This window comes from Oncorhynchus mykiss, chromosome 1 (genome assembly GCF_057628025.1).
Source record: "Oncorhynchus mykiss isolate SJ-2025 chromosome 1, ASM5762802v1, whole genome shotgun sequence".
NCBI classification, from domain to species: domain Eukaryota; kingdom Metazoa; phylum Chordata; class Actinopteri; order Salmoniformes; family Salmonidae; genus Oncorhynchus; species Oncorhynchus mykiss.
Window position 1 is genome coordinate 9,283,373 of NC_143022.1, and position 72,089 is coordinate 9,355,461.

The window sequence follows — 72,089 nt, forward strand, 5'->3', positions numbered from 1 at the left end:
TTTTAGAAAAGGCTGTTGCGCAACAACTCACTGCCTTCCTGAAGACAAACAATGTATACGAAATGCTTCAGTCTGGTTTTAGACCCCATCATAGCACTGAGACGGCACTTGTGAAGGTGGTAAATTACATTTTAATGGCATCGGACCGAGGCTCTGCATCTGTCCTCGTGCTCCTAGACCTTAGTGCTGCTTTTGATACCATCGATCACCACATTCTTTTGGAGAGATTGGAAACCCAAATTGGTCTACACGGACAAGTTCTGGCCTGGTTTAGATCTTATCTGTCGGAAAGATATCAGTTTGTCTCTGTGAATGGTTTGTCCTCTGACAAATCAACTGTAAATTTCGGTGTTCCTCAAGGTTCCGTTTTAGGACCACTATTGTTTTCACTATATATTTTACCTCTTGGGGATGTTATTCGAAAACATAATGTTAACTTTCACTGCTATGCGGATGACACACAGCTGTACATTTCAATTAAACATGGTGAAGCCCCAAAATTGCCCTTGCTAGAAGAATGTGTTTCAGACATAAGGAAGTGGATGGCTGCAAACTTTCTACTTTTAAACTCGGACAAAACAGAGATGCTTGTTCTAGGTCCCAAGAAACAAAGAGATCTTCTGTTGAATCTGACAATTAATCTTAATGGTTGTACAGTCGTCTCAAATAAAACTGTGAAGGACCTCGGCGTTACTCTGGACCCTGATCTCTCTTTTGAAGAACATATCAAGACCATTTCAAGGACAGCTTTTTTCCATCTACGTAACATTGCAAAAATCAGAAACTTTCTGTCCAAAAATTATGCAGAAAAATTAATCCATGCTTTTGTCACTTCTAGGTTAGACTACTGCAATGCTCTACTTTCCGGCTACCCGGATAAAGCACTAAATAAACTTCAGTTAGTGCTAAATACGGCTGCTAGAATCCTGACTAGAACCAAAAAGAAATAAAAATTTGATCATATTACTCCAGTGCTAGCCTCTCTCTCTACACTGGCTTCCTGTCAAAGCAAGGGCTGATTTCAAGGTTTTACTGCTAACCTACAAAGCATTACATGGGCTTGATCCTACCTATCTCTCTGATTTGGTCCTGCCGTACATACCTACACGTACGCTACGGTCACAAGACGCAGGCCTCCTAATTGTCCCTAGAATTTTTAAGCAAACAGCTGGAGGCAGGGCTTTCTCCTATAGAGCTCAATTTTTATGGAACGGTCTGCCTACCCATGTCAGAGACGCAAACTCGGTCTCAACCTTTAAGTCTCTACTGAAGACTCATCTCTTCAGTGGGTCATCTGATTGAGTGTAGTCTGGCCCAGGTGTGGGAGGGTGAACGGAAAGGCTCTGGAGCAACGAACCGCCCTTGCTGTCTCTGCCTGGCCGGTTCCCCTCTTTCCACTGGGATTCTCTGCCTCTAACCCTATTACAGGGGCTGAGTCACTGGCTTTACTGGGGCTCTCTGGGTTGAGTCATTGATGTGGTCATCCTGTCTGGGTTGGCGCCCCCCTTGGGTTGTGCCGTGACGGAGGTCTTTGTGGGCTATACTCAGCCTTGTCTCAGGATGGTAAGTTGGTGGTTGAAGATATCCCTCTAGTGGTGTGGGGGCTGTGCTTTGGCAAAGTGGGTGGGGTTATATCCTTCCTGTTTGGCCCTGTCCGGGGGTGTCCTCGGAATGGGCCACAGTGTCTCCTGACCCCTCCTGTCTCAGCCTCCAGTATTTATGCTGCAGTAGTTTATGTGTCGGGGGGCTAGGGTCAGTTTGTTATATCTGGAGTACTTCTCCTGTCCTATTCGGTGTCCTGTGTGAATTTAAGTGTGCGTTCTCTAATTCTCTCCTTCTCTCTTTCTCTCTCTCGGAGGACCTGAGCCCTAGGACCATGCCCCAGGACTACCTGACATGATGACTCCTTGCTGTCCCCAGTCCACCTGGCTGTGCTGCTGCTCCAGTTTCAACTGTTCTGCCTTATTATTATTCGACCATGCTGGTCATTTATGAACATTTGAACATCTTGGCCATGTTCTGTTATAATCTCCACCCGGCACAGCCAGAAGAGGACTGGCCATCCCACATATGCTCTCTCTAATTCTCTCTTTCTTTCTCTCTCTCGGAGGACCTGAGCCCTAGGACCATGCCCCAGGAATACCTGACATGATGACTCCTTGCTGTCCCCAGTCCACCTGACTGTGCTGCTGCTCCAGTTTCAACTATTCTGCCTTATTATTATTCGACCATGCTGGTCATTTATGAACATTTGAACATCTTGACCATGTTTTGTTATAATCTCCACCCGGCACAGCCGGGTGGAGATTATAACAAAACATGGTCAAGATGTTCAAATGTTCATAAAGAGGAAGAGGACTGGCCACCCCACATAGCCTGGTTCCTCTCTAGGTTTCTTCCTAGGTTTTGGCCTTTCTAGGGAGTTTTTCCTAGCCACCGTGCTTCTACACCTGCATTGCTTGCTGTTTGGGGTTTTAGGCTGGGTTTCTGTACAGCACTTTGAGATATCAGCTGATGTACGAAGGGCTATATAAATACATTTGATTTCATTTGATTTGATATTCATAATATTTCAGTTAACAATTTAATCAGCACCCAGATTAGTCTTCAATTTAATTTTCACCCAGATTAGTGTTCAATGTGATAGAACAAAACTCAGTACAGCACATGAATTAGAAAATGTTGTTACAAATTTGAGCCACGAGATGGTGGTAGATTATAAATTTAAATAGCATGGACCTTTGATTTGTCTCTGGATAGAAATGACCCTTGGGCACAGATCTAGGATCAGTTTACTCTCACCAAATCCTAACCTTTACCATTAGCAGTAAAAACACAAACCAGACCTAAGATCAGTGCAAAGGAGCCACTTCATCTTACCCCTGTAATTATATGACTCCTAACTTATATATACTGAGTGTACGGCCACAGGGAGTGTGTGAGTCACCTGGCCACCAAGCTGTGCTCTGTGGTGGTCCTCACAGGTATGGCCCTGCCCATGCGGACATACCTCCAGATAAAGGGCTGGGTGAGGCTGGGGCAGAGGAGGGCAGCATCCAGGCACTGCATGGGCCTCAACAGGGCTCCGTTCAGGACCAGGGTGGGCGACATGGTCCTGGTGGACGGCTTCACCCTCCCCAAGATGTCCTCCAAGCCCAGGAGGAGTGAGGCCAAGGCGGGTATCAGGGTGATGTCCACAGCCTCTTGACGTTTGACCCCCATCAACTGCCCATCTCATGTAACCTGCCCGCTCCGCGCCCTGGCATCCCAGGATAAACCTCTTCAACTACCGAAGCAACACCCTGTGGCCACGAGGGATGAAAGAGAGAAGAAGAGGGGATGTGGAGCGAAGGGATGTGAGGAGGATGAGAGTGGGGATCAGAACAGCAACCAATGGAGGAGCAGAGTCCCGCTCCTGCCCATTTCCAGAGACACCAATCTCAGACCTGTGTTTGCCTCACCAAACTCCGCCCAGATCCTCACCACCTCACTGGAGGCCTTTTCTCTCCACTGCGACCGCACACCCAGAGAAAACGCCATATACTGTTTGGCCTTGGCCAGGTTAGTCCAAGTTTAAATGACAGCTACGGTGAATATGAATATTTCTCTGGAGGTTTCTCATGAAAGGTGTGAATACTGTCAGAAGAAGCCTCCTATAATCAGTGGTGGTGGGGGGGAACACATGTAAAAGCTGTTTACACACTTTTTATTTTATTTTGTTCAAGCATTTACCCACCTTTTGTGGAAGATGCATTGAAAGTAGAGGGAGCGTTACTTCTTTAATCCTGAACGGCAATCAGCATTTACCAGTCAATGGTTTTACCACTACATCACTGCCTATGATATACCCTTATCCTCCCTGAATAGATTTCAGTACAAACAAATCATGAGCCAACCATCATGCTTAGAAGGTACATAATCAAATTAAATCAACTCAAACTTTAATTTGTCACATGCGCTGAATACAACAAGTGTAGATCTTTCTGTGAAATACTTTACTTACAAGCCCTTAACAAACAGTGCAGTTCAAGAAGAGTTGAAGAGAATATTTACCTAATAAACTAAAGTAACAAATAATAAAACAGTTGAACTTGTCCAGTGGCCATTTGATTAATTGTTCAGCAGTCTTATGACTTGGGGTTAGAAGCTGTTATAGGTTTACCCTAACAAGTCCTGAAACAAATCATGAGCCAACTATCATGCTTAGAAGGTATATAGTGTCAGTCTTATTGGTTCACCCTAACAAGTTGTTTCAGTATGGGGAGAGGATAGGATGTAAGGGCCCTTCATTAATGTATTGAGGCCATTACATATACAGTATTTCACAATGCTAGGACACAGATTTGGTCTCCTAACCTTGTTCTGGTTGATTGACTCTCTAACAGTGCCTTCACACAGAGACCATGGTTGCAGCAGCTGAATGTAGCGCGGACTCTGTCCAGGAGGAGTGCTCAGCACATTGGGTAGACACCAGGATCCTGGTCATTAGGCAGATTAAACATACTGAAACAAGGAGGGACAACCTGGAATTGTCCAAAAAGGAACTCTTATTTATTTTTTTTTTATTTTTTTTATTTTTTTTTATTTTTTTACAGTGAACAAGATGAGACTTTGGAACGGATGATGCCTGAAACAATGCGGACGACTTAGAATTTCGTTCCTTTGGATGAGGCTTATAGATATAGTCTTTGCCTGTTTGATGGTTAGTCTGAGGGCATAGCAGGATTTCATATAAGTGTCAGGATTAGTGTCCCGCTCCTTGAAAGAAGCAGCTCTAGCCTTTAGCGCGGTGTGGATGTTGCCTGTAATCCATGGCTTCTGTCGGGGATATGTACATATGGTCACTGTGGGCACGACGTTGTCGATCCACTTATTGATGTAGCCTGTGACTGAGGTGGTATACTCCTCAATGCATGTGGGTGAATCGCAGAACATATTACAGTCTGTGCTAGCAAAACAGTCAACATATGACAACAAATGAATGTAATCTCATTTAATGAGGACAATTATCTTGGGTTGGAGAAGCTTCTAGTGATGGCTCTATACATTCTGGTAAAAAGGGAGGGTTTGCGACTCTTCTCTTCAGGTGGGAAGGAATATGCGATGTCATTTCCCTCTGGAGCAAAGGAGCCATGAGAATTTGTCCTCGACTCTGCAAAGAAAGACCATCCAGTATGTCATGGGTAACAATTCAGAGCAGAGTGCAATGTCTTTCCAAATGAATTAGTTGAACGCTAAAGTAATAATATCTTAGTCTTGAATGAGCAGCAGCAGGGCGTACCTGTAAAGTACACAGTAGGGAAAGTGTTCTGAGGCTGGTACTCCATAGACTTTTGAGGACAGTGGTCCTTTCTAACTTTCTTGGAACCCTGTTTGGTGGGAAAAGGCACATTAAAACAAACTGTTATATATCTTAAAGTACAGTACATCAACTGGAAAAAGGCAATACAATGCTAAAATACTGAATTATATAAACAAATAATATCTCATACATTCAAAAGCAGTGTTATTCATGAAAAATCTGTACTTGTACTATACCTTTATGTTAAAGCATATCTTGCTGAACATGGTTTTCTTGCTTTTCTTGGACTTGAAGATGGGGATCTGCTCTCCAGTACTGCTGATGCTATCCCTTACCAAATCCAACATCCCTTCTACAATGTCTCTGGTGGCCATGCTGGTACCGGACTCAAAAGAACATTTGGCATTGGCTTTGGTGATCATTTGATGACTTGAGCCAACTGATAAGGCATCCATCATTTTGTTGACCATGACCTTCGTGAGCTGATTCATTGTGTCACTATCCTCTGGCTTGCTCTGATTGAGCTGGATAGGAAAGACCATGCAAGTAGAGGTGCTTGGTTCATTCTGGACTGAAACATCAATGTTGATATTTTTATACTCATCTAACCACTGTTTTAGGAAGCCCTTCACTGTCTCTTCAGCAAATATCTGGAGAAGCTGAGAGGAGAGCTTCCTGGATATGGCACATTGTTCCTTTCCCCATTTCAGCTTTGAAAGAATGGAGTCTGAAGCACTTCTGGCTGCTGCCAATGTTAAGACCTGTGGAGTGCTGTGGCTGTCCTGAAGGGCTATCACTTTATCCACAAATTCATGACTGAACATGTGGATGGTCCCAGTGGAAATTATTTTTCTCAATTTCCTAACAGCAGATCGGAGGTTGTCAGGATGAGAAGCACCCTGTCCATCTTCCTGTGTGTTCTCAACACTTTCCACCATTTCGTCCACTACCACCCCAGCAGCTTGCCTGACTTTGTCCACAAAGGATGGGGGAAGTAAGTTATCTGTGTGAAACAAGTCCTGAATGATCATGTTTCTTACAATGGGAAAGTCACTCTGAGCACATAATTCAGTGGGGATGGGAGTACCGGGCAAGGTGAAGTCCCATTCTGACTGCTTTGATTTTGAAGTAGGTGTTAGAGAGATGGAGGAGCGTGAAGAAGAGGTATTTCTTGTATTTTGGCTGTCAGCACTCCTACAACGGATCGTGTCAATATCCTCCAGCATGGATCCTGAGAGCTTAGTGGTTTTAGGTAGTAATTTGTGCGGAATGTCCACACAGGCATTGTTTCCACCAGGTGTAACACTGCTCTGGTTGACCTCAAGATGGCAGAGACTTGCTCTTTGTGAAGCAGGACTGCTTTGATATGTAAATATTTGGATTGAACCAAGTGTTGTGTCTGACATTTGAAGATCTTTTCTGAGAAACTCCGTAATCTTACTTTGCAGACTGTAGTAGATGTTACGAGCAACAGACCAGATTCTTTTCTCAGAAACCTGTCCAGTGGTGAGCAGGGAGGTTCCAGATACCATGTCAGATGATTGGGTGGTCTGGGTGAGCTCCTGCTGGTCTTTCACCATGGTTTGTATAATATCAGTAGATGTGGTGGATGTAGATACAGACTGGAGGTACTTATCTGTTGTACCTTCCTCCACAATGTTAAATGATCTAGAGAGGACCTCACTCACTCCTTTCTCAGCTTTGGTTTGGAACTCATGACTAGAAAGTTTTTGGAGGCTCTTTGTTGAAAGACTGTGGGAAGATGCAATGCCTTTGGAGGCAGCCGTGCTGCAATCTAGACTTACTGGAGAGGTTCGCTCAGGAGAACCTTGGAGACGTTCAAACATGTCTTCACATGGTGTTGAGGACCTTGACAAGGAGATGTCCTTCAGCTGAGACAGAACACCACCTACCAATATGTTGACCTCAAGGGACATATCAGATATTTTCTTTCCTACTGTGGAGAAGCAAGGTGCATTTGATGTCTGATCCTCGCATGAGGTCAAGATTGTTGAAATGACCTGTTTGGTACTATTGTTCATTAGACCCTCGTCTGTTTCAGTCCAGAGAAGTTTTGAACTCTCGCTGACACCCATGTGTAGAGTCACTTCCTGGTTCAAACTGAGCAAGTGAGGCACACTCTTACTAGCTTGCGTCAAGTTCTGGCTTGCCAAACCAAGGTACTCCTTAGTCCCAAGATGTCCAGAGTCTTCTGTGGGTGTATGGCTAGACATTCTTCTCTGCACGTCTGACCTCCGCCGGTGAATGGTGAAGCCCTTTAATGTCTTCTTAATATTTTTATATAAACTAGTAGTAGCAGACCAGATCCTGCTCTTTCGCTTTTGTGCATTTTCCTGGAGGTCAGGTTCTCTCTCCTCTACTTCTGCAGGTTGCGCCAAGCTCTGCAGGTCTTCCACAAATGTGTCAATGATGCCAAAGGCAGCAGAATCCGCACAAATATCCTTTGACAAGGTTCTCTGGTTTTGAACGGAACAAGACCTGGATGCTACAGAATAAGCAGGCTTTGCACTAGTTAAGCTACTGTTGGACTTTTTAACTAGGAACTCACTCACTGCTTGAGTGGTGTCTCTCTTGAATTCCTCACTTGATAGTTGTTTCATGCAATCTAACAGACTGGTCAAAGAAGCTGTGGCCTTACTTCTGCTGTCCTCAATTTGACAGGGGAACTCATATACTATTGGTGATGAGGCCCTGGAATGGGAGATATCCCCAAGCTGAGCCAGAACGCCCTCTACAAATTGTTGTCTCTCAATAGAGAAGTCTGATCCTTTTTCTCCAACAGTGTACAGGGGGTCCTCCTTTGACATCTCAGTCTTGTTCAAGACCAGAAGCTCTGAGATGACTTCTTTGGTGCAAGTTGTGATGTTGTCATCAGATGTGACAATGCTCTTTAGGGCAAATCTCTGAAGCTTGCCGAAATAATCTTTCAAGTTGTTTTGGATGCTGTGGTAAATGTGAACAGCAGCAGACCAGGCACTCTTCTGTTGGGGACTCTCTTCAGATTCAGCCAAGGACTTCATATCTGACACGAAAGTCTTAACAACTACTGACGCTGCTGAGCCCACTGGGTAAATTGACTCTGTCTTTACAATGCCAGACAATGTTTGACCTGATACAGCACCTGTTAACTCAGACTGAACGACTGAACTAGGAAAGCTCAAACTACTGACTTTTTTGGCAAGAACTCCACTCACTGCTTGTATTGCTGATGTTTGAAACTCCCGGCTGGAGAGTTTTTGGATGCTCTTAGATGTGAGCGTGCAGGAGGAACCAGATTCACTAATATTGTAGCTGCTCTCGTATTTCCTTATCAGGGCATCAAGATCCTCAATGAAGCCAACATGCGATGCCAAAAACGTGATCTTGTCCTTCAGATCTTTCAGCAAATTCTGTTCGTTCTCGTCAACAAAAGCCACCATTGTGTCAGAGATCATGGTCATGACTTGCCCTGTTAGACTCTTGCTCTCTTGGTCAACTTTTTCAAGTTTAGCAGCCAGCTCTCTCACCATGCTCTCAGTCACCTTGGTCTGTGAGTCTCCCCTTACCGGTGTCACTTGAGAGGTTTGGCTAGCGGAGGCACTCTTAACGACTACTGATACGGCCGACTTGACATCTTTAATCACTTCTGCCATTACAGCAGGGGTCATCTTCGGAGAGCCTGCACTTCCAGATGGAGAATTGGACATGCATGCAAGTTTGGAGAGAGAACCTTGCAGGCTGTCCTGCACACAGGTGACGAGGGTGTCCTCTGAGACACCTAAGAGGACTTGTAGCGAGTCAGAGTTGGTTGTCTTCTTCTGCACATCAGACAGAGAGGTTCTTGAAAAAAAAACCAGAAATCATCACAGTCAAACAGATAATATGTAATGCTGTGAGGAACGTTGCTCTGGTGGAGGAGGAGTGTCAAACACATCTGCACCATTGAAAATAGTGGGGGAATCGTTGCTTTTTCTCTGGGAAAACACCTTAGTGTGGTGGAGGTGTGTCAACCACATCTAATGATAAAAAATAATAATTTATTCAACTTCTATAGTTCTTTTCATTACAGAAAGATAAGAGAAAAGCTTCTGCCGGTTTGGAGAAGAAAAAAAAAGACTAAATTATTCTGTTTTAAAGTCAAATAATATGATAAATTAGAGTACTTTTTTTGTATAAGTAATTTGTATTGAAACTGGCTTGTACAGTTGAAGTCGGAAGTTTACATACACTTAGGTTGGAGTCATTAAAAGTCGTTTTTCAACCACTCCACAAATTCCTTGTTAACAAACTCTAGTTTTGGCAAGTCGGTTAGGACATCTACTTTGTGCATGACACAAGTAATTTTTCCAACAATTGTTTACAGACAGATTAGTTAACTTATAATTCACTGTATCTCAATTCCAGTGGGTCAGAAGTTTACATGCACTAAGTTGACTGTGCCTTTAAACAGCTTGGAAAATTCCAGAAAAGGATGTCATGGCTTTAGAAGCTTATGTTAGACTAATTGACATCATTTGGGTCTGTGGATGTATTTCAAGGCCAACCTTCAAACTCAGTGCCTCTTCGCTTGACATCATGAGAAAATCAAAAGAAATCAGCCAAGACCTCAGAAAAATAATTGATTCATCCTTGGGAGCAATTTCCAAATGGCTGAAGGTACCACGTTCATCTGTACAAACAATAGTACGCAAGTATAAACACCATGGGACCACGCAGCCGGCATACCACTCAGGAAGGAGACGCGTTCTGTCTCCTAGAGATGAACGTACTTGGGTGCGAAAAGTGCAAATCAATCCCAGAACAACAGCAATGGACCGTGTGAAGATGCTGGAGGAAACAGGTACAAAAGTATCTATATCCACAGTAAAACGAGTCCTATATCGACATTACCTGAAAGGCCGCTCAGCAGGGAAGAAGCCACTGCTCCGGAAGCCGCCATAAAAAACCCAGACTATGGTTTGCAACTGCACATGGGGACAAATATCGTAATTTTTGGAGAAATGTCCTCTGGTCTGATGAAACAAAAATAGAACTATTTGGGCATAATGACCATCATTATGTTTGGAGGAAAAAGGGTGAGGCTTGCAAGCCAAAGAACACCATCCAAACCGTGAAGCACGGGGTTAGCAGAATCATGTTGTGGGGGGTGCTTTGCTGCAGGAGGGTCTAGTGCGCTTCACAAAATAGATAGCATCATGAGGATGGACAATTATGTGGATATATTGAAGCAACATCTCAAGACTTCAGTTAAAGCTAAAGTTAAAGCTTGGTCGCAAATGGGTCTTCCAAATGGACATGACCCCAAGCATACTTCCAAAGTTGTGGCAAAATGACTTAAGAACAACAAAGTCAAGGTATTGGAGTGGCCATCACAAAGCCCTGACCTCAATCCTATAGAACATTTGTGGGCAGAACTGAAAAAGCTTGTGCGAGCAAGGAGGCCTACAAACCTGACTCAGTCATACCAGCTCTGTCAGGAGCTTGTGGGAAGCTTGTGGAAGGCTACCCAAAACATTTCACCCAAGTTAAACAATTTAAAGGCAATGCTACCAAATACTATTTGAGTGTATGTAAACTTCTGACCCACTGGGAATGTGAAGAAAGAAATAAAAGCTGAAATAAATGATTCTTTCTTCTTCTATTATTCTGACATTTCACATTCTTAAAATAAAGTGGTGATCCTAACTGACCTAAAACAGGGAATTTTTACTAGGATTAAATGTCAGGAATTGTGAAAAACTGAGTTTAAATGTACTTGGCTAAGGTGTATGTAAACTCAGAATTCAACTTTATATGGCCATATCTATCCTCTAAAAAAAAAATGTGAAATTGCTATAAACATCAAATACTGTTGAAGGACAATCATAAATAAAAGGCAGTATTGAAGAATGGTTACAGACATACCTCATGGCTGGCTTGGGCAATGGTTTTGGGCAGTAGCTTCCACTGCCCAGACTGCCCATCTCCTTAGTCAGGTACATCTCCTTGAACTTAGGTTGTTGTGATTCCTGCTCTTCTTCCTCTTCCTGATCCATACAGTTGGAGGAAGGGTAGGGAGTCGGGATGCGAAAGCTATTGTAAGACTTTCGACTGCCTGGCCTCTTAGGTACACCAGCCTCAGTAAATCTCACGCGGGACTTGGTGTTAACCTTATCGTCTAACAGACTGGTGAGTGGCACTGTGAGAGATCTCTGTGACAATGGAGAGGAGGCAGCATCTTGGATGCCCAGTAGTTCGTAAAGACCTGGGATGATGATCTGCATCAGCTTGTCCGATAAAAACTGGACAATCCTCAGACACAAGCCGGCAAGCTGTTGTTTTGTCAGCTGTATTCCAGAAACAGAAGAAGTGTTTTAAAATGTTGCATAGTGCGTCTTTCAAAAGCTTATGAACAAGGCTAAACATTCAGTGATCATTGTATTCTAAATAAGCTTTCAGATCTTACCGGGTCAGAAATGCCATAACGAATCCTACTCCATTGCCTGAAAATTATTCATATTAATAGTATTAATATTGTCAGAAATGTCAGTCAGTAGAGTCATCAGATTAAACAGTATTTTACACATGCTTTGTAGCAATTGTTTTGACAACATTGTGGTGTGATGTAACTTTTTCCGCAATGGAAATGTAGTTGATGAATCTGCTTTCATACAATCCTTTACAGGTTTGATAGTAGTACTGTACCAAAGAAAATAGAACATACTCCTCAGTTAGGTTCTGCAGGAAGTTGATAATCAGTGAAAAAGACTCAAGATTTTTCGCACTGTTGAGGCTCTCTTCTTCTGTGGTTTCCACAGTGCTGCTTTGCTTCTGGTAGAAATAAACATTATGAGTCTCAAATAATGGCACCAACAGAGTCAAACTTAACATATACAACAAATATCATACTGAAAGAACTTATGAACCGTTAGAGTGGAGGAGCATTGGCAACGTTGGACAAATTTAAACAACTGAAACACAACAGAGATGGTTGTGGTACGTCAACATTGCCAATGATAGCATCACTATAACATTTTATTGGATTAATGTTGTAATATGAAATGACAAGGTCAATTTACCATCTCATTGACAGCTTCAGAGGTCAGGTGGTCATCCATCACACAGACAGGCAGGTCTAGAGACTGGGACAAGGCTCTATGGTCATAACCAGGAGAGAATGGAAACATCAGAGCAGTCCCAATGGCAGAATCTAACCACTGTCTTCATGTCAAAGACTCACTTAGTAGTTAATACATGGCCACAAATAATGAGGGGTTCAAATAGATCGGCTGGGGACTTGACCCTACAAATGACTCCATGAATGACGCCTGACCTGCCCCATAACAAGTTCTTTCTTAGTAGTCTCTCTCTCTTAATCTCCACACAAATATCTAACTGGACAGAGTGTAAGTGGCCTTACCTGACTCTCTCAGTGTCAGAAACATCATAGTCTTGTTGCTCTATGTCATCCAGGGACATCTCAGCTACAGCAGACGGGGCAAAGCCCGGGATGATCTCTCAAACTGAAAATAATGACTGTTTATGTGAACTGAACCATTTACAGTGGCTTGCGAAAGTATTCACCCCCCTTGGCATTTTCCCTATTTTGTTGCCTTATAATGATTTTTGCACTGTCAACTGTGGGACCTTAGGTATGTGCCTTTCCAAATCATGTCCAATCAATTGAATTTACCACAGGTGGACTCCAATCATGTTGTAGAAATACCTCAAGGATGATCAAGGGAAACAGGATGCACCGGAGCTCAATTTCGAGTCTCATAGCAAAGGGTTTGAATACTTATGTAAATAAGGTATTTCTGTTTTTTTCCGTTTTAAATTGCAAAAATGTCTAAAAAACTGTTTTTGCTTTGTCATTATAGGATATTGTGTGTAGATTGATGAGGAAAATGTTGTATGTAATCCATTTTAGAATAAGGCTGTAATGTAAAAAATGAAATGTGTAAAAAGTCAAGGGGTCTGAATACTTTCCAAATGCACTGAAGCAGTCTATAAGATATATCTTATTACAGTTTAGGCCTACCTTGTTATTTTATTCCATCTGGCAATATCATATTAATGGATTAAATCTATTTAGTTTGTTTTGTTGCTAGTATTTTTATTAATTGTTTGAAAATACAAGTATTATCTACTTTCTGAAGGACAGCCAAGTTGATAGGCAACATAGAACCTACAGACAATTATGACATCATTGGAACACATGCACGTGTCACAAACACCTTTAGCCCAAAAAAGCAGTGTAGCAGTGCTGCCCAAGCTGGGGGCGATACACTTTTATTAGGCTTTTATTCAGATTCACAAACAATGCTCTACTTGAAGTCAATGAGTAAACATGTAGCAACATGGCTGAGCTTTAACGTGTAAGTAGAAGTTGACACTAACCATATGTATAATCCTAAAATGCTTGCCCTAAATACCAGTCTAGAACCCAGGTATGTCTCCTGCTATTTATAGTATCTTTCAAGTACATCTTATTACAGTTTAGGCCTATCTTATTATTTTCTTCCATCTAGCAATATCATTTTAAGGGCAAATACACACACGTGTTGTAGGCCAATGAACTCCATAGTTTTAATCAGAGTTTATAATAAGGAAGGGGAATTCTGTAACAGTAAAGGTATGGCAGCTATGGAGAATCATTTTCAAAACAATGTCCAAAGCGGGAAATCATTGGATGTGATTCATTCGATTCTATGCAATTTCATCTTTGAGGACTGACATGGAAGCAACCATTACACAACCCTGAACTCAATAACCCCACCCCAGTTTCAGAAGAGATATCAAACCATATCTTGTCATTCTGTATTACATCCACTGTGCCTGGACAGTGATGGATGGCTATATGGAGCATCCTTGTCCATCATGTTCAGTGTGTTAGTGCTCTCACCACAGCGAGGCAGCAGAGTACCAGTTGAGGTAGGTGCAGGCAGAGCGTAGTAATTAAAGGCAGTGGTAGCCTATCCATCCCCATATCAACACCTGCAGCATCTCATGACACGTGCTCACACTCCCCCATTTACCACAACTTCCAAACTAACTGGACTTAAAACAATGTGTAACTTCGTGGCCATTCCAAGTCAGGATCACACCTAATACCAAATAGCTAAAGAGGATAAACCACAAATAAATTCATGTTTCCTAAAACAATGTGTAACTTCGTGGCCATTCCAAGTCAGGATCACACCTAATACCAAATAGCTAAAGAGGATAAACCACAAATAAATTCATGTTTTGTAGGGGGGAGTTGACGATTATGTGGTGGTTGTTTCACTATCGATGATGAAATTGCATTAAATCAAAAGAGTCAGACCCAATGATTTACTGTTCGTAAGGACAGAGTGACTAGTAATATTGAACATTAAGTCGAAATGTAGCTAGGGGAGTTCAAGATCCAAGATCACATTTTCTTTCTATGGATTAGCCCATCTGTCAAGTGTTGGTTGTCCAGTAAAAAACTCAAACTTCGAATTAAGATTATCAGTCCGATTCTGTGATCAATGTGAATCTGTGAACAGTCTTGTGAATCTTTACTAGAGTCCCCATTAGCTAACGCTATAACGTTTGCTAATCTTCCTGTGGTCCAACACCAATTGATAAGACATTACAAACAATTACAAATGAAGACTTTACAAACATTTAACAAGTAGACAATACAGACAATTAAAATACCTGACATTCAACATTCAGTTGATGCTTTGTAGGTGATGCAATAGCTGTAAACTATAGAGGCCAAGGTGAGTTAAGTGGCTAGAGTGGTTTCCTGTATGCCCATGCTGCACATAGCCCACCCCAATGCACTAGTTAGCCTAGTAAACAAGCCTATACACCGCGGGTAAATTGCCACTATTCACTGTTACAGTGGTCAGAGATCACAGTCAGAAGCCCACCACCACCAACGGGCTACAACTGTTCAGTATTGTTGTCTAATTTATGGACATCGTCTATGTGACTTTTTTTTAAATTATCAAGTAGGCCCAACACAGCTTCAGAAGATGTAGGTACATTTGACCAATATTCATGTATCCATTTTTCAGTTAGCATGGTCATGTTTCCTTTCACGTGAGAAATATTAACCAAAGCATCATTTTCCCTTGCTTATCTCCTTCAAAATACTGCAAGCTACAGAGCTATATAAATAATGACTGTATTGGCATGAGTCCATACCTTATTATTGACTTCAATTGGAGGTGCAATTCACTCCTTTTGACGAGTAGGTTTGGTCCTCATTTCCAGAGAAAATGTGCAACAGTTCTACACACACATATTTAACTGTCTGTTTTCATTACATCATCAGCTACCTTTGTTACATCACAAAGCCAGCTGGCTAAATCTGGCACATTTACAGAAATACAGTAGATTGTCCCTGTCAAATACATTTGATAAAAAATAAATGTCCAAAACAAACAGTGGTGGAAAAAGTCCTCAATCAGTCAGTTGTAAACAGTATGACTCAAGTAAATGTGAAAGTTGTGTGAAAATTAAGCAAAGCAGACAACACAATTGTATTGCTTTTTTTTGAATGTAAGAATAGCCAGGGGCACACTCCAACACTTAGACATAATTTATAAACTAAGCATTTGTGTTTATTGAGTCTGCCAGATCAGAGGTAGGGGATGTTCTCTTGATAAGTGTGTGAATTGGACCATTTTCCTGTCATACAAAGCATTCAAAATGTACTTTTGGGTATCAGGGAAAGTGGATGGAGTCAAAAGTACATTTTTGTCCTTTATGAATGTACTGAAGTTGTCAAAAATATAAATAGTTAAAGTACAGATACCCCCAAAACGGTTTAAATCATTTTTACTTAAGTACTTTGCACCACTGAAAACAAACCTTTTCTAATGTCTCTATATCACTGGCTTATCATCACCTAGATTGCCCACCCTAGTCACACCCTGACCTAACCAAATAGAGAATTAAAAAGATCTCTACGGTCAGGGCGTGACACTTTGCCTGTTTGATGGTTAGTCTGAGGGCATAGCAGGATTTCATATAAGTGTCTGGATTAGTGTCCCGCTCCTTGAAAGAAGCAGCTCTAGCCTTTAGCGCGGTGTGGATGTTGCCTGTAATCCATGGCTTCTGTCGGGGATATGTACATACGGTCACTGTGGACACGACGTTGTCGATCCACTTATTGATGTAGCCTGTGACTGAGGTGGTATACTCCTCAATGCATGTGGATGAATCGCAGAACATATTACAGTCTGTGCTAGCAAAACAGTCAACATATGACAACAAATGAATGCAATCTCATTTAATGAGGAAAATTATCTTGGGTTGGAGAGGCTTCTAGTGATGGCTCTATACATTCTGGTGAAAAGGGAGGGTTTGCGACTCTTCTCTTCAGGTGGGAAGAAATATGCGATGTCATTTCCCTCTGGAGCAAAGGAGCCATGAGAATTTGTCCTCGACTCTGCAAAGAAAGATCATCCAGTATGTCATGGGTAACAATTCAGAGCAGAGTGCAATGTCTTTCCAAATGAATTAGTTGAACGCTAAAGTAATAATATCTTAGGCTTGAATGAGCAGCAGCAGGGCTTACCTGTAAAGTACACAGTAGGGGAAGTGTTCTGAGGCTGGTACTCCAGAGACTTTTGAGGACAGTGGTCCTTTCTAACTTTCTTGGAACCCTGTTTGGTGGGAAAAGGCACATTAAAACAAACTGTTATATATCTTAAAGTACAGTATATCAACTGGAAAAAGGCAATACAATGCCAAAATACTGAATTATATAAACAAATAATATCTCATACATTCAAAAGCAGTGTTATTCATGAAAAATCTGTACTTGTACTATACCTTTATGTTAAAGCATATCTTGCTGAACATGGTTTTCTTGCTTTTCTTGGACTTGAAGATGGGGATCTGCTCTCCAGTACTGCTGGTGCTATCCCTTACCAAATCCAACATCCCTTCTACAATGTCACTGGTGGCCATGCTGGTACCGGACTCAAAATAACATTTGGCATTGGCTTTGGTGATCATTTGATGACTTGAGCCAACTGATAAGGCATCCATAATTTTGTTGACCATGACCTTCGTGAGCTGATTCATTGTGTCACTATCATCTGGCTTGCTCTGATTGAGCTGAATAGGAAAGACCATGCAAGTAGAGGTGCTTGGTTCATTCTGGACTGAAACATCAATGTTGATATTTTCAGACTCATCTAACCACTGTTTTAGGAAGCCCTTCACTGTCTCTTCAGCAAATATCTGGAGAAACTGAGAGGAGAGCTTCCTGGATATGGCACATTGTTCCTTTCCCCATTTCAGCCTTGAAAGAATGGAGTCTGAAGCACTTCTGGCTGCTGCCAATGTTAAGACCTGTGGAGTGCTGTGGCTGTCCTGAAGGGCTATCACTTTATCCACAAATTCATGACTGAAAAGGTGGATGGTCCCAGTGGAAATTATTTTTCTCAATTTCCTAACAGCAGATCGGAGGTTGTCAGGATGAGAAGCACCCTGTCCATCTTCCTGTGTGTTCTCAACACTTTCCACCATTTCGTCCACTACCACCCCAGCAGCTTGCCTGACTTTGTCCACAAAGGATGGGGGAAGTAAGTTCTCTGTGTGAAACAAGTCCTGAATGATCATGTTTCTTACAATGGGAAAGTCACTCTGAGCAGATAATTCAGTGGGGGTGGGAGTACCGGGCAAGGTGAAGTCCCATTCTGACTGCTTTGATTTTGAAGTAGGTGTTAGAGAGATGGAGGAGCGTGAAGAAGAGGTATTTCTTGTATTTTGGCTGTCAGCACTCCTACAACGGATCGTGTCAATATCCTCCAGCATGGATCCTGAGAGCTTAGTGGTTTTAGGTAGTAATTTGTGCGGAATGTCCACACAGGCATTGTTTCCACCAGGTGTAACACTGCTCTGGTTGACCTCAAGATGGCAGAGACTTGCTCTTTGTGAAGCAGGACTGCTTTGATATGTAAATATTTGGATTGAACCAAGTGTTGTGTCTGACATTTGAAGATCTTTTCTGAGAAACTCCGTAATCTTACTTTGCAGACTGTAGTAGATGTTACGAGCAACAGACCAGATTCTTTTCTCAGAAACCTGTCCAGTGGTGAGCAGGGAGGTTCCAGATACCATGTCAGATGATTGGGTGGTCTGGGTGAGCTCCTGCAGATCTTTCACTATGGTTTGTATAATATCAGTAGATGTGGTGGATGTAGATACAGACTGGAGGTACTTATCTGTTGTACCTTCCTCCACAATGTTAAATGATCTAGAGAGGACCTCACTCACTCCTTTCTCAGCTTTGGTTTGGAACTCATGACTAGAGAGTTTTTGGAGGCTCTTTGTTGAAAGACTGTGGGAAGATGCAATGCCTTTGGAGGCAGCCGTGCTGCAATCTAGACTTACTGGAGAGGTTCGCTCAGGAGAACCTTGGAGACGTTCAAACATGTCTTCACATGGTGTTGGGGACCTTGACAAGGAGATGTCCTTCAGCTGAGACAGAACACCACCTACCAACATGTTGACCTCAAGGGACATATCAGATATTTTCTTTCCTACTGTGGAGAAGCAAGGTGCATTTGATGTCTGATCCTCGCATGAGGTCAAGATTGTTGAAATGACCTGTTTGGTACTATTGTTCATTAGACCCTCGTCTGTTTCAGTCCAGAGAAGTTTTGAACTCTCGCTGACACCCATGTGTAGAGTCACTTCCTGGTTCAAACTGGGCAAGTGAGGCACACTCTTACTAGCTTGCGTCAAGTTCTGGCTTGCCAAACCAAGGTACTCCTTAGTCCCAAGATGTCCAGAGTCCTCTGTGGGTGTACGGCTAGACATTCTTCTCTGCACGTCTGACCTCCGCCGGTGAATGGTGAAGCCCTTTAATGTCTTCTTAATATTTTTATATAAACTAGTGGTAGCAGACCAGATCCTGTTCTTTCGCTTTTGTCCATTTTCCTGGAGGTCAGGTTCTCTCTCCTCTACTTCTGCAGGTTGCGCCAAGCTCTGCAGGTCTTCCACAAATGTGTCAATGATGCCAAAGGCAGCAGAATCCGCACAAATATCCTTTGACAAGGTTCTCTGGTTTTGAACGGAACAAGACTTGGATGCTACAGAATAAGCAGGCTGTGCACTAGTTAAGCTACTGTTGGACTTTTTAACTAGGAACTCACTCACTGCTTGAGTGGTGTCTCTCTTGAATTCCTCACTTGAGAGTTTTTTCATGCAATCTAATAGACTGGTCAAAGCTGTGGCCTTACTTCTGCTCTCCTCAATTTGACAGGGGAACTCATATACTATTGGTGATGAGGCCCTGGAATGGGAGATATCCCCAAGCTGAGCCAGAACGCCCTCTACAAATTGTTGTCTCTCAATAGAGAAGTCTGATCCTTTTTCTCCAACAGTGTACAGGGGGTCCTCCTTTGACATCTCAGTGTTGTACAAGACCAGAAGCTCTGAGACGACTTCTTTGGTGCAAGTTGTCAGAAGGAGCTTGCTTTCTTCTGACTCAGTTTGTGCCCAAAGAAGTTTTGAGCACTCACTTAGGCCTCTTTGTAAAGTAACTTCACCAGTGGACTCTGGCAACTGAGGCTCACTCTTACTGGGCCTATATTTCATGTCTAAGCAAGGAAGTGGAACTGTCTCCTTAAACTCAGAATTTGTGATGTTGTCATCAGATGTGACAATGCTCTTTAGGGCAAATCTCTGAAGCTTGCCGAAATAATCTTTCAAGTTGTTTTGGATGCTGTGGTAAATGTGAACAGCAGCAGACCAGGCACTCTTCTGTTGGGGACTCTCTTCAGATTCAGCCAAGGACTTCATATCTGACACGAAAGTCTTAACAACTACTGACGCTGCTGAGCCCACTGGGTGAATTGCCTCTGTCTTTACAATGCCAGACAATGTTTGACCTGATACAGCAGCTGTTAACTCAGACTGAACGACTGAACTAGGAAAGCTCAAACTACTGACTTTTTTGGCAAGAACTCCACTCACTGCTTGTATTGCTGATGTTTGAAACTCCCGGCTGGAGAGTTTTTGGATGCTCTTAGATGTGAGCGTGCAGGAGGAACCAGATTCACCAATATTGTAGCTGCTCTCGTATTTCCTTATCAGGGCATCAAGATCGTCAATGAAGCCAACATGCGATGCCAAAAACGTGATCTTGTCCTTCAGATCTTTCAGCAAATTATGTTGGTTCTCGTCAACAAAAGCCACCATTGTGTCAGAGATCATGGTCATGACTTGCCCTGTTAGACTCTTGCTCTCTTGGTCAACTTTTTCAAGTTTAGCAGCCAGCTCTCTCACCATGCTCTCAGTCACCTTGGTCTGTGAGTCTCCCCTTACCGGTGTCACTTGAGAGGTTTGGCTAGCGGAGGCACTCTTAACGACCACTGATAAGGCCGACTTGACATCTTTAATCACTTCTGCCATTACAGCAGGGGTCATCTTCGGAGAGCCTGCACTTCCAGATGGAGAATTGGACATGCATGCAAGTTTGGAGAGAGAACCTTGCAGGCTGTCCTGCACACAGGTGACGAGGGTGTCCTCTGAGACACCTAAGAGGACTTGTAGCGAGTCAGAGTTGGTTGTCTTCTTCTGCACATCAGACAGAGAGGTTCTTGAAAAAAAAAAACAGAAATCATCACAGTCAAACAAATAATATGTAATGCTGTGAGGAACGTTGCTCTGGTGGAGGTGTGTCAACCACATCTAATGATAAAAAATAATAATTTATTCAACTTCTATAGTTCTTTTCATTACAGAAAGATAAATGAGAAAAGCCTTTAAAGCCTTTAAACAGCTTGGAAAATTCCAGAAAACGATGTCATGGCTTTAGAAGCTTATGTTAGGCTAATTGACATTATTTGAGTCTGTGGATGTATTTCAAGGCCAACCTTCAAACTCAGTGCCTCTTCGCTTGACATCATGAGAAAATCAAAAGAAATCAGCCAAGACCTCAGAAAAATAATTGGTTCATCCTTGGGAGCAATTTCCAAATGGCTGAAGGTACCACGTTCATCTGTACAAACAATACCACGCAGCCGTCATACACTCAGGAAGGAGACGCGTTCTGTCTCCTAGAGATGAACGTACTTGGGTGCGAAAAGTGCAAATCAAACCCAGAACAACAGCAATGGACCGTGTGAAGATGCTGGAGGAAACAGGTACAAAAGTATCTATATCCACAGTAAAACGAGTCCTATATCGACATTACCTGAAAGGCCGCTCAGCAGGGAAGAAGCCACTGCTCCGGAAGCCGCCATAAAAAACCCAGACTACGGTTTGCAACTGCACATGGGGACAAAGATCGTACTTTTTGGAGAAATGTCCTCTGGTCTGATGAAACCAAAATAGAACTGTTTGGGCATAATGACCATCATTATGTTTGGAGGAAAAGGGTGAGGCTTGCAAGCCAAAGAACACCATCCCAACCGTGAAGCACGGGGGTAGCAGAATCATGTTGTGGGGGTGCTTTGCTGCAGGAGGGTCTAGTGCACTTCACAAAATAGATAGCATAATGAGGATGGAAAATAATGTGGATATATTGAAGCAACATCTCAAGACTTCAGTCAGGAAGTTAAAGCTTGGTCGCAAATGGGTCTTCCAAATGGACATGACCCCAAGCATACTTCCAAAGTTGTGGCAAAATGACTTAAGAACAACAAAGTCAAGGTATTGGAGTGACCATCACAAAGCCCTGACCTCAATCCTATAGAACATTTGTGGGCAGAACTGAAAAAGCTTGTGCGAGGAAGGAGGCCTACAAACCTGACTCAGTCATACCAGCTCTGTCAGGAGGAATGGGCCAAAATTCTCCCAACTTATTGTGGGAAGCTTGTGGAAGGCTACCCAAAACATTTGACCCAAGTTAAACAATTTAAAGGCAATGCTACCAAATACTATTTGAGTGTATGTAAACTTCTGACCCACTGGGAATGTGAAGAAAGAAATAAAAGCTGAAATAAGTTATTATTTCTTCTTCTATTATTCTGACATTTCACATTCTTAAAATAAAGTGCTGATTTTAACTGACCTAAAACAGGGAAATTTTACTAGGATTAAATGTCAGGAATTGTGAAAAACTGAGTTTAAATGTACTTGGCTAAGGTGTATGTAAACTCCGAATTCAACTTTATATGGCCATATCTATACTCTAAAAAAAATGTGAAATTGCTATAAACATCAAATACTGTTTAAGGACAATCATAAATAAAAGGCAGTATTGAAGAATGGTTACAGACATACCTCATGGCTGGCTTGGGCAATGGTTTTGGGCAGTAGCTTCCACTGCCCAGACTGCCCATCTCCTTAGTCAGGTAAATCTCCTTGAACTTAAGTTGTTGTGATTCCTGCTCTTCTTCCTCTTCCTGATCCATACAGTTGGAGGAAGGGTAGGGAGTCGGGATGCGAAAGCTATTGTAAGACTTTCGACTGCCTGGCCTCTTAGATACACCAGCCTCAGTAAATCTCACGTGGGACTTGGTGTTAACCTTATCGTCTAACAGACTGGTGAGTGACGCTGTGAGAGATCTCTGTGACAATGGAGAGGAGGCAGCATCTTGGATGCCCAGTAGTTCGTAAAGACCTGGGATGATGATCTGCATCAGCTTGTCCGATAAAAACTGGACAATCCTCAGACACAAGCCGGCAAGCTGTTGTTTTGTCAGCTGTATTCCAGAAACAGAAGAAGTGTTTTAAAATGTTGCATAGTGCGTCTTTCAAAAGCTTATGAACAAGGCTAAACATTCAGTGATCATTGTATTCTAAATAAGCTTTCAGATCTTACCGGGTCAGAAATGCCATTACGAATCCTACTCCATTGCCTGAAAATTATGCATATGAATCATTCATATTAATAGTATTAATATTGTCAGAAATGTCGGTCAGTAGAGTCATCAGATTAAACAGTATTTTACACATGCTTTGTAGCAATTGTTTTGACAACATTGTGGTGTGATGTAACTTTTTCCGCAATGGAAATGTAGTTGATGAATCTGCTTTCATACAATCCTTTACAGGTTTGATAGTAGTACTGTACCAAAGAAAATAGAACATACTCCTCAGTTAGGTTCTGCAGGAAGTTGATAATCAGTGAAAAAGACTCAAGATTTTTCGCACTGTTGAGGCTCTCTTCTTCTGTGGTTTCCACAGTGCTGCTTTGCTTCTGGTAGAAATAAACATTATGAGTCTCAAATAATGGCACCAACAGAGTCAAACTTAACATATACAACAAATATCATACTGAAAGAACTTATGAACCGTTAGAGAGTGGAGGAGCATTGGCAACGTTGGACAAATTTAAACAACTGAAACACAACAGAGATGGTTGTGGTACGTCAACATTGCCAATGATAGCATCACTACAACATTTTATTGGATTAATGTTGTAATATGAAATGACAAGGTCAACTTACCATCTCATTGACAGCTTCAGAGGTCAGGTGGTCATCCATCACACAGACAGGCAGGTCTAGAGACTGGGACAAGGCTCTATGGTCATAACCAGGAGAGAATGGAAACATCAGAGCAGTCCCAATGGCAGAATCTAACCACTGTCTTCATGTCAAAGACTCACTTAGTAGTTAATACATGGCCACAAATAATGAGCGGTTCAAATAGATCGGCTGGGGACTTGACCCTACAAATGACTCCATGAATGACGCCTGACCTGCCCCATAACAAGTTATTTCTTATTAGTCTCTCTCTCTTAATCTCCACACAAATATCTAACTGGACAGAGTGTAAGTGGCAATACCTGACTGTCTCAGTGTCAGAAACATCATAGTCTTGTTGTTCTATGTCCTCCAGGGACATCTCAGCTACAGCAGACGGGGCAAAGCCCGGGATGATCTCTCAAACTGAAAATAATGACTGTTTATGTGAACTGAACCATATACAGTGGCTTGCGAAAGTATTCACCCCCCTTGGCATTTTCCCTATTTTGTTGCCTTATAACCTGGAATTAAAATAGATTTTTGCACTGTCAACTGTGGGACCTTAGGTATGTGCCTTTCCAAATCATGTCCAATCAATTGAATTTACCACAGGTGGACTCCAATCATGTTGTAGAAATACCTCAAGGATGATCAAGGGAAACAGGATGCACCGGTGCTCAATTTCGAGTCTCATAGCTAAGGGTTTGAATGCTTATGTAAATAAGGTATTTCTGTTTTTTTCCGTTTTAAATTGCAAAAATGTCTAAAAAACTGTTTTTGCTTTGTCATTATAGGATATTGTGTGTAGATTGATGAGGAAAATGTTGTATGTAATCCATTTTAGAATAAGGCTATAACGTAAAAAATGAAATGTGTAAAAAGTCAAGGGGTCTGAATACTTTCCAAATGCACTGAAGCAGTCTATAAGATATATCTTATTACAGTTTAGGCCTACCTTGTTATTTACTTCCATCTGGCAATATCATATTAATGGATTAAATCTATTTAGTTTGTTTTGTTGCTAGTATTTTTATTAATTGTTTGAAAATACAAGTATTATCTACTTTCTGAAGGACAGCCAAGTTGATAGGCAACATAGAACCTACAGACAATTATGACATCATTGGAACACATGCACGTGTCACAAACACCTTTAGCCCAAAAAAGCAGTGTAGCAGTGCTGCCCAAGCTGGGGGCGATACACTTTTATTAGGCTTTTATTCAGATTCACAAACAATGCTCTACTTGAAGTCAATGAGTAAACATGTAGCAACATGGCTGAGCTTTAACGTGTAAGTAGAAGTTGACACTAACCATATGTATATTCCTAAAATGCTTGCCCTAAATACCAGTCTAGAACCCAGGTATGTCTCCTGCTATTTATAGTATCTTTCAAGTACATCTTATTACAGTTTAGGCCTACCTTATTATTTTCTTCCATCTAGCAATATCATTTTAAGGGCAAATACACACACGTGTTGTAGGCCAATGAACTCCATAGTTTTAATCAGAGTTTATAATAAGGAAGGGGAATTCTGTAACAGGTTATGACATCAAAGGTATGGCAGCTATGGAGCATCATTTTCAAAACAATGTCCAAAGCGGGAAATCATTGGATGTGATTCATTCAATTCTATGCAATTTCATCTTTGAGGACTGACATGGAAGCAACCATTACACAACCCTGAACTCAATAACCCCACCCCAGTTTCAGAAGAGATATCAAACCATATCTTGTCATTCTGTATTACATCCACTGTGCCTGGACAGTGATGGATGGCTATATGGAGCATCCTTGTCCATCATGTTCAGTGTGTTAGTGCTCTCACCACAGCGAGGCAGCAGAGTACCAGTTGAGGTAGGTGCAGGCAGAGCGTAGTAATTAAAGGCAGTGGTAGCCTATCCATCCCCATATCAACACCTGCAGCATCTCATGACACGCGCTCACACTCCCCCATTTACCACAACTTCCAAACTAACTGGACTTAAAACAATGTGTAACTTCGTGGCCATTCCAAGTCAGGATCACACCTAATACCAAATAGCTAAAGAGGATAAACCACAAATAAATTCATGTTTCCTAAAACAATGTGTAACTTCGTGGCCATTCCAAGTCAGGATCACACCTAATACCAAATAGCTAAAGAGGATAAACCACAAATAAATTCATGTTTTGTAGGGGGGAGTTGACGATTATGTGGTGGTTGTTTCACTATCGATGATGAAATTGCATTAAATCAAAAGAGTCAGACCCAATGATTTACTGTTCGTAAGGACAGAGTGCCACTAGTAATATTGAACATTAAGTCGAAATGTAGCTAGGGGAGTTCAAGATCCAAGATCCAAGATCACATTTTCTTTCTATGGATTAGCCCATCTGTCATGTGTTGGTTGTCCAGTAAAAAACTTCGAATTAAGATTATCAATCCGATTCTGTGATCAATGTGAATCTGTGAACAGTCTTGTGAATCTTTACTAGAGTCCCCATTAGCTAACGCTATAACGTTAGCTAATCTTCCTGTGGTCCAACACCAATTGATAAGACATTACAAACAATTACAAATGAAGACTTTACAAACATTTAACAAGTAGACAATACAGACAATTAAAATACCTGACATTCAACATTCAGTTGATGCTTTGTAGGTGATGCAATAGCTGTAAACTATAGAGCTCGTGGCCAAGGTGAGTTAAGTGGCTAGAGTGGTTTCCTGTATGCCCATGCTGCACATAGCCCACCCCAATGCACTAGTTAGCCTAGTAAACAAGCCTATACACCGCGGGTAAATTGACACTATTCACTGTTACAGTGGTCAGAGATCACAGCCAGAAGCCTACCACTACCAACGGGCTACAACTGTTCAGTATTGTTGTCTAATTTATGGACATCGTCTATGTGACTTTTTTTTAAATGATCAAGTAGGCCCAACACAGCTTCAGAAGATGTAGGTACATTTGACCAATATTCATGTATCCATTTTTCAGTTAGCATGGTCATGTTACCTTTCACGTGAGAAATATTAACCAAAGCATCATTTTCCCTTGCTTATCTCCTTCAAAATACTGCAAGCTACAGAGCTATATAAATAATGACTGTATTGGCATGATTCCATACCTTATTATTGACTTCAATTGGAGGTGCAATTCACTCCTTTTGACGAGTAGGTTTGGTCCTCATTTCCAGAGCAAATGTGCAACAGTTCTACACACACATATTTAACTGTCTGTTTTCATTACATCATCAGCTACCTTTGTTACATCACAAAGCCAGCTGGCTAAATCTGGCACATTTACAGAAATACAGTAGATTGTCCCTGTCAAATACATTTGATAAAAAATAAATGTCCAAAACAAACAGTGGTGGAAAAAGTCCTCAATCAGTCAGTTGTAAACAGTATGACTCAAGTAAATGTGAAAGTTGCCCAGTAAAATACTACTTGGGAAGTATTTGGTTTGAAATATTCTCAAGTATCAAAAGTAAAAATAATTTTAAAAATTAAGCAAAGCAGACAACACAATTGTATTGCTTTTTTTGAATGTAAGAATAGCCAGGGGCACACACCAACACTTAGACATAATTTATAAACTAAGCATTTGTGTTTATTGAGTCTGCCAGATCAGAGGTAGGGGATGTTCTCTTGATAAGTGTGTGAATTGGACCATTTTCCTGTCATACAAAGCATTCAAAATGTACTTTTGGGTATCAGGGAAAGTGGATGGAGTCAAAAGTACATTTTTGTCCTTTATGAATGTACTGAAGTTGTCAAAAATATAAATAGTTAAAGTACAGATACCCCCAAAACGGTTTAAATCATTTTTACTTAAGTACTTTGCACCACTGAAAACAAACCTTTTCTAATGTCTCTATATCACTGGCTTATCATCACCTAGATTGCCCACCCTAGTCACACCCTGACCTAACCAAATAGAGAATTAAAAAGATCTCTACGGTCAGGGCGTGACACTTTGCCTGTTTGATGGTTAGTCTGAGGGCATAGCAGGATTTCATATAAGTGTCTGGATTAGTGTCCCGCTCCTTGAAAGAAGCAGCTCTAGCCTTTAGCGCGGTGTGGATGTTGCCTGTAATCCATGGCTTCTGTCGGGGATATGTACATACGGTCACTGTGGACACGACGTTGTCGATCCACTTATTGATGTAGCCTGTGACTGAGGTGGTATACTCCTCAATGCATGTGGATGAATCGCAGAACATATTACAGTCTGTGCTAGCAAAACAGTCAACATATGACAACAAATGAATGCAATCTCATTTAATGAGGAAAATTATCTTGGGTTGGAGAGGCTTCTAGTGATGGCTCTATACATTCTGGTGAAAAGGGAGGGTTTGCGACTCTTCTCTTCAGGTGGGAAGAAATATGCGATGTCATTTCCCTCTGGAGCAAAGGAGCCATGAGAATTTGTCCTCGACTCTGCAAAGAAAGACCATCCAGTATGTCATGGGTAACAATTCAGAGCAGAGTGCAATGTCTTTCCAAATGAATTAGTTGAACGCTAAAGTAATAATATCTTAGTCTTGAATGAGCAGCAGCAGGGCTTACCTGTAAAGTACACAGTAGGGGAAGTGTTCTGAGGCTGGTACTCCATAGACTTTTGAGGACAGTGGTCCTTTCTAACTTTCTTGGAACCCTGGTTGGTGGGAAAAGGCACATTAAAACAAACTGTTATATATCTTAAAGTACAGTATATCAACTGGAAAAAGGCAATACAATGCTAAAATACTGAATTATATAAACAAATAATATCTCATACATTCAAAAGCAGTGTTATTCATGAACAATCTGCACTTGTACTATACCTTTATGTTAAAGCATATCTTGCTGAACATGGTTTTCTTGCTTTTCTTGGACTTGAAGATGGGGATCTGCTCTCCAGTACTGCTGGTGCTATCCCTTACCAAATCCAACATCCCTTCTACAATGTCTCTGGTGGCCATGCTGGTACCGGACTCAAAATAACATTTGGCATTGGCTTTGGTGATCATTTGATGACTTGAGCCAACTGATAAGGCATCCATCATTTGGTTGACCATGACTTTCGTGAGCTGATTCATTGTGTCACTATCCTCTGGCTTGCTCGGATTGAGCTGGATAGGAAAGACCATGCAAGTAGAGGTGCTTGGTTCATTCTGGACTGAAACATCAATGTTGATATTTTCAGACTCATCTAACCACTGTTTTAGGAAGCCCTTCACTGTCTCTTCGGCAAATATCTGGAGAAGCTGAGAGGAGAGCTTCCTGGATATGGCACATTGTTCCTTTCCCCATTTCAGCCTTGAAAGAATGGAGTCTGAAGCACTTCTGGCTGCTGCCAATGTTAAGACCTGTGGAGTGCTGTGGCTGTCCTGAAGGGCTATCACTTTATCCACAAATTCATGACTGAACATGTGGATGGTCCCAGTGGAAATTATTTTTCTCAATTTCCTAACAGCAGATCGGAGGTTGTCAGGATGAAAAGCACCCTGTCCATCTTCCTGTGTGTTCTCAACACTTTCCACCATTTCGTCCACTACCACCCCAGCAGCTTGCCTGACTTTGTCCACAAAGGATGGGGGAAGTAAGTTCTCTGTGTGAAACAAGTCCTGAATGATCATGTTTCTTACAATGGGAAAGTCACTCTGAGCAGATAATTCAGTGGGGATGGGAGTACCGGGCAAGGTGAAGTCCCATTCTGACTGCTTTAATTTTGAAGTAGGTGTTAGAGAGATGGAGGAGCATGAAGAAGAGGTATTTCTTGTATTTTGGCTGTCAGCACTCCTACAACGGATCGTGCCAATATCCTCCAGCATGGATCCTGAGAGCTCAGTGGTTTTAGGTAGTAATTTGTGCGGAATGTCCACACAGGCATCGTTTCCACAAGGTGTAACACTGCTCTGGTTGACCTCAAGATGGCAGAGACTTGCTCTTTGTGAAGCAGGACTGCTTTGATATGTAAATATTGGGATTGAACCAAGTGTTGTGTCTGACATTTGAAGATCTTTTCCGAGAAACTCCGTAATCTTACTTTGCAGACTGTAGTAGATGTTACGAGCAACAGACCAGATCCTTTTCTCAGAAACCTGTCCAGTGGTGAGCAGGGAGGTTCCAGATACCATGTCAGATGACTGGGTGGTCTGGGTGAGCTCCTGCAGATCTTTCACTATGGTTTGTATAATATCAGTAGATGTGGTGGATGTAGATACAGACTGGAGGTACTTATCTGTTGTACCTTCCTCCACAATGTTAAATGATCTAGAGAGGACCTCACTCACTCCTTTCTCAGCTTTGGTTTGGAACTCATGACTAGAAAGTTTTTGGAGGCTCTTTGTTGAAAGACTGTGGGAAGATGCAATGCCTTTGGAGGCAGCCGTGCTGCAATCTAGACTTACTGGAGAGGTTCGCTCAGGAGAACCTTGGAGACGTTCAAACATGTCTTCACATGGTGTTGGGGACCTTGACAAGGAGATGTCATTCAGCTGAGACAGAACACCACCTACCAATATGTTGACCTCAAGGGACATATCAGATATTTTCTTTCCTACTGTGGAGAAGCAAGGTGCATTTGATGTCTGATCCTCGCATGAGGTCAAGATTGTTGAAATGACCTGTTTGGTACTATTGTTCATTAGACCCTCGTCTGTTTCAGTCCAGAGAAGTTTTGAACTCTCGCTGACACCCATGTGTAGAGTCACTTCCTGGTTCAAACTGGGCAAGTGAGGCACACTCTTACTAGCTTGCGTCAAGTTCTGGCTTGCCAAACCAAGGTACTCCTTAGTCACAAGATGTCCAGAGTCCTCTGTGGGTGTATGGCTAGACATTCTTCTCTGCACGTCTGACCTCCGCTGGTGAATGATGAAGTCCTTTAATGTCTTCTTAATATTGTTATATAAACTAGTGGTAGCAGACCAGATCCTGTTCTTTCGCTTTTGTGCATTTTCCTGGAGGTCAGGTTCTCTCTCCTCTACTTCTGCAGGTTGCGCCGAGCTCTGCAGGTCTTCCACAAATGTGTCAATGATGCCAAAGGCAGCAGAATCCACACAAATATCCTTTGACAAGGTTCTCTGGTTTTGAATGGAACAAGACCTGGATGCTACAGAATAAGCAGGCTGTGCACTCGGTAAGCTACTGTTGGACTTTTTAACTAGGAACTCACTCACTGCTTGAGTGGTGTCTCTCTTGAATTCCTCACTTGAGAGTTGTTTCATGCAATCTAACAGACTGGTCAAAGAAGCTGTGGCCTTACTTCTGCTGTCCTCAATTTGACAGGGGAACTCATATACTATTGGTGATGAGGCCCTGGAATGGGAGATATCCCCAAGCTGAGCCAGAACGCCCTCTACAAATTGTTGTCTCTCAATAGAGAAGTCTGATCCTTTTTCTCCAACAGTGTACAGGGGGTCCTCCTTTGACATCTCAGTCTTGTACAAGACCAGAAGCTCTGAGATGACTTCTTTGGTGCAAGTTGTCAGAAGGAGCTTGCTTTCTTCTGACTCAGTTTGTGCCCAAAGAAGTTTTGAGCTCTCACTTAGGCCTCTTTGTAAAGTAACTTCACCAGTGGACTCTGGCAACTGAGGCTCACTCTTACTGGGCCTATATTTCATGTCTAAGCAAGGAAGTGGAACTGCCTCCTTAAACTCAGCATTTGTGATGTTGTCATCAGATGTGACAATGCTCTTTAGGGCAAATCTCTGAAGCTTGCCGAAATAATCTTTCAAGTTGTTTTGGATGCTGTGGTAAATGTGAACAGCAGCAGACCAGGCACTCTTCTGTTGGGGACTCTCTTCAGATTCAGCCAAGGACTTCATATCTGACACGAAAGTCTTAACAACTACTGACGCTGCTGAGCCCACTGGGTGAATTGACTCCGTCTTTACAATGCCAGACAATGTTTGACCTGATACAGCACCTGTTAACTCAGACTGAACGACTGAACTAGGAAATCTCAAACTACTGACTTTTTTGGCAAGAACTCCACTCACTGCTTGTATTGCTGATGTTTGAAACTCCCGGCTGGAGAGTTTTTGGATGCTCTTAGATGTGAGCGTGCAGGAGGAACCAGATTCACCAATATTGTAGCTGCTCTCGTATTTCCTTATCAGGGCATCAAGATCGTCAATGAAGCCAACATGCGATGCCAAAAACGTGATCTTGTCCTTCAGATCTTCCAGCAAATTCTGTTCGTTCTCGTCAACAAAAGCCACCATTGTGTCAGAGATCATGGTCATGACTTGCCCTGTTAGACTCTTGCTCTCTTGGTCAACTTTTTCAAGTTTAGCAGCCAGCTCTCTCACCATGCTCTCAGTCACCTTGGTCTGTGAGTCTCCCCTTACCGGTGTCACTTGAGAGGTTTGGCTAGCGGAGGCACTCTTAACGACCACTGATACGGCCGACTTGACATCTTTAATCACTTCTGCCATTACAGCAGGGGTCATCTTCGGAGAGCCTGCACTTCCAGATGGAGAATTGGACATGCATGCAAGTTTGGAGAGAGAACCTTGCAGGCTGTCCTGCACACAGGTGACGAGGGTGTCCTCTGAGATACCTAAGAGGACTTGTAGCGAGTCAGAGTTGGTTGTCTTCTTCTGCACATCAGACAGAGAGGTTCTTGAAAAAAAAACAGAAATCATCACAGTCAAACAGATAATATGTACGGCTGTGAGGAACGTTGCTCTGGTGGAGGAGTGTCAAACACATCTGCACCATTGAAAATAGTGGGGGAATCGTTGCTTTTGCTCTGGGAAAACACCTTAGTGTGGTGGAGGTGTGTCAACCACATCTAATAATAAAAAATAATAATTTATTCAACTTCTATAGTTCTTTTCATTACAGAAAGATAAGAGAAAAGCTTCTGTCGGTTTGGAGAAGAAAAAAAAAGACTAAATTATTCTGTTTTAAAGTCAAATAATATGATACATTAGAGTACTTTTTTTGTATAAGTAATTTGTATTTGTAAGTCGGAAGTTTACGTACACTTAGGTTGGAGTCATTAAAAGTCGTTTTTCAACCACTCCACAAATTCCTTGTTAACAAACTCTAGTTTTGGCAAGTCGGTTAGGACATCTACTTTGTGCATGACACAAGTAATTTTTCCAACAATTGTTTACAGACAGATTAGTTAACTTATAATTCACTGTATCTTAATTCCAGTGGGTCAGAAGTTTACATGCACTAAGTTGACTGTGCCTTTAAACAGCTTGGAAAATTCCAGAAAATGATGTCATGGCTTTAGAAGCTTATGTTAGGCTAATTGACATCATTTGAGTCTGTGGATGTATTTCAAGGCCAACCTTCAAACTCAGTGCCTCTTCGCTTGACATCATGAGAAAATCAAAAGAAATCAGCCAAGACCTCAGAAAAATAATTGGTTCATCCTTGGGAGCAATTTCCAAATGGCTGAAGGTACCACGTTCATCTGTACAAACAATAGTACGCAAGTATAAACACCATGGGACCACACAGCCGTGGGTGGGTGAGGATTGCAAGCCAAAGAACACCATCCCAACCGTGAAGCACGGGGTAGCAGAATCATGTTGTGGGGGTGCTTTGCAGCAGGAGGGTCTAGTGCACTTCACAAAATAGATAGCATCATGAGGCTGGAAAATTATGTGGATATATTGAAGCAACATCTCAAGACTTCAGTCAGGAAGTTAAAGCTTGGTCGCAAATGGGTCTTCCAAATGGACATGACCCCAAGCATACTTCCAAAGTTGTGGCAAAATGACTTAAGAACAACAAAGTCAAGGTATTGGAGTGGCAATCACAAAGCCCTGACCTCAATCCTATAGAACATTTGTGGGCAGAACTGAAAAAGCTTGTGCGAGCAAGGAGGCCTACAAACCTGACTCAGTCATACCAGCTCTGTCAGGAGGAATGGGCCAAAATTCTCCCAACTTATTGTGGGAAGCTTGTGGAAGGCTACCCAAAACAGTTGACCCAAGTTAAACAATTTAAAGGCAATGCAACCAAATACTATTTGAGTGTATGTAAACTTCTGACCCACTGGGAATGTGAAGAAAGAAATAAAAGCTGAAATAAATGATTCTTTCTTCTTCTATTATTCTGACATTTCACATTCTTAAAATAAAGTGGTGATTTTAACTGACCTAAAACAGGGAATTTTTATTAGGATTAAATGTCAGGAATTGTGAAAAACTGAGTTTAAATGTACTTGGCTAAGGTGTATGTAAACTCAGAATTCAACTTTATATGGCCATATCTATACTCTAAAAAAAAGGGAAATTGCTATAAACATCAAATACTGTTTAAGGACAATCATAAATAAAAGGCAGTATTGAAGAATGGTTACAGACATACCTCATGGCTGGCTTGGGCAATGGTTTTGGGCAGTAGCTTCCACTGCCCAGACTGCCCATCTCCTTAGTCAGGTACATCTCCTTGAACTTAAGTTGTTGTGATTCCTGCTCTTCTTCCTCTTCCTGATCCATACAGTTGGAGGAAGGGTAGGGAGTCGGGATGCGAAAGCTATTGTAAGACTTTCGACTGCCTGGCCTCTTAGGTACACCAGCCTCAGTAAATCTCACGCGGGGCTTGGTGTTAACCTTATCGTCTAACAGACTGGTGAGTGACGCTGTGAGAGATCTCTGTGACAATGGAGAGGAGGCAGCATCTTGGATGCCAAGTAGTTCGTAAAGACCTGGGATGATGATCTGCATCAGCTTGTCCGATAAAAACTGGACAATCCTCAGACACAAGCTGGCAAGCTGTTGTTTTGTCAGCTGTATTCCAGAAACAGAAGAAGTGTTTTAAAATGTTGCATAGTGCGTCTTTCAAAAGCTTATGAACAAGGCTAAACATTCAGTGATCATTGTATTCTAAAGAAGCTTTCAGATCTTACCGGGTCAGAAATGCCATTACGAATCCTACTCCATTGCCTGAAAATTATTCATATGAATTATTCATATTAATAGTATTAATATTGTCAGAAATGTCGGTCAGTAGAGTCATCAGATTAAACAGTATTTTACACATGCTTTGTAGCAATTGTTTTGACAACATTGTGGTGTGATGTAACTTTTTCCGCAATGGAAATGTAGTTGATGAATCTGCTTTCATACAATCCTTTACAGGTTTGATAGTAGTACTGTACCAAAGAAAATAGAACATACTCCTCAGTTAGGTTCTGCAGGAAGTTGATAATCAGTGAAAAAGACTCAAGATTTTTCACACTGTTGAGGCTCTCTTCTTCTGTGGTTTCCACAGTGCTGCTTTGCTTCTGGTAGAAATAAACATTATGAGTCTCAAATAATGGCACCAACAGAGTCAAACTTAACATATACAACAAATATCATACTGAAAGAACTTATGAACCGTTAGAGAGTGGAGGAGCATTGGCAACGTTGGACAAATTTAAACAACTGAAACACAACAGAGATGGTTGTGGTACGTCAACATTGCCAATGATAGCATCACTATAACATTTTATTGGATTAATGTTGTAATATGAAATGACAAGGTCAATTTACCATCTCATTGACAGCTTCAGATGTCAGGTGGTCATCCATCACACAGACAGGCAGGTCTAGAGACTGGGACAAGGCTCTATGGTCATAACCAGGAGAGAATGGAAACAACATCAGAGCAGTCCCAATGGCAGAATCTAACCACTGTCTTCATGTCAAAGACTCACTCACTCATTTGCTTTGTCAAACCTACCCCTTAGAATGACTTCGATATTAACACTGAATATATTTTGTTATTAAGAGATCTCTCAATAATAATTCTCACAATAGCATATTGGTAGTAGTCAGTGACATATTAAAGCTAAGCAGGGCTGGGTGTAGTTAAAACCCTGGATGGGGTTCGATCCCGGGCTGAGGTGCTGCCTATAGTTTTTTTCTGAAAGTGTATATAATGTTGAAAATCTGACATGGTTTCAAAGGTACAAATTCAACCTATTTTATACAAGGTTTGGCTATGCTGAATTTAGTTTACAATGATGACATCATCCTGTGGTTGAAATTTCACCCTTAAAACAACAGTTAGGCCTATACCCCATTATATCCACTACGCCCCTCCCCTCCCCCCCACACACACACACTTTATATTTTACCAATATATATGCAGCCCACCAGCCCTAAAGCATGAACATGTTTTTTTGCTAGAAAATGTGGATTAAGAGAAGAAAAATGATCCTTTTCGCTAGTTTCATCTAAATAGAAGGGCAACATGACATTGACAAACTTTGACATATCTGCTTTCACCGGGATTTAAAAACCAAGGCTTTCCGAAAATGTTTACCTCAGCCAGTTTAGAACCCAGGTGTGTCTACAAAACACATGTACTCCTCCATAAGGTTCATGGGTTCCCTATTGTTTTATCCCAGTACAAGAGGGGCAACTGGATTCAGGATTACACACATGCAGTCTTTAAGGTATATCTTATTACAGTTTAGCCTACCTTATTATTTTCTTCCATCTGGCAAAATCATTTTAAGGAATGAAATCTGTTTTGTTGCTAGTATTATTAGTAACTGTAGGAAAATACAGCTGTAGAGTACAAGAATCAGCTACTTTCTGAAGGGAAGCCAAGCTCATAAGCAATTTAGAAGCTACAGACAATTATGACAAAATTGGAACGCATGAATGCGTCACAAACGCCTTGTGGTCACATGTTATTTTAGGGCGTGGCTCCGCATTCGTGACCGGGTGTCTTATTTCTGTTTCCCCGGTATCCGTTAGTGCTGGAATTTGCGATTAATACTTTTCTCATGCCGAAACCGGTAGTTAAATGTCAAAAATGATTATATTCGCAATGTCATTAAACAACAACAACATAAATAGCTACTACATTTTCGAAACATGATTTTGTCATCAGTTCAGTACCATTTGTTTGATTTTGTGGACCCACGACTAGACTTTATCCATGTTAGCTAGTTGCTAGCGATGCTAGTCAGCATAGGCTGCTACGTGATAAACAGTTCGCGTTAGCGAATTAGCTACCTACCTAGCCAGCCTAACAAGCTGTCAAATCCAGTGGAAACCGATGCAACCCTGCAGCCAAATAAGGGCTAGCTCGATGACCCGTGGTAACAGTGGGGTCCCCATGAGTTTCAAGGCTTTAATAAGTGCTATCGTGCAGAAAGATAATAAAATACTGGTTGATGAGCTAGCTAAGTTAGCTAGCAAGACGGGTATGACCGTTAACAGCGTGCATGCACAAATGCATGACGACACATTGTATCTCAGTGAAGCAGGCATGCAGAACGAGATCGCCCCACCAAGCCAGATAGTAGAGGGGTACAACAACGCCGGGACACAGAGGCATAGCTCATACAATTATATTTTGTTCCAGTCAATGACAATACATGTTGAAAAATAAATACCTGCGTCAAATATATGGCATCGCATGCTAGTGCAAAGATAGCTTGAATGAATTTTAAAATAAATCCGGTGACCACTAGATGGCCTCGTATATCCACATTTAGATCAACTGTACTTGATTTTTCATCAGTACTGTGAATGACAAGCCCACTGAATCTAGTTTAATAATCTTTATACTCAGGTAGAGGCATAGGTACTTCAATGCTTCAGTGCTTAATTTGAGCAGGATCATGCCAGAACAGGATCCGGCACCGTTCCGTTCTGGACTGTTTTGTTCCGGAACCTACTTGGCCGAATCCGGTACCTCTCGTGCCATGAAAAATAATTTTCACTTTTTGCTATGTAACAATTATAATAAAAGCGATCAAAGTTCATTCGAGTTGCCTCTTCGTCAATTATCCTGCCCCCTCATCTCTCCAGAGTTGCACTTCATCATGTGTTTCCTTATAGAATCATAGCTGCATGAAGGGTTCTGGAGGAATTTTCTAAAGTTACGGAATTACTGCTGTCTGTTCAGAAATAAATTAAATCATTCAGAATAGCCTAATACGTCATGAGAAGCACTATAATTTAGCTACAGAGGACCAATAGCTTATTTTTTAAATAGCCTAGCTGCGGTTTGTAGCCCAATAACAAAGAATAGCCTACAGTCGGGAATGCGAGGCAAATCTGTCAGTGAAAAAACAGCACGCAGACAAAACAGGCCTTTTGCAATATTTCAAATACAATCGAGGGAAAACACAGATTGAAAAGCAATGACTCTTGCTGAAAAGATAAGACTATGCTGTAGACTACCAAAATATTTGATCAACTCCCAAACATTGTTTTACAAAACAGAGAGAGGGAGAGATAGGCTTTTGACACGAGCGCATCGACAATCTCCAGCGAGTGAGCTGCGCATCATTGGGTGAGTCAGTGAAACTGTAAAGCATTTTTAGGACTAATTTCCTCCTCATATTGTAGCCTACTATATGTTTCTCCACAAACCTAGGCCTATAGGCTATTGATGGATTCAAGACAAGGTCGTTTTTATTGATCTCAGATACTAAGTTTGTCAGTGTCAAAGTAGCCTGCCATTTCGATCATTTGTGGTGATTAAAAAAGATAATGCCAAAGTCTCCAGTCATGTAAAATTATGTAGAATTGCACGAAATGCGGTTTTAAAAAGGCCAACACTTTCCCGGACCCTAGGCTACTAAAAATGTTCCCCATGTGTGCACCTTCTATAAGTGGCTCTACCCAAATGTGATGATATGCGTTCAATGCTCTATTATAATAGGTGATCTTTTTTCTCATGAGTTCTGGTACCACAGAACCCCCCCTCTGGCACCTCCCAATTTACAAATTAAGCTCTGCTTCAAATTTTTATTTTACAAGGCAAGTCAGTTAAAAACAAATTCTTATTTTCATTAAAGGCCTAGGAATAGTGGGTTAACTGCCTGTTCAGGGGCAGAACAACAGATTTGTACCTTCTCAGTTCAGGGATTTGAACTTGCAACCTTTCGGTTACTAGTCCAACACTCTAACCACTAGGCTACTTGTCTTCATGAAGAATTTCATGTGAGCCTGGTTGCATCCCTCTCAGCTGCCCACTGCATTGAGGCTAGGTAACACAGTCACCACAGATAAATCCATGATAACCAAAAACTTCAACAAGCATTTCTCAACGGCTGGCCATGCCTTCCTCCTGGCTACTCCAACCTCGGCCAACAGCTCCATGGGAAAGGAAGATGAATCTAAGAAGCAATTTGTTTATTTGGCTGGTGTCAAGTAAAGTATGTGACTAGTACCTACAATAGGAGACATGTGATGGGGCAATAGTACTTACAGTAGGAGACATGTGATGGGGCGATAGTACTTACAGTAGGAGACATGTGATAGGGCGATAGTACTTACAGTAGGAGACATGTGATAGGGCGATAGTACTTACAGTAGGACACAGCCACGCCAGCAGTGCTTTGTCACCATTGTCCCATCACGCACTAGTGACTCCTGTGGCGGGCCAGGCGCAGTGCACGCTGACACGGTCGACACGGCTGGCTTCCAGGTTAAGCAGGCATGGTGTCATGAAGCAGTGTGGCTTGGCTGGTTTGTGTTTCGGAGGACGCACGGCTCTTGGCTCTCGCCTCTCCCAAGTCCATATGGGAGTTGTAGCAATGGGACAAGACTGTAACTACCAATTGGATACCACTAAATTGGAGAAGAAAAAAAAAGAAGTCACCTTGGGGGTTTGTGGTATATGGCCAATATACCTCCGCGTTGCGCTGTGCCTAAGAACAGCCCTTGGCCGTGGTATATTGGCCATATACCACACCTCCTTGGGCCTTATTTCTTAATTGTACACAATTGGACACTTTTACAATTATTGTATGGTAAACATTGACATCTGCCTGGGTGGAGCACCCTCCATAATGGGTGTCTGTGTGGGACACCCTCCATTACGGCTCCATCAGTGCTGAGCCCTCTCACTCTGATTGTATGGGACACTCAATTACGGCTCCTTGTGTTTCCAATCTTCTTCCTCTGGCAGGATTACTTCCACGTGCAACTGTCAGACGACAAGCAGGTGAGGTACTTCCTGGAGCTGAGCTATGCTGGTGCCATCCTTCGGGACAGCTGGGTCCTGACAGACGTTGGCATCACCCCTAGCAGTGCCATCTGCTGCCTGCTGAAGGTACCAGCCGAACACCTAGCTGTTTCTACCCGTGCTTGAAAATGCATATCAAAGTGAGCTGGCTATTGCTTGAAACAGCTTCATACCAACATTAACATAAAGTGTTTCAGATATAGTGTGGTGATATATAGTATGGTTATATAGTATGGTTATATAGTATGATTATATATATATTATGGTGATATAGAGTGTGGTAATATATAGTATGGTGATATATAGTGTGGTGATATATAGTATGATTAAATAGTATGGTTATATAGTATGGTTATATAGTATGATTATATATATATTATGGTGATATAGAGTGTGGTAATATATAGTATGGTGATATATAGTGTGGTGATATAGTATGGTGATATATAGTATGGTGATATATAGTATGGTGATATAGTATGGTTATATATAGTATGGTGATATATAGTATGGTTATATATATATTATGGTTATATATAGTATGGTTATATATAGTATGGTTATATATAGTATGGTGATATATAGTATGGTGATATATAGTGTGGTGATATAGTATGGTGATATATAGTATGGTGATATATAGTATGGTGATATAGTATGGTGATATATAGTATGGTGATATAGTATGGTTATATATAGTATGGTGATATATAGTATGGTTATATATATATTATGGTTATATATAGTATGGTTATATATAGTATGGTGATATATAGTATGGTTATATATATATTATGGCTATATATAGCATGGTTATATATAGTATGGTGATATATAGTATGGTTATATATATATTATGGTTATATATAGTATGGTTATATATAGTATGGTTATATATAGTATGGTGATATATAGTATGGTGATATATAGTGTGGTGATATAGTATGGTGATATATAGTATGGTGATATATAGTATGGTGATATAGTATGGTTATATATAGTATGGTGATATATAGTATGGTTATATATATATTATGGTTATATATAGTATGGTTATATATAGTATGGTGATATATAGTATGGTTATATATATAGTATGGTTATATATAGTGTGGTGATATAGTATGATTATATAGTATGGTGATAAATAGCATGGTGATATATAGTGTGGTTATATAGTATGATTATATATATTATGGTGATATATAGTATGGTGATATATAGTATGGTGATATATAGTATGGTGATATATAGTATGGTGATATATAGTGTGGTTATATAGTATGATTATATATATTATGGTGATATATAGTATGGTGATATATAGTATGTTGATATATAGTGTGGTTATATAGTATGATTATATATATTATGGTGATATATAGTATGGTGATATATAGTATGGTGATATATAGTGTGGTTATATAGTATGATTATATATATTATGGTGATATATAGTATGGTGATATATAGTATGTTGATATATAGTGTGGTTATATAGTATGATTATATATATTATGGTGATATATAGTATGGTGATATATAGTATGGTGATATATAGTATGGTGATATAGAGTGTGGTGATATAGAGTGTGGTAATATATAGTACGGTGATATAGTATGGTTATATAGTATGGTTATATAGTATTATTATATAGTATGATTATATATATTATGGTGATATAGAGTGTGGTAATATATAGTGTGGTTATATAGTATGATTATATAGTATGGTTATATAGTATGATAATATATAGTGTGGTGATATAGTGTGGTTATATAGTATGATTATATATATTATGGTGATATATAGTATGGTGATATATAGTATGGTGATATAGAGTGTGGTGATATAGAGTGTGGTAATATATAGTATGGTGATATAGTATGGTTATATAGTATGGTGATATAGTATGGTTATATAGTATGGTTATATAGTATTATTAAATAGTATGATTATATATATTATGGTGATATAGAGTGTGGTAATATATAGTGTGGTTATATAGTATGATTATATAGTATGGTTATATAGTATGATAATATATAGTGTGGTGATATAGTATGGTGATATATAGTATGGTGATATATAGTATGGTGATATAGTATGGTTATATAGTATGGTGATATATAGTATGGTGATATATAGTATGGTGATATATAGTATGGTAATATATAGTATGGTTATATAGTATGGTTATATAGTATGATTATACAGTATGATTATATAGTATGATTATATAGTATGGTAATATATAGTATGGTGATAAAGTATGAATATATAGTATGGTGATATATAGTATGGTGATATAGTATGATTATATATATTATGGTGATATAGAGTGTGGTAATATATAGTATGGTGATATAGTATGGTTATATAGTATGATTATATAGTATGGTTATATAGTATGATTATATAGTATGGTTATATAGTATGATTATATATATTATGGTGAAATAGAGTGTGGTAATATATAGTATGGTGATATAGTATGATTATATAGTATGGTTATATAGTATGATTATATAGTATGATTATATAGTATGATTAGGTATGATTAGGTGATTTAGTTAATTCAAACAGGTGCCATTAATACAGGTAACGAGTGGAGGACAGAGGAGCCTCTTAAAGAAGAAGTTACAGGTCTGTGAGAGCCAGACATCTTGCTTGTTTGTAGGTGACCAAATACTTATTTTCCACCATAATTTGCAAATCAATTCATTAAAAATCCTACAATGTGATTTTTCTGGATTTTTTTTCTCATTTTGTCTGTCATAGTTGAAGTGTACCTATGATGAAAATTACAGGCCTCACTCTGTCCCACAAAGTTCTGTGGAAGATTTGCTAACAGAGGAGAGTGGTTATGTATCTAAGTACAAATGTAACCATCAGAATAATGTTTATTTGTGTTCCTTACTCCTTACTTACACATCCCATCATTGACATAGTCAAAGCCAGACCTTCTGTCTGTCTCTCCTTCTTGCTGGTTGACTAGAGTGGAAATCTATAGTATTGTATGGTTGACCTGGGATAGAGCTGAAATGTGGCCCGATGTAGTGTTGCCTTTGTACCAAACACCCTTACAGTCATAAACCTTTTCCCCATGTAATCGCCTCGACCTCAGTCTGGTGTTCGCTAACAGTATCTGAAGAGTCTGTATACCCAGTGGTGTATAGTACAGTAGAGCACAGCAGAGTACAGTAAAGTACAGCAGACAGAGTACAGCAGACTACAGCAGACTACAGTAGAGTACAGCAGACAGAGTACAGCAGAGTACAGCAGACAGAGCACAGTAGAGCACAGCAGAGTACAGCAGAGTACAGCAGACAAAGTACAGCAGAGTACAGCAGACAGAGTACAGCAGAGTACAGCAGACAGAGTACAGTAGAGTACAGCAGACAGAGTACAGCAGAGTACAGCAGACAGAGTACAGTAGAGTACAGTAGAGCACAGCAGGCCGTATAGTAGGAGAAGAAGAGGCCCTTTGGGTTCATTGAAATACATATTCATAATATTTCTGTTAACAATTTAATTTTCACCCAGATTAGTCTTCAATTTAATTTTCACCCAGATTAGTGTTCAATTTAATTTTCACCCAGATTGGTGTTCAATTTAATCTGCACCCAGATTAGTCTTCAATTTAATTTTCACCCAGATTAGTGTTCAATTTAATCTGCACCCAGATTAGTCTTCAATTTAATTTACACCCAGATTAGTGTTCAATTTAATCTGCACCCAGATTAGTGTTCAATTTAATCTGCACCCAGATTAGTGTTCAATGTGATAGAACAAAACTCAGTACAGCACATGAATTAGAAAATGTTGTTACAAGTTTGAGCCACGACATGGTGGTAGATTACAAATTTAAATAGCATGGACCTTTGATTTGTCTCTGGATAGAAATTGCCCTTGGGCACAGATCAGTTTACTCTCACCAAATCCTAACCTTTACCATTAGCAGTAAAAACACAAACCAGACCTAAGATCAGTGCAAAGGAGCCACTTCATCTTACCCCTGTAATTATATGACTCCTAACTTATATATACTGAGTGTACCAAACATTAGAAACACCTTCCTAATATTGAGTTGCACCCCGCCTTTTGCCATCAGAACAGCCTCAATTCGTTGGGGCATGGACTCTACAAGGTGTTTGAAAGCGTTCCCCAGGGATGCTGGCCCATGTTGACTCCAATGCTTCCAACAGTTGTGCCAAGTTGGCTGGATGTTCTTTGGGTGGTGGACCATTCATGATACACACAGGAAACTGTTGAGTGTGAAAAACCCCAGCAGCATTGCAGTTCTTGACACAAACCGGTGCACCTGGCACCTACTACCCCGTTCAAAGGCACTTAAATATTTTGTCTTGCCCATTCACCCTCTGAATGGCACACATACACAATCTATGCCTCAATTGTCTCAAGGCTTAAAAATCCTTCTTTAACCTGTCCGCTCCCCTTCATCTACACTGAAGTGGATTTAACAAGTGACATCATTAAGGGATCATAGCTTTCACCTGGATTCACCTGGTCAGTCTTTATCATGGAAAGAACAGGTGTTCATAATGTTTTGTTTACTCAGTGTATAAACACAACATAAGGTATTTATGTAAAACAAGTGAATTTACTGTATGTCCATGGTCTTATACTTCAACGGGAGCCGGTGGTGCGTGTGTTCAGTGCCGTGACGGAGGAGACCCTCTCAGTCTTGGGCACTGTGTTTCTCCTGAGTACGTCTGTGGCCAGGCTCATGACCCTGGTGTCCCAGCAGTGTGGGCTTCCCGTCAGCTCCTTCAGACTGAGCTCTCCCACCGGCCTGCAACTCTACGACTGCAACCGGCTGCACGACTACGCCATTGACCTGGGTATGGCCTTCCTTGTGCAGTAGATCAATGGTCCTCTGGCTCAACACCTTATGGATCTAACACAGAGACAAATGGACTGTATGGAACACATTCTTGGTTCATGGCAACCAGGAGGACAACCTGCATGTGTCTCTGTCTCCCAGGGGCTACTCTACGGTTGGACACCTGGGATGGGTGGGCGGAGTTCCTCAGAGGCTGCTTCCTGGGACACAGACTGACAGTCCAACGACACCTGTCTAGGGAGAGACCTGTGAGGAGGTCAGAATACACATCTACACACTGAACTGTATGATAGACTTACTATCAACAGTGATGGTACTGAACCTTTATATAGCTTACAATGATGGTACTGACCCTGTATATAGCTTACAATGATAGTACTGACCCTGTATATAGCTTACAATGATAGTACTGACCCTGTATATAGCTTACAATGATAGTACTGACCCTGTATATAGCTTACAATGATAGTACTGACCCTGTATATAGCTTACAATGATAGTACTGACCCTGTATATAGCTTACAATGATAGTACTGACCCTGTATATAGCTTACAATGATAGTACTGACCCTGTATATAGCTCACAATGATAGTACTGACCCTGTATATAGCTTACAATGATGGTACTGACCCTGTATATAGCTTACAATGATAGTACTGACCCTGTATATAGCTTATATTCTCGTGTTTTTTTCCTTCATACGTTTTTCTCTTACCCTGATATTTAATACTGCATTGTGGGAAAGAGCTTGCAAGTGCCATTTTACTGTACTGTTTTATAACCCACTGTATCTTGTGAACTTGACAAAAACAACTTGAAACGTGTTATAAATACATTGATTCTGTATTATTCCAGGTTCCAGCTCCGGGTGGCACTCTACATCGCTGCTTCTCTGGGCCACCTGGACCTGGCCGGCTGGCTGCTGGAGAGGGGGGTGCGTGTCATTGAGCCGGTGGGGGTTCACCCTTACCGTGAGTGGTGCCACCAGACGGCCCACCCCGACGTCGCCAAGTCTCCCGCTGTCGCCTACATCGAGCGCGGCCAGCTCACCACCCTCAAACTCTTTATCGCCAGCAGCGTTCTGACCCTTGCCTGTCGGGATCCCCAGGGTCGTGACCCCCTGAGGATCGCCCTTCAGTACGGCCACAGGGAGTGTGTGAGTCACCTGGCCACCAAGCTGTGCTCTGTGGTGGTGAGACTTTGGAACGGATGATGCCTGAAACAATGCGGACGACTTAGAATTCCGTTCCTTTTGATGAGGCTTATAGATATAGTATTGTCTGTTTGATGGTTAGTCTGAGGGCATAGCAGGATTTCATATAAGTGTCTGGATTAGTGTCCCGCTCCTTGAAAGAAGCAGCTCTAGCCTTTAGCGTGGTGTGGATGTTGCCTGTAATCCATGGCTTCTGTCGGGGATATGTACATACGGTCACTGTGGACACGACGTTGTCGATCCACTTATTGATGTAGCCTGTGACTGAGGTGGTATACTCCTCAATGCATGTGGATGAATCGCAGAACATATTACAGTCTGTGCTAGCAAAACAGTCAACATATGACAACAAATGAATGCAATCTCATTTAATGAGGAAAATTATCTTGGGTTGGAGAAGCTTCTAGTGATGGCTCTATGCATTCTGGTGAAAAGGGAGGGTTTGCGACTCTTCTCTTCAGGTGGGAAGGAATATGCGAAGTCATTTCCCTCTGGAGCAAAGGAGCCATGAGAATTTGTCCTCGACTCTGCAAAGAAAGACCATCCAGTATGTCATGGGTAACAATTCAGAGCAGAGTGCAATGTCTTTCCAAATGAATTAGTTGAACGCTAAAGTAATAATATCTTAGTCTTGAATGAGCAGCAGCAGGGCTTACCTGTAAAGTACACAGTAGGGGAAGTGTTCTGAGGCTGGTACTCCAGAGACTTTTGAGGACAGTGGTCCTTTCTAACTTTCTTGGAACCCTGGTTGGTGGGAAAAGGCACATTAAAACAAACTGTTATATATCTTAAAGTACAGTATATCAACTGGAAAAAGGCAATACAATGCTAAAATACTGAATTATATAAACAAATAATATCTCATACATTCAAAAGCAGTGTTATTCATGAAAAATCTGTACTTGTACTATACCTTTATGTTAAAGCATATCTTGCTGAACATGGTTTTCTTGCTTTTCTTGGACTTGAAGATGGGGATCTGCTCTCCAGTACTGCTGGTGCTATCCCTTACCAAATCCAACATCCCTTCTACAATGTCTCTGGTGGCCATGCTGGTACCGGACTCAAAAGAACATTTGGCATTGGCTTTGGTGATCATTTGATGACTTGAGCCAACTGATAAGGCATCCATCATTTGGTTGACCATGACTTTCGTGAGCTGATTCATTGTGTCACTATCCTCTGGCTTGCTCGGATTGAGCTGGATAGGAAAGACCATGCAAGTAGAGGTGCTTGGTTCATTCTGGACTGAAACATCAATGTTGATATTTTCAGACTCATCTAACCACTGTTTTAGGAAGCCCTTCACTGTCTCTTCGGCAAATATCTGGAGAAGCTGAGAGGAGAGCTTCCTGGATATGGCACATTGTTCCTTTCCCCATTTCAGCCTTGAAAGAATGGAGTCTGAAGCACTTCTGGCTGCTGCCAATGTTAAGACCTGTGGAGTGCTGTGGCTGTCCTGAAGGGCTATCACTTTATCCACAAATTCATGACTGAACATGTGGATGGTCCCAGTGGAAATTATTTTTCTCAATTTCCTAACAGCAGATCGGAGGTTGTCAGGATGAAAAGCACCCTGTCCATCTTCCTGTGTGTTCTCAACACTTTCCACCATTTCGTCCACTACCACCCCAGCAGCTTGCCTGACTTTGTCCACAAAGGATGGGGGAAGTAAGTTCTCTGTGTGAAACAAGTCCTGAATGATCATGTTTCTTACAATGGGAAAGTCACTCTGAGCAGATAATTCAGTGGGGATGGGAGTACCGGGCAAGGTGAAGTCCCATTCTGACTGCTTTAATTTTGAAGTAGGTGTTAGAGAGATGGAGGAGCATGAAGAAGAGGTATTTCTTGTATTTTGGCTGTCAGCACTCCTACAACGGATCGTGCCAATATCCTCCAGCATGGATCCTGAGAGCTCAGTGGTTTTAGGTAGTAATTTGTGCGGAATGTCCACACAGGCATCGTTTCCACAAGGTGTAACACTGCTCTGGTTGACCTCAAGATGGCAGAGACTTGCTCTTTGTGAAGCAGGACTGCTTTGATATGTAAATATTGGGATTGAACCAAGTGTTGTGTCTGACATTTGAAGATCTTTTCTGAGAAACTCCGTAATCTTACTTTGCAGACTGTAGTAGATGTTACGAGCAACAGACCAGATCCTTTTCTCAGAAACCTGTCCAGTGGTGAGCAGGGAGGTTCCAGATACCATGTCAGATGACTGGGTGGTCTGGGTGAGCTCCTGCAGATCTTTCACTATGGTTTGTATAATATCAGTAGATGTGGTGGATGTAGATACAAACTGGAGGTACTTATCTGTTGTACCTTCCTCCACAATGTTAAATGATCTAGAGAGGACCTCACTCACTCCTTTCTCAGCTTTGGTTTGGAACTCATGACTAGAAAGTTTTTGGAGGCTCTTTGTTGAAAGACTGTGGGAAGATGCAATGCCTTTGGAGGCAGCCGTGCTGCAATCTAGACTTACTGGAGAGGTTCGCTCAGGAGAACCTTGGAGACGTTCAAACATGTCTTCACATGGTGTTGGGGACCTTGACAAGGAGATGTCATTCAGCTGAGACAGAACACCACCTACCAATATGTTGACCTCAAGGGACATATCAGATATTTTCTTTCCTACTGTGGAGAAGCAAGGTGCATTTGATGTCTGATCCTCGCATGAGGTCAAGATTGTTGAAATGACCTGTTTGGTACTATTGTTCATTAGACCCTCGTCTGTTTCAGTCCAGAGAAGTTTTGAACTCTCGCTGACACCCATGTGTAGAGTCACTTCCTGGTTCAAACTGGGCAAGTGAGGCACACTCTTACTAGCTTGCGTCAAGTTCTGGCTTGCCAAACCAAGGTACTCCTTAGTCACAAGATGTCCAGAGTCCTCTGTGGGTGTATGGCTAGACATTCTTCTCTGCACGTCTGACCTCCGCTGGTGAATGATGAAGTCCTTTAATGTCTTCTTAATATTGTTATATAAACTAGTGGTAGCAGACCAGATCCTGCTCTTTCGCTTTTGTGCATTTTCCTGGAGGTCAGGTTCTCTCTCCTCTACTTCTGCAGGTTGCGCCGAGCTCTGCAGGTCTTCCACAAATGTGTCAATGATGCCAAAGGCAGCAGAATCCGCACAAATATCCTTTGACAAGGTTCTCTGGTTTTGAATGGAACAAGACCTGGATGCTACAGAATAAGCAGGCTGTGCACTCGGTAAGCTACTGTTGGACTTTTTAACTAGGAACTCACTCACTGCTTGAGTGGTGTCTCTCTTGAATTCCTCACTTGAGAGTTGTTTCATGCAATCTAACAGACTGGTCAAAGAAGCTGTGGCCTTACTTCTGCTGTCCTCAATTTGACAGGGGAACTCATATACTATTGGTGATGAGGCCCTGGAATGGGAGATATCCCCAAGCTGAGCCAGAACGCCCTCTACAAATTGTTGTCTCTCAATAGAGAAGTCTGATCCTTTTTCTCCAACAGTGTACAGGGGGTCCTCCTTTGACATCTCAGTCTTGTACAAGACCAGAAGCTCTGAGATGACTTCTTTGGTGCAAGTTGTCAGAAGGAGCTTGCTTTCTTCTGACTCAGTTTGTGCCCAAAGAAGTTTTGAGCTCTCACTTAGGCCTCTTTGTAAAGTAACTTCACCAGTGGACTCTGGCAACTGAGGCTCACTCTTACTGGGCCTATATTTCATGTCTAAGCAAGGAAGTGGAACTGCCTCCTTAAACTCAGCATTTGTGATGTTGTCATCAGATGTGACAATGCTCTTTAGGGCAAATCTCTGAAGCTTGCCGAAATAATCTTTCAAGTTGTTTTGGATGCTGTGGTAAATGTGAACAGCAGCAGACCAGGCACTCTTCTGTTGGGGACTCTCTTCAGATTCAGCCAAGGACTTCATATCTGACACGAAAGTCTTAACAACTACTGACGCTGCTGAGCCCACTGGGTGAATTGACTCCGTCTTTACAATGCCAGACAATGTTTGACCTGATACAGCACCTGTTAACTCAGACTGAACGACTGAACTAGGAAATCTCAAACTACTGACTTTTTTGGGAAGAACTCCACTCACTGCTTGTATTGCTGATGTTTGAAACTCCCGGCTGGAGAGTTTTTGGATGCTCTTAGATGTGAGCGTGCAGGAGGAACCAGATTCACCAATATTGTAGCTGCTCTCGTATTTCCTTATCAGGGCATCAAGATCGTCAATGAAGCCAACATGCGATGCCAAAAACGTGATCTTGTCCTTCAGATCTTCCAGCAAATTCTGTTCGTTCTCGTCAACAAAAGCCACCATTGTGTCAGAGATCATGGTCATGACTTGCCCTGTTAGACTCTTGCTCTCTTGGTCAACTTTTTCAAGTTTAGCAGCCAGCTCTCTCACCATGCTCTCAGTCACCTTGGTCTGTGAGTCTCCCCTTACCGGTGTCACTTGAGAGGTTTGGCTAGCGGAGGCACTCTTAACGACCACTGATACGGCCGACTTGACATCTTTAATCACTTCTGCCATTACAGCAGGGGTCATCTTCGGAGAGCCTGCACTTCCAGATGGAGAATTGGACATGCATGCAAGTTTGGAGAGAGAACCTTGCAGGCTGTCCTGCACACAGGTGACGAGGGTGTCCTCTGAGATACCTAAGAGGACTTGTAGCGAGTCAGAGTTGGTTGTCTTCTTCTGCACATCAGACAGAGAGGTTCTTGAAAAAAAAACAGAAATCATCACAGTCAAACAGATAATATGTACGGCTGTGAGGAACGTTGCTCTGGTGGAGGAGTGTCAAACACATCTGCACCATTGAAAATAGTGGGGGAATCGTTGCTTTTGCTCTGGGAAAACACCTTAGTGTGGTGGAGGTGTGTCAACCACATCTAATAATAAAAAATAATAATTTATTCAACTTCTATAGTTCTTTTCATTACAGAAAGATAAGAGAAAAGCTTCTGTCGGTTTGGAGAAGAAAAAAAAAGACTAAATTATTCTGTTTTAAAGTCAAATAATATGATACATTAGAGTACTTTTTTTGTATAAGTAATTTGTATTTGTAAGTCGGAAGTTTACGTACACTTAGGTTGGAGTCATTAAAAGTCGTTTTTCAACCACTCCACAAATTCCTTGTTAACAAACTCTAGTTTTGGCAAGTCGGTTAGGACATCTACTTTGTGCATGACACAAGTAATTTTTCCAACAATTGTTTACAGACAGATTAGTTAACTTATAATTCACTGTATCTTAATTCCAGTGGGTCAGAAGTTTACATGCACTAAGTTGACTGTGCCTTTAAACAGCTTGGAAAATTCCAGAAAATGATGTCATGGCTTTAGAAGCTTATGTTAGGCTAATTGACATCATTTGAGTCTGTGGATGTATTTCAAGGCCAACCTTCAAACTCAGTGCCTCTTCGCTTGACATCATGAGAAAATCAAAAGAAATCAGCCAAGACCTCAGAAAAATAATTGGTTCATCCTTGGGAGCAATTTCCAAATGGCTGAAGGTACCACGTTCATCTGTACAAACAATAGTACGCAAGTATAAACACCATGGGACCACACAGCCGTGGGTGGGTGAGGATTGCAAGCCAAAGAACACCATCCCAACCGTGAAGCACGGGGTAGCAGAATCATGTTGTGGGGGTGCTTTGCAGCAGGAGGGTTAATAGTATTAATATTGTCAGAAATGTCGGTCAGTAGAGTCATCAGATTAAACAGTATTTTACACATGCTTTGTAGCATTTGTTTTGACAACATTGTGGTGTGATGTAACTTTTTCCGCAATGGAAATGTAGTTGATGAATCTGCTTTCATACAATCCTTTACAGGTTTGATAGTAGTACTGTACCAAAGAAAATAGAACATACTCCTCAGTTAGGTTCTGCAGGAAGTTGATAATCAGTGAAAAAGACTCAAGATTTTTCGCACTGTTGAGGCTCTCTTCTTCTGTGGTTTCCACAGTGCTGCTTTGCTTCTGGTAGAAATAAACATTATGAGTCTCAAATAATGGCACCAACAGAGTCAAACTTAACATATACAACAAATATCATACTGAAAGAACTTATGAACCGTTAGAGAGTGGAGGAGCATTGGCAACGTTGGACAAATTTAAACAACTGAAACACAACAGAGATGGTTGTGGTACGTCAACATTGCCAATGATAGCATCACTATAACATTTTATTGGATTAATGTTGTAATATGAAATGACAAGGTCAACTTACCATCTCATTGACAGCTTCAGAGGTCAGGTGGTCATCCATCACACAGACAGGCAGGTCTAGAGACTGGGACAAGGCTCTATGGTCATAACCAGGAGAGAATGGAAACAACATCAGAGCAGTCCCAATGGCAGAATCTAACCACTATCTTCATTTCAAAGACTCACTTTGTAGTTAATACATGGTCACAAATAATGAGGGGTTCAAATAGATCGGCTGGGTACTTGACCCTACAAATGACTCCAAGAATGACGCCTGACCTGCCCCATAACAAGTTCTCTTATTAGTCTCTCTCTCTTAATCTCCACACAAATATCTAACTGGACAGAGTGCAAGTGGCCTTACCTGACTCTGTCAGTGTCAGAAACATCATAGTCTTGTTGTTCTATGTCCTCCAGGGACATCTCAGCTACAGCAGACGGGGCAAAGCCCGGGATGATCTCTCAAACTGAAAATAATGACTGTTTATGTGAACTGAACCATTTAGTGGCTTGCGAAAGTATTCACCCCCTTGGCATTCTTCCTATTTTGTTGCCTTATAACCTGGAATTAAAATGTATTTTTTGGGGGGGTTTGTATAATTTGATTTACACAACATGCCTACCACTTTGAAGATGCAAAATATTTTTTCTTGTGAAACAAACATGAAATAAGACACAAAAAAAACGTGCGTGAATAACTATTCACCTCCCAAAGTCAATACTTTTTAGAGACACATTTTGCAGAAATTACAACTGCAAGTCTCTTGGGGTACGCCTCTATAAGCTTGGCACATCTAGCCACTGGGAATTGCCCATTCTTCATGGAAAAACTGCTCCAGCTCCTTCAAGTTGGATAGGTTCCGCTGGTGTACAACAATCTTTAAGTCATACCCCAGATTCTCAAGTCTCCCAGTCCCTGCTGCTGAAAAACATCCCCACAGCATGATGCACCACCACCATGCTTCACCGTAGGGATGGTGCCAGGTTTCCTCTAGACGTGACGCTTGGCATTCAGGCCAAAGAGTTCAATTTTGGTTTCATCAGACCAGAGAATCTTGTTTCTCATGTCTGAGTCCTTTAGGTGCCTTTTACTGAGGAGTGGCTTCCGTCTGGCCACTCTACCATAAAGGTCTGATTGGTGGACTGCTGCAGAGATGGTTGCCCTTCTGGAATGTTCTCCCATCTCCACAGAGGAACTGGAGCTCTGTCAGAGTGACTATCAGGTTCATGGTTACCTTCCTGACCAATGCCAGTCTCCCCTGAATGCTCAGTTTTTTTTTCCAGCTGTAGGAAAAGTCTTGGTGGTTCCAAACTTCTTCCATTTAAGAATGATGGAGGCCACTGTGATCTTGGGGACCTTCAATGCTGCAGGCAGTTTTTGGTATCCTCCCCCAGATCTGTGCCTCGACACAATCCTGTCTCGGAGCTCTACGGACATTTCCTTCGACCTCATGGCTTGGTCCTTGCTCTGACATGCAATGCCAACTGTGGGACCTTAGGTATGTGCCTTTCCAAATCACGTCCAATCAATTGAATTTACCACAGGGGGACTCCAATCATGTTGTAGAAACATCTCAAGGATGATCAAGGGAAACAGGATGCACCGGAGCTCAATTTCGAGTCTCATAGCAAAGGGTTTGAATAGTTATGTAAATGAGGTATTTCTGTTTTTTTCCGTTTTAAATTGCAAAAACTGTTACATTATAGGATATTGTGTGTAGATTGATGAGGAAAATGTTGTATGTAATCCATTTTAGAATAAGGCTGTAATGTAAAAAATGAAATGTGTAAAAAGTCAAGGGGTCTGAATACTTTCCAAATGCACTGAAGCAGTCTATAAGATATATCTTATTACAGTTTAGGCCTACCTTGTTATTTTATTCCATCTGGCAATATCATATTAATGGATTAAATCTATTTAGTTTGTTTTGTTGCTAGTATTTTTATTAATTGTTTGAAAACACAAGTATTATCTACTTTCTGAAGGACAGCCAAGTTGATAGGCAACATAGAACCTACAAACAATTATGACATCATTGGAACACATGCACGTGTCACAAACACCTTTAGCCCAAAAAAGCAGTGTAGCAGTGCTGCCCAAGCTGGGGGCAATACACTTTTATTAGGCTTTTATTCAGATTCACAAACAATGCTCTACTTGAAGTCAATGAGTAAACATGTAGCAACATGGCTGAGCTTTAACGTGTAAGTAGAAGTTGACACTAACCATATGTATAATCCTAAAATGCTTGCCCTAAATACCAGTCTTGAACCCAGGTATGTCTCCTGCTATTTATAGTATCTTTAAAGTACATCTTATTACAGTTTAGGCCTACCTTATTATTTTATTCCATCTAGCAATATAATTTTAAGGGCAAATACGTACACACATGTGTTGTAGGCCAATGAACTCCATAGTTTTAATCAGAGTTTATAATAAGGAAGGGGAATTCTGTAACACTTTATGACATCAAAGGTATGGCAGCTATGGAGAATCATTTTCAAAACAATGTCCAAAACGGGAAATCATTGGATGTGATTCATTCGATTCTATGCAATTTCATCTTTGAGGACTGACATGGAAGCAACCATTACACATCCCTGAACTCAATAACCCCACCCCAGTTTCAGAAGAGATATCAAACCATATCTGGTCATATTGTATTACATACACCCAGGCTGTGCCTGGACAGTGATGGATGGCTATATGGAGCATCCTTGTCCATCATGTTCAGTGTGTTAGTGCTCTCACCACAGCGAGGCAGCAGCCTCCACTGAGCAGCTCAGCAGCCTCAGCAGCCTCCACTGAGCAGCTCAGCAGCCTCCACTGATATATCCTTATACTGTATTGCAATGCTTCTGGTCTCTTGCACACTATGATTTGTCTATTTGTTTTGGGATTTGTGTGTTGGCCTGTTTTGAAATAGTTTGATAATAACCTACTACTTTGACCTAATGCACTTCATCAATGATGGTGGTTGTATTGTTTGGGATTTGTACTGATAAGCATCATGTTGTCTTACTCTAGGGAACTTTCCAGCAAATGTGGATCTCAAAACAGGAGTACGAAGAGGGCGGGAAGCAGTGCGTAGACAGGAAGTGCCCTTGATCGACCACCAACAGCATCTGCTGCCTCCAGAACTCACAATAACATGTCTAGTTTAACCTTTTACTGTGAGCTCAGGAACACCCAAGGACGGTAGTTCTGTCGATTTAAAAAAAGTTTTTTTTTAAACTGGATAATGGAATCTGCCTTTATAATTTTTTGTAGAAAACATGAACTATAACGAACCGTGTCACATATTCCATTGCTATGAAAAGGGTGAAAGGCTGAGTTCCTTTTGACTCCATCTTCAGTATGCCATTTTCAGTTTGTTTATGGACCTTATATTCTGATCTCAACCTTGTTGACAGGTAAGAAACACTTGGTTAGTGTATGTGTCTTATCCAATGGGTTGTCAGGTGAACGTTGAAGATGCTTCTTGGAGGTGATCTAATGATGTCATTGAATCGCTGTCATTGAGTTGCTCACTGGACAAGACAATTATTCACTGAAAATTAAATCTGTCTTTCATTTCACTTATGTTGATACTTGATTGGCTATTTGCTGTCTTTTGAAAATACAAAAATAAATATAACTGTTTTATGAAGCACTTGTAGACATTCATTGTTTTCAAAATCATATTTTCAGCAAAACAGATACATACTTTTACAATACGACACCAAATCAAAATAAAATAAAGTAAGTGATATGTAAATGATTGGCAAAAGGCTCCAACCACCCAAGTCATAGACTGTTCACTCTGCTACCACACGGCAAGCGATATGAGAGCACCAAGTCTGGGACAAAAGGCTCCTTAACAGCTTCTACCCCCAAGTCATAAGACTGCTGAACAGCTTCTACCCCCAAGTCATTAGACTGCTGAACAGCTTCCACCCCCAAGTCATTAGACTGCTGAACAGCTTCTACCTCCAAGTCAGACTGCTGAACAGCTTCTACCCCCAAGTCATTAGACTGCTGAACAGCTTCTACCCCCAAGTCATTAGACTGCTGAACAGCTTCTACCCCCAAGTCAGACTGCTGAACAGCTACTACCCCCAAGCCATCAGACTGATGAACAGCTTCTACCCCCAAGTCATTAGACTGCTGAACAGCTTCTACCCCCAAGTCATTAGACTGCTGAACAGCTTCTACCCCCAAGTCAGACTGCTGAACAGCTACTACCCCCAAGCCATCAGACTGATGAACAGCTACTACCCCCAAGCCATCAGACTGATGAACAGCTTCTACCCCCAAGTCATTAGACTGCTGAACAGCTTCTACCCCCAAGTCATTAGACTGCTGAACAGCTTCTACCCCCAAGTCATTAGACTGATGAACGTTAATTAAATGGCCACCTGCACTATTTGCATTGACCCCCTTTGTTATTGATGTATTTTTCTAATTGTTTTCCACTGACTCTCTTGAATTGGCTCGATGCACACTCACTACACTCTACCCACACATTCACTGTGACACTGACCGACTTTCACACTAGCTGCTGCTACTGTGTTTATTATCTATCCTGATTGACTAGTCACTTTTACCCTTACCTACATGTACATACTGTATTACCTCAACCACCTCGCACCCATGCACATTGACTCGGTACTGGTACTCCTTGTATATAGCCTTGTTATTGTTATTGTGTTACTATTTAGAAAATATTTTCTTAATTTTTAACTCTGCATTGTTGGGAATGGGCTCGTAATAAAGCATCTCACAGTTGTTTTCGGCGTATGTGACCAATACAATTAGATTCTCATCTGAACAAATGAATGCTCTCGTTGTTATAATGAGGAATTTATTTAAATAATTTGGTTTTCCTTGAAGATTTGAATGGGCTGAGAAAGCCTTTTGTGATGGATCTAGACAATCTGGTGAAAAGGGAGGGTTTGCGACTCTTCTCTTCAAGTGGGAAGGACGATGCGATATCATAAATTCCCTCTGGAGAAAAGGAGCCATGAGATGTTGTCATCGTCTCTGCAACGAAAGACCATCCAGCATGCCATCAATTTACATTTTTACTCATGTATCAGACACTCTTATCCAGAGAGACTTACAAGGAGCAATTAGGATTAAGTGCCTTGCTCAAGAGCACATTGACAGATTTTGCCTCGTGAACTCAGGGATTCTGAACCAGCAACCTATCGGTTACTGGCCCAACCTCTTAACCCACTAGGCTACCACCCAGCCCACAGTACAGTATGTCATAGGTAACAACTCAGAGGAGTACAACGTCTTTCCAAATGAATTAGTGGAATGGTAAAGGGATAATGTCTCAGTCTTGACTGAGCAGCAGCCTAAACAGCAGCAGGGCTTACCTGTAAAGTACACAGTAGGGGAAATGTTCTGAGGCTGGTACTCCAGAGACTCTTGAGGACAGAGGTTCTTACTAACATTATTGGAACCCTGGTTGGTGGGAAAAGGCACATTAAAACAAACTGAAATGTTTTCGATATCTTAAAGTACAGCATATCAACTGCAAAGAAGCAGTGCAATGCCATGACACAAAGAATCATATAAAAGGTCAACAGCAGTGTTATTCATGAAAGATGTATGTGTACTATACCTTTGTATTGAAGGTGAGGACCTGCTCTCCAGTACTGCTGATGGTATCCCTTTCCAAATCAAACACGCCTTCTACAATGTCACTGGTGGTCACGCTGGTAGCGGACTCAAAATAACATTTAGCAGTGGCTTTGGTGATCATTTGAAGAATGACCATGCAAGTAGAAGTCTTTGGATCGTTCTGGACTGAAACATCAAAGTTTATGTTTTCATACTCATCTGACCACTGTCTCAGGAAGCCCTTCACTGTCTCTTCAGCAAATATCTGGAGAAGCTGAGAGGAGAGCTCCTTGGATATGGCACATTGTTCCTTTCCCCATTTCAGCCTTGAAAGAATGGAGTCTGAAGCACTTTTGGCTGCTGCCAATGTTAAGACCTGTGGAGTGCTGTGGCTGTCCTGAAGGGCTATCACTTTATCCAACAATTCATGGCTGAAAATGTGGATGGTCCAAGTGGAAATGATTTTTCTCAATTTCCTAACAGCAGATCGGAGGTCGTCAAGATGAGAAGCACCCTGTCCATTTTCCTGTGTGTTCTCAACACTTTCCACCATAATGTCCACTACCACCCCAGCAGCTTGCCTGACTTTGTCCACAAAGGTTACAGGAAGTAAGTCCTCTGTGTGAAAGAAGTCCTCAATGATTGTGTTTCTAACAATGGGAAAGTCAATCTGAGCAGGAAACTCAGTGGGGATGGGAGTCCCGGGTAAAGCAAAGTGCCATTTCGACTGCCTTAATTTTGAAGTAGGTGTTAGAGAGATGGAGGAGCGTGAAGAAGAGGTATTTCTTGTATTTTGGCTGTCAGCACTCCTACAACGGATCGTGTCAATATCCTCCAGCATGGATCCTGAGAGCTCAGTGGTTTTAGGTAGTAATTTGTGCGGAATGTCCACACAGGCATCGTTTACACCAGGTGTAACACTGCTCTGGTTGACCTCAAGATGGCCGAGACTTGCTCTTTGTGATGCAGGACTGCTTTGATATGTAAAGATTTGGATTGAACCAAGTGTTGTGTCTGATCTTTGAAGATCTTTTCTGAGAAACTCCGTAATCTTACTTTGCAGACTGTAGTAGATGTTACGAGCAACAGACCAGATTCTTTTCTCAGAAACCTGTCCAGTGGTGAGCAGGGAGGTTCCAGATACCATGTCAGATGATTGGGTGGTCTGGGTGAGCTCCTGCTGGTCTTTCACCATGGTTTGTATAATATCAGTAGATGTGGTGGATGTAGATACAGACTGGAGGTACTTATCTGTTGTACCTTCCTCCACAATGTTAAATGATCTAGAGAGGACCTCACTCACTCCTTTCTCAGCTTTGGTTTGGAACTCATGACTAGAACGTTTTTGGAGGCTCTTTGTTGAAAGACTGTGGGAAGATGCAATGCCTTTGGAGGCAGCCGTGCTGCAATCTAGACTTACTGGAGAGGTTCGCTCAGGAGAACCTTGGAGACGTTCAAACATGTCTTCACATGGTGTTGGGGACCTTGACAAGGAGATGTCCTTCAGCTGAGACAGAACACCACCTACCAACATGTTGACCTCAAGGGACATATCAGATATTTTCTTTCCTACTGTGGAGAAGCAAGGTGCATTTGATGCCTGATCCTCGCATGAGGTCAAGATTGTTGAAATGACCTCTTTGGTACTATTGGTCAGTAGAGCCTCGTCTGTTTCAGTCCAGAGAAGTTTTGAACTCTCGCTGACACCCCTGTGTAGAGCCACTTCAAGGTTCAAACTGTGCAAGTGAGGCACACTCTTACTAGCTTGCCTCGAGTCCTGGCTTGCCAAACAAATGTGCTCCTTAGTCCCAAGATGTCCAGAGTCCTCTGTGGGTATATGACTAGACATTCTGCTCAGCATGTCTGACCTCCGCTGATGAATGATGAAGTCCTTTAATGTCTTCTGAATATTGTTATATAAACTAGTGGTAGCAGACCAGATCCTGCTCTGTAGCTTTTGTGCATTTTCCGGGAGGTCAGGTTCTCTCTCCTCTACTTCTGCAGGTTGCGCCAAGCTCTGCAGGTCTTCCACAAATGTTTCAATGATGCCAAAGGCAGCAGAATCCGCACAAATATCCTTTGACCATGTGTACTGGTTTTGAATGGAACAATACCTGGATGCTACAGAATAAGCAGGCTTTGCACTAGTTAAGCTACTGGTGGACTTTTTAACTAGGAACTCACTCACTGCTTGAGTGGCATTTCTCTTAAATTCCTCACTTGAGAGTTTTCTAATACAATCTAACAGACTGGTCAAAGAAGCTGTGGCCTTACTTCTGCTGTCCTCAATTTGACAGGGGAACTCACATACTATTGGTGATGAGGACCTGGAATGGGAGATATCCCCAAGCTGAGCCAGAACACCCTCTACAAATGTCTCTCTCTCAATAGAGAAGCCTGATCCTTTTTCTCCAACAGTGTTGTACAAGACCAGAAGCTCTGAGATGACTTCTTTGGTGCAAGTTGTCAGAAGGAGCTTGCTTTCTTCTGACTCAGTTTTTGCCCAAAGAAGTTTTGAGCTCTCACTTAGGCCTCTTTGTAAAGTAACTGCACCAGTGGACTCTGGCAACTGAGGCTCACTCTTACTGGGCCTATATTTCATGTCTAAGCAAGGAAGTGGAACTGTCTCCTTAAACTCAGCATTTGTGATGTTGTCATCAGATGTGACAATGCTCTTTAGGGCAAATCTCTGAAGCTTGCCGAAATAATCTTTCAAGTTGTTTTGGATGCTGTGGTAAATGTGAACAGCAGCAGACCAGGCACTCTTCTGTTGGGGACTCTCTTCAGATTCAGCCAAGGACTTCATATCTGACACAAAAGTCTTAACAACTACTGACGCTGCTGAGCCCACTGGGTGAATTGACTCTGTCTTTACAATGCCAGACAATGTTTGACCTGATACAGCACCTGTTAACTCAGACTGAATGACTGAACTAGGAAAGCTCAAACTACTGACTTTTTTGTCAAGAACTCCACTCACTGCTTGTATTGCTGATGTTTGAAACTCCCGGCTGGAGAGTTTTTGGATGCTCTTAGATGTGAGCGTGCAGGAGGAACCAGATTCACCAATATTGTAGCTGGTCTCGTATTTCCTTATCAGGGCATCAAGATCGTCAATGAAGCCAACATGCGATGCCAAAAACGTGATCTTGTCCTTCAGATCTTCCAGCAAATTCTGTTCGTTCTCGTCAACAAAAGCCACCATTGTGTCAGAGATCATGGTCATGACTTGCCCTGTTAGACTTTTGCTCTCTTGGTCAACTTTTTCAAGTTTAGCAGCCAGCTCGCTCACCATGCTCTCAGTCACCTTGGTCTGTGAGTCTCCCCTTACCGGTGTCACTACAGAGGTTTGGCTAGCGGAGGCACTCTTAACGACCACTGATAAGGCCGACTTGACATCTTTAGCCAACTCTGACATTACAGCAGGGGTTAGCATCATAGAGCCTGCACTTCCAGATGGAGAATTGGACATGCATGCAAGTTTGGATAGAGAACCTTGCAGGCTGTCCTGCACACAGGTGACAAGGGTGTCCTCTGAGACACCTAAGAGGACTTGTAGCGTCTCAGAGTTGGTTGTTTTCTTCTGCACATCAGACAGAGAGGTTAGAGTCCTTGGGGAAAAAAACGCAGAAATCATCAAAGTCAAACAAATAATATGTAAGGCTGTGATGCACATTCAGTGTGTCAAATACATCTGCACCATTGAAAACAATGAGGAAAACGCTGCTGTTTCTCTGAGAAAAAACCTTAGTGTGATGTCAGCCTAACTGCTTAATTTCTAAAGCCCAATAAAATGTATTTTGTATAAGTCATTTGTATTGAAACTGGCCTGTAGATATCTATCTATCCTGGCAATATCTATCCTCTACAAAAATCCAAATTGCTATAAACTTCAAATACTGTAACTTCTAATAACTTCAAGGACAATCATAAATACAAGGCAGTTTGAAGAATGTTAAAGGGAAATTTCTAAATGTTTCAACTTCATATTCATCATCTCCAGCACCACCCCAACATCAGCATATGTGAAAAACGGTCATTTCTATGTTTTGTAGTAAAAAAGAAAGAGGAAGATAAGTGTTTTCTATGACATCATCAACCAATTAGCAGGCAATGCCTACTCATAATTGGTTAAAATCACATGATGCACACTGATGATGTCATTAGAATCTAGAGCTGAGCATTTAACCAACATTTTTGTTATTTTTCGTTTTTTAAACAACTAATTGACCGACGTCGGCTCAATTATTTGAATTCCATATAGTTAATTTTTTTCTTCTTCTGTGAGCTCGATGCTCAGTTTCTGTAGAGATAAATCAGATCAAGCACGAACTATGCAATGTAGTAGGGAGTTGTAGTTTCCAACAGGCCAATATTCTACATAGTTTAGCACAGAAAATACGGCAATTAATTCCCATAATCCATTGCACGCCCACTTGCTTGTCCACTCTGTGTGGAGCAGATACGGAAACCTCATTGACTGAGACGGAGAGACGAGAGAATGCATGAGAGAGATAAAAAGCAGTTGCGTTGCGAGGATCCTCTACCTGGAAATACATGATCTAAGTGATTGACAGTTGGTGTTCAGCGGTCATAAAAGTAGGTCTTATTTACTTAGAAGAACTACTAAAATTGTGATTTTGTCAGACAGGATAAGCAGCAGCTCTATAGAGATGAGTTGATGACTTGGAATGAAATAATAAAGTCATCAAATAAATATTTTATATGAGAAAGTAAATGATGGCTGATAAGTCATAAACAGTAATGGACAGTCACTACCATCATGGGACTTTTATTCATTGTTTTATTATGTGTTGTTACAGCATTCAACACACATAATCCATAGTGCATTCAATGTCTAAAAAAAGTATTGAAATCCAAAACCGTGATTATTTTTTTAATATTTGAATGGAAACCAAACCAACCTCAAAAAGCACTAATTTCTCAGCACTATTGGAAACAGTTACGTCCCTCTATATTTTTTTTACTACAAAGCATGGAAATGTGTAATTTTCACATATGGTGATGCTGGAGATGAATATGAAGTTGTTAAATTTCCCTTTAAGAACATACCTCATGGCCCCCTTGGGCAGGTAGCTTCCACTGCCCAGACTGCCCTTAGTCAGGTAAATCTCCTTGAACTTAAGTTGTGATTCCTGTTCTTCTTCCTCTTCCTGCTCCATACAGTTGGAGGAAGGGTAGGGAGTCGGGATGCGAAAGCTATTGTAAGACTTTCGACTGCCTGGCCTCTTAGGTACACCAGCCTCAGTAAATCTCACGCGGGACTTGGTGTTAACCTTATCGTCTAACAGACTGGTGAGTGACGCTGTGAGAGATCTCTGTGACAATGGAGAGGAGGCAGTATCTTGGATGCCCAGTAGTTCGTAAAGACCTGGGATGATGATCTGCATCAGCTTGTCCGATAAAAACTGGACAATTCTCAGACACAAGCCGGCAAGCTGTTGTTTTGTCAGCTGTATTACAGAAACGGAAGAAGTGTTTTAAAATGTTGCATAGTGCGTCTTTCAAAAGCTTATGAACAAGGTTAAACATTAGGCAGAGTTTTCATGGTAATCTGATTAAATTGTCAGTAACATGATCTTACCGGGTCAAACATGCCCTCACGAATCCCCTTCCATTGCCTGAAAACAATATTGTTATAAATGTTGTCATATCAGGATGCGTGACAGAATTGTTTTTATTTAATTATTTGCCTGATCGTGAAGTTATACTTGCTTTGTGTCAGTTGTTTTGGCAAAATTGCAATGTGACAATTTTTCTAGCACTGAACATTTTTTTCAGATTGATCAGTTTCTAATTTGATCCTATTTCCTTGAAGGTGTGATAGTACCAAAGAAAACAGAACATACTTCTCAGTTAGGTTTTGAAGGAAGTCCATAAGTGTCAGATGTTCCACATTGTTGAGCTTCCCCTCTTCTGTGGTTTCCATCACTGAGGTTGCTCTGCTCCTGGTAGAATTGCTCTGCTCCTGGTAGAAATGTAATTATATTGCAAATAATCAAACTTAATAAACAACAAATATCATACTGAAATAATTATTAACTGTTAAAGAGTGGAGGAGCATTGGCAACGTTGGGCCAATTAAACAACTGCAACACAACATAGATGGTTGTGGTACGTCAACATTGCCAATGATAGCATCACTATAACATTTTATTGGATTAATGTTGTAAAATGAAATGACAAGGTCAACTTACCATCTCATTGACAGCTTCAGAGGTCAGGTGGTCATCCATCACACAGACAGGCAGGTCTAGAGACTGGGACAAGGCTCTATGGTCATAACCAGGAGAGAATGGAAACATCAGAGCAGTCCCAATGGCAGAACCTAACCACTGTCTTCATGTCAAACACTCACTCACTCATTTGCTTTGTCAAACCTACCCCTTAGAATGACTTCGATATTAAAAACCCAGGCTTTCCTAAAATGTTTACCTCAGCCAGTCTAGAACCCAGGTGTGTCTACAAAACACATGCACTCCTCCATAAGGTTCATGGCTTGCCTATTGTTTTATCCCAGTACAAGAGGGGCAACTGGATTCAGGATTAAACACAAGCAGTCTTTAAGGTATATCTTATTACAGTTTAGGCCTACCTTATAATTTTCTTCCATCTGGCAATATCATTTTAAGGAATGAAATCTGTTTTGTTGCTAGTATTATTAGTAACTGTAGGAAAATACAGCTGTAGAGTACAAGAATCAGCTACTTTCTGAAGGGCAGCCAAGCTCATAAGCAATTTAGAACCTACAGACAATTATGACAAAATTGGAACGCATGAATGCGTCACAAACGCCTTGTGGTCACATGTTATTTTAGGGCGTGGCTCCGCATTCGTGACCGGTTCTCTTATTTCTATTTCCCGGTATCCGTTTTGTGCTGGAATTTGCGATTAATACCTTTCTCATGCCGAAACCGCATTAAATACATCCCGGTAGTTAAATGACAAAAAATATGATTTCGCAATGTCATTAAGCAACGATAACAACAAAAAAAACATAAATAGCTACAACAATTTCGAAACATGATTTTGTCATCAGTTCAGTACCATTTGTTTGATTTTGTGGACCCACGACTAGACTTTATCCATGTTAGCTAGTTGCTAGCGATGCTAGTCAGCATAGGCTGCTACGTGATAAACAGTTTGCGTTAGCGAATTAGCTACCTAGCTAGCCAGCCTAACAAGCTGTCAAATCCAATGGAAACCGATGCAACCCTGCAGCCAAATAAGGGCTAGCTCGATGACCCGTGGTAACAGTGAGGTCCCCATGAGTTTCAAGGCTTTAATAAGTGCTATCGTGCAGAAAACGCGAATAAAATACTGGTTGATGAGCTAGCTAAATTAGCTAGCAAGACGGATATGACCGTTAACAGCGTGCATGCACAAATGCATGACGACACATTGTATCTCAGTGAAGCAGGCATGCAGAACGAGATCGCCCCACCAAGCCAGATAGTAGAGGGGTACAACAACGCCGGGACACAGAGGCATAGCTCATACAATTATATTTTGTTCCAGTCAATGACAATACATGTTGAATAATAAATACCTTCGTCAAATATATGGCATCGCATGCTAGTGAAAAGATAGCTTGCATGAATTTTTAAATAAATCCGGTGACCACTAGATGGCCTCGTATATCCACATTTAGATCAACTGTACTTGATTTTTCATCAGTACTGTGAATGACAAGCCCACTGAATCTATTGGCTGGGTTGCGTAGCTGCTTACGAGGGGGGATGTTCCAGTTAAAATCGTCTCAGTGAACAAGCACCAAACCAGCGGTAAATTATTGGTTGCAAAGCACTGTACATCAAAAGTGATTTTTATACTCTCAAGTGATGATTTAAATGTTCAATTTATATAAAATAGTTTGTAAATGTTATTCGAACATCACACATAAGATGCAGTGTTTTTTGGAGAATATTTGTTGTGCATTTTGTTGTAGAGAATTCCCGCCAGTACTAGCTAGCAACTTACTGTGTCTGGTGGGGGGGTCATATATTTTGTACAGTGCGTGAGTGCAGAGTTGGATGGTGAGACGTGCATTGCATGACGTGCAATTTTGTGCCGTTCCTATCAGGTACATTGTTAAATATATTATATTGTATATTGTAATTGTATTATTTTGGTAACTACCCCCAGTGAACAACCAAACCAGCGTGCGTGAGTGCAGAGTTGGATGGTGAGACGTGCATTGCATGACGTGCAATTTTGTGCAGTTCCTATCAGAATAAATCTACATGACTGGTGCTACATGTTGGAGTTCCGTGTCGATGACTGATTGTACACAACGCAAGAAGAGTACTGTTACACCTCTTCGTCAATTATCCTGCCCCCTCATCTCTCCAGAGTTGCACTTCATCATTTGTTTCCTTATAGAATCATAGCTGCATGAAGGGTTCTGGAGGAATTTTCTAAAGTTACGGAATTACTGATGTCTGTTCAGAAATAAATGAAATCATTCAGAATAGCCTAATACGTAATGATAAACCCTATAATTTAGCTACATAGGACCAATAGCTTCTTATTTTTTTAAATAGCCTAGCTGCGGATTGTAGCCCAATAACAAAGAATAGCCTACAGTCGGGAACGCGAGGCAAATCTGTCAGTGAAAAAACAGCAGGCAGACAAAACAGGCCTTTTGCAATATTTCAAATACAATCGAGGGAAAACACAGGTTGAAAAGCAATGACTCTTGCTGAAAAGATAAGACTATGCTGTAGACTACCAAAATATTTGATCAACTCCCAAACATTGTTTTACAAAACAGAGAGAGGGAGAGATAGGCTTTTGACACGAGCGCATCGACAATCTCCAGCGAGTGAGCTGCGCATCATTGGGTGAGTCAGTGAAACTGGAAAGCATTTTTAGGACTAATTTCCTCCTCATATTGTAGCCTACTATATGTTTCTCCACAAACCTAGGCCTATAGGCTATTGATGGATTCAAGACAAGGTCGTTTTTATTGATCTCAGATACTAAGTTTGTCAGTGTCAAAGTAGCCTGCCATTTCGATCATTTGTGCGGATTAAAAAAAGATAATGCCAAAGTCTCCAGTCATGTAAAAGGATGTAGAATTGCACGAAATGCGGTTTTAAAAAGGCCAACACTTTCCCGGACCCTAGGCTACTAAAAATGTTCCCCATGTGTTCACCTACTGTAAATGGCTCTACTCTACTGCTCTACCCAAATGTGATGATATGCGTTCAATGCTCTATTATAATAGGTGATCTTTTTTCTCATGAGTTCTGGTACCACAGAGCCCCCCTCTGGCACCTCCCAACTTACAAATTAAGCTCTGCTTCAAATTTTTATTTTACAAGGCAAGTCAGTTAAAAACAAATTCTTATTTTCATTAAAGGCCTAGGAACAGTGGGTTAACCGCCTGTTCAGGGGCAGAATGACAGATTTGTACCTTCTCAGTTCAGGGATTTGAACTTGCAACCTTTCAGTTACCAGTCCAACACTCTAACCACTAGGCTACTTGTCTTCATGAAGGGTTTCATGTGAGCCTGTTTGCATCCCTCCCAGCTGCCCACTGCATTGAGGCTAGGTAACACAGTCACCACAGATAAATCCATGATAACCAAAAACTTCAACAAGCATTTCTCAACGGCTGGCCATGCCTTCCTCCTGGCTTCTCCAACCTCGGCCAACAGCTCCATGGGAAAGGAAGATGATTCTAAGAAGCAATTTGTTCATTTGGCTGGTGTCAAGTAAAGTATGTGACTAGTACTTACAATAGGAGACATGGTTATGTGATGGGGTGATAGTACTTACAATAGGAGACATGGTTATGTGATGGGGTGATAGTACTTACAGTAGGAGACATGTGATGGGGCGATCGTACTTACAGTAGGAGACGTGATGGGGCGATGGTACTTACAGTAGGAGACGTGATGGGGCGATAGTACTTACAGTAGGAGACATGGTTATGTGATGGGGTGATAGTACCTACAGTAGGAGATATGGTTATGTGATGGGGCGATAGTACTTACAGTAGGAGACATGTGATGGGGCGATAGTACTTACAGTAGGAGACATGTGATGGGGCGATAGTACTTACAGTAGGAGACATGTGATGGGGCGATAGTACTTACAGTAGGAGACATGTGATGGGGTGATAGTACTTACAGTAGGAGACATGGTCATGTGATGGGGCGATAGTACTTACAGTAGGAGACATGTGATGGGGCGATAGTACTTACAGTAGGAGACATGTGATAGGGCGATAGTACTTACAGTAGGAGACAGCCACGCCAGCAGTGCTTTGTCAACATTGTCCCATCACGCACTAGTGACTCCTGTGGCGGGCCAGGCGCAGTGCACGCAGCAGTGCACGCTGACACGGTCGACACGGCTGGCTTCCAGGTTAAGCGGGCATGGTGTCATGAAGCAGTGTGGCTTGGCTGGGTTGTGTTTCGGAGGACGCACGGCTCTTGGCTCTCGCCTCTCCCAAGACTGTAACTACCAATTGGATACCACTAAATTGGAGAAGAAAAAAAAAGAAGTCACCTTGGGGGTTTGTGGTATGGCCAATATACCTCCACGTTGCGTTGTGCCTAAGAACAGCCCTTGGCCGTGGTATATTGGCCATATACCACACCTCCTTGGGCCTTATTTCTTAATTGTACACATTTGGACACTTTTACAATTATTGTATGGTAAACATTGACATCTGCCTGGGTGGAACACCCTCCATAATGGGTGTCTGTGTGGGACACCCTCCATTACGGCTCCATCAGTGCTGAGCCCTCTCACTCTGATTGTATGGGACACTCAATTACGGCTCCTTGTGTTTCCAATCTTCTTCCTCTGGCAGGATTACTTCCACGTGCAACTGTCAGACGACAAGCAGGTGAGGCACTTCCTGGAGCTGAGCTATGTTGGTGCCATCCTTCGGGACAGCTGGGTCCTGACAGACGTTGGCATCACCCCTAGCAGTGCCATCTGCTGCCTGCTGAAGGTACCAGCCGAACACCTAGCTGTTTCTACCCGTGCTTGAAAATGCATATCAAAGTGAGCTGGCTATTGCTTGAAACAGCTTCATACTATCATTAACATAAAGTGTTTCAGATATAGTGTGGTGATATATAGTATGGTTATATAGTATGGTTAAATAGTATGGTTATATAGTATGGTTATATAGTATGATTATATAGTATCATTATATATATTATGGTGATATAGAGTGTGGTAATATATAGTATGGTTATATAGTATGATTATATAGTATGATTATATATATAATGGTGATATAGAATGTGGTAATATATAGTATGGTGATATAGTATGGTTATATAGTATGGTGATATATATAGTATGGTTAAATAGTTTGATTATATATATTGTGGTAATATATAGTATGGTGATATAGTATGATTATATAGTATGGTTATATAGTATGATTATATAGTATGGTTATATTGTATGATTATGTAGTATGGTTAAATTGTATGATTATATAGTATGGTTATAATAACATATATATAGTATGATTATATATATTATGGTTATATATAGTAAGGTGATATATAGTGTGGTGATAAATAGTATGGTGATATATAGAATGGTGATATATAGTATGGTGATATAGTATGGTGATATAGTATGGTTATATAGTATGGTTATATAGTATGGTTATATAGTATGATTATATAGTATGGTTATATATATAGCATGGTGATATATAGTATGGTGATATAGTATGGTGATATAGTATGGTTATATAGTATGGTTATATAGTATGGTGATATATAGTATGGTGATATAGTATGGTGATATAGTATGGTTATATAGTATGGTGATATATAGTATGGTGATATATAGTATGGTGATATATAGTATGGTGATATATAGTATGGTAATATATAGTATGGTGATATATAGAATGGTGATATATAGTATGGTAATATATAGTATGGTGATAAATAGAATGGTAATATATAGTATGGTGATATATAGTATGGTTAAATAGTATGATTATATAGTATGTTGATATAGTATGGTGATATAGTGTGATTATATAGTATGGTGATATGATTATATATATTATGGTGATATATAGTATGGTGATATATAGTATGGTGATATATAGTATGGTAATATATAGTATAGTGATATATAGTATGGTGATATATAGTATGGTGATATATAGTATGGTAATATATAGTATGGTGATATATAGAATGGTGATATATAGTATGGTGATATATAGTATGGTGATATATAGTATGGTGATATATAGTATGGTGATATGATTATATATAGTATGGTGATATATAGTATGGTAATATATAGTATGGTGATATATAGTATGGTAATATATAGTATGGTGATATGATTATATATATTATGGTGATATATAGTATGGTAATATATAGTATGGTGATATATAGTATGGTGATATGATTATATATATTATGGTGATATATAGTATGGTAATATATAGTATGGTGATATATAGTATGGTAATATATAGTATGGTGATATATAGTATGGTAATATATAGTATGGTGATATATAGTATGGTAATATATAGTATGGTGATATATAGTATGGTAATATATAGTATGGTGATATATAGTATGGTAATATATAGTATGGTGATATATAGTATGGTAATATATAGTATGGTGATATATAGTATGGCAATATATAGTATGGTGATATATAGTATGGTAATATATAGTATGGTGATATATAGTATGGTAATATATAGTATGGTGATATATAGTATGGTAATATATAGTATGGTGATATGATTATATATAGTATGGTTATATATATAGTATGGTGATATATAGTGTGGTAATATATAGTATGGTTATATAGTATGATTATGTAGTATGGTGATATATATATATAGTATGGTGATATAGAGTGTGGTGATATAGAGTGTGGTGATATAGAGTGTGGTAATATATAGTATGGTGATATAGTATGATTATATAGTATGGTGATATATAGCATGGTGATATATAGTATGGTGATATAGTATGATTATATAGTATGGTGATATATATAGTATGGTGATATATAGTATGGTTATATATTATGGTGATATATAGTATGGTAATATATAGTATAGTGATATATAGTATGGTGATATATAGTATGGTGATATATAGTATGGTAATATATAGTATGGTGATATATAGAATGGTGACATATAGTATGGTAATATACAGTATGTTGATAAATAGAATGGTAATATATAGTATGGTGATATATAGTATGGTTAAATAGTATGATTATATAGTATGATTATATAGTATGGTGATATATATTATGGTTAAATAGTATGATTATATAGTATGGTGATATAGTATGGTTATATATAGCATGGTTATATATAGTATGGTAATATATAGAATGGTGATATATAGTGTGGTGATATATAGTGTGGTAATATATAGTATGGTGATATAGTATGATTATATAGTATGCTTATATAGTATGGTTATATAGTATGATTATATATATTATGGTTATATATAGTATGGTGATATATAGTATGGTGATTTATAGTGTGGTAATATATAGTATGGTGATATACTATGGTGATATAGTATGGTTATATATATAGCATGGTGATATTTAGTATGGTGATATATAGTATGGTTAAATAGTATGATTATATAGTATGGTGATATAGTATGGTGATATAGTATGGTGATATATAGTGTGGTAATATATAGTATAGTGATATATAGTATGGTGATATATAGTGTGGTAATATATAGTATAGTGATATATAGTATGGTGATATATAGTATGGTTATATATAGTATGGTTAAATAGTATGATTATATATATTATGGTTATATATAGCATGGTGATATAGTATGGTTATATAGTATGATTATATAGTATGGTGATATATAGCGTGGTGATATATAGTATGGTTAAATAGTATGATTATATATAGTATGGTGATATATAGCATGGTGATATATAGTATGGTGATATAGTATGGTTATATAGTATGATTATATAGTATGGTGATATATAGCGTGGTGATATATAGTATGGTGATATATAGTATGGTGATATATAGTATGGTGATATAGTATGGTTATATAGTATGGTTATATAGTATGGTGATATATAGCGTGGTGATATATAGTATGGTGATATATAGTATGGTGATATAGTATGGTTATATAGTATGGTTATATAGTATGGTGATATATAGCGTGGTGATATATAGTGTGGTGATATATAGTATGGTGATATATAGTATGGTGATATATAGTATGGTGATATAGTATGGTTATATAGTATGATTATATAGTATGGTGATATATAGCGTGGTGATATGTAGTATGGTTATATAGTATGATTATATAGTATGGTTATATAGTATGATTATATAGCATGGTGATATATAGTGTGGTGATATATAGTATGGTGATATATAGTATGGTGAAATATAGTATGATTATATAGTATGGTGATATATAGCATGGTGATATATAGTATGGTTATATAGTATGATTATATAGTATGGTTATATAGTATGATTATATAGTATGGTTATATATATAGTATGGTGATATA

General features: G+C 40.7%; 6 protein-coding genes across 6 annotated transcripts in view; 2 read left to right on the top strand and 4 right to left on the bottom strand.

The window, feature by feature from the left end:
* Nucleotides 1–4,703: 4,703 nt before the first annotated feature.
* LOC149985370 (uncharacterized) lies at nt 4,704–11,337 on the bottom strand. Its single transcript, XM_090182641.1, has 6 exons — nt 11,207–11,337; nt 9,033–9,142; nt 8,869–8,948; nt 5,539–8,691; nt 5,282–5,369; nt 4,704–4,708 (listed from the first exon to the last, which is right to left on the bottom strand). Exons 1-6 carry the CDS (start codon nt 11,335–11,337, stop codon nt 4,704–4,706), a joined length of 3,567 nt encoding a protein of 1,188 aa, XP_090038767.1.
* A 5,201-nt stretch (nt 11,338–16,538) lies between these two features.
* Nucleotides 16,539–22,929, bottom strand: LOC118966038 (uncharacterized). Its single transcript, XM_090237205.1, has 5 exons — nt 22,504–22,929; nt 21,508–21,509; nt 17,127–20,879; nt 16,842–16,912; nt 16,539–16,712 (listed from the first exon to the last, which is right to left on the bottom strand). Exons 1-5 carry the CDS (start codon nt 22,864–22,866, stop codon nt 16,567–16,569), a joined length of 4,335 nt encoding a protein of 1,444 aa, XP_090093331.1. The 5' UTR covers nt 22,867–22,929; the 3' UTR covers nt 16,539–16,566.
* Nucleotides 22,930–27,981: 5,052 nt separating this feature from the next.
* On the bottom strand, nt 27,982–34,986 carry LOC149985371 (uncharacterized). Its single transcript, XM_090182644.1, has 7 exons — nt 34,820–34,986; nt 34,549–34,585; nt 34,008–34,429; nt 29,039–32,297; nt 28,514–28,801; nt 28,257–28,344; nt 27,982–28,127 (listed from the first exon to the last, which is right to left on the bottom strand). The coding sequence occupies exons 1-7, from the start codon at nt 34,984–34,986 to the stop codon at nt 27,982–27,984; spliced, it is 4,407 nt and encodes a 1,468-aa protein (XP_090038770.1).
* Nucleotides 34,987–35,084: 98 nt separating this feature from the next.
* LOC110512969 (protein ANKUB1-like) lies at nt 35,085–44,509 on the top strand. The gene is made up of 3 exons (XM_090182653.1): nt 35,085–35,093; nt 39,564–39,707; nt 44,282–44,509. Exons 1-3 carry the CDS (start codon nt 35,085–35,087, stop codon nt 44,507–44,509), a joined length of 381 nt encoding a protein of 126 aa, XP_090038779.1.
* A 12,213-nt stretch (nt 44,510–56,722) lies between these two features.
* LOC118937346 (uncharacterized) lies at nt 56,723–63,796 on the bottom strand. The gene is made up of 7 exons (XM_090237330.1): nt 63,722–63,796; nt 63,374–63,492; nt 63,109–63,145; nt 62,577–62,977; nt 57,505–61,114; nt 57,257–57,344; nt 56,723–56,915 (listed from the first exon to the last, which is right to left on the bottom strand). The coding sequence occupies exons 1-7, from the start codon at nt 63,758–63,760 to the stop codon at nt 56,737–56,739; spliced, it is 4,473 nt and encodes a 1,490-aa protein (XP_090093456.1). The 5' UTR covers nt 63,761–63,796; the 3' UTR covers nt 56,723–56,736.
* Nucleotides 63,797–64,910: 1,114 nt separating this feature from the next.
* LOC149985372 (protein ANKUB1-like) overlaps nt 64,911–72,089 on the top strand; it is a 13,203-nt gene continuing 6,024 nt past the window's right edge. The window contains exons 1-2 of the mRNA XM_090182660.1: nt 64,911–64,979; nt 68,350–68,493. Coding sequence (XP_090038786.1) covers nt 64,911–64,979; nt 68,350–68,493 — 213 coding nt within the window. The remainder of the gene's footprint in view (nt 64,980–68,349; nt 68,494–72,089) is intronic.

Coding starts and splice junctions, on each gene's coding strand:
- LOC118966038 (XM_090237205.1), bottom strand. CDS start 22,866: ATGCAGATCATCATCCCAGGTCTTTACGAACTACTGGGCATCCAAGAT. Junction 16,913..17,126: donor AAGAAAAGCAAGAAAACCAT/GTTCAGCAAGAT, acceptor CAAGAAAGTTAG/AAAGGACCACTGTCCTCAAA. Junction 16,713..16,841: donor CCCTACTGTGTACTTTACAG/GTAAGCCCTGCT, acceptor CTTTCTTTGCAG/AGTCGAGGACAAATTCTCAT.
- LOC118937346 (XM_090237330.1), bottom strand. CDS start 63,760: ATGGATGACCACCTGACCTCTGAAGCTGTCAATGAGATG. Junction 63,146..63,373: donor CTTCAAAACCTAACTGAGAA/GTATGTTCTGTT, acceptor TATTGTTTTCAG/GCAATGGAAGGGGATTCGTG. Junction 61,115..62,576: donor CTGCCCAAGGGGGCCATGAG/GTATGTTCTTAA, acceptor TTTTTCCCCAAG/GACTCTAACCTCTCTGTCTG.
- LOC149985370 (XM_090182641.1), bottom strand. CDS start 11,337: ATGGATCAGGAAGAGGAAGAAGAGCAGGAATCACAACAACCTAAGTTC. Junction 9,143..11,206: donor TTGCCCAAGCCAGCCATGAG/GTATGTCTGTAA, acceptor TTTTTTTTCAAG/AACCTCTCTGTCTGATGTGC. Junction 8,692..8,868: donor AAACCTCTCAAGTGACACCG/GTAAGGGGAGAC, acceptor AAAGATCTGAAG/GACAAGATCACGTTTTTGGC.
- LOC149985371 (XM_090182644.1), bottom strand. CDS start 34,986: ATGTTAAGTTTGACTCTGTTGGTGCCATTATTTGAGACTCATAATGTT. Junction 34,430..34,548: donor GTAATGGCATTTCTGACCCG/GTAAGATCTGAA, acceptor TCTGGAATACAG/CTGACAAAACAACAGCTTGC. Junction 28,802..29,038: donor ACAGCCACAGCACTCCACAG/GTCTTAACATTG, acceptor TTTCCTATCCAG/CTCAATCCGAGCAAGCCAGA.
- LOC110512969 (XM_090182653.1), top strand. Junction 39,708..44,281: donor CCATCTGCTGCCTGCTGAAG/GTACCAGCCGAA, acceptor CTTCAACGGGAG/CCGGTGGTGCGTGTGTTCAG.